This window comes from Manis javanica, chromosome 8, assembly GCF_040802235.1.
Source record: "Manis javanica isolate MJ-LG chromosome 8, MJ_LKY, whole genome shotgun sequence".
Lineage (NCBI taxonomy): Eukaryota > Metazoa > Chordata > Mammalia > Pholidota > Manidae > Manis > Manis javanica.
In genome coordinates this window covers 90,675,057-90,746,967 of record NC_133163.1, presented here as the reverse complement: position 1 = coordinate 90,746,967, position 71,911 = coordinate 90,675,057, and the positions used below count along the sequence as shown (strand labels likewise).

Sequence of the window (71,911 nt, the reverse complement as noted above, 5' to 3'; positions counted from 1 at the left end):
TGCACTGGCACTTCCACAAAGAATTATACCATATGTCTGCAAGCTCCCTTTGTATTTTGCACCTTTCATCATGTGTACTCTCTCATTTTCTGTACCCCAGCATTAAATAATGCTTGGCGTATAATAGGAGGTTAACAACCAATGTGGACTAAACAAATATAAACCTTGCTTGTCCCCACCCACACTACTACTGCTCAGAGTATTTGCTGGTCAGAGGCTATAAATTAGATGTTAATGAGACTGTCTCATTCACCTGAAGAAGCCTGAAAACAAAACTCCAGGCTTCTCTTTATGGGTACTCCAAAGAAACAGGAAATGCATGACAGATGTACAACAGAAGGGATGAAAGGATCAAGCTTCTATTTGAACAAAAGAGAAGTTCAAAGGGCTGTCCAGGCAGAAATGCAGGACAAGAAACAAGCAGTCAAAACATCCTCAAAATAGTAAAGGGAATTTATGAAAAGGCCACAGCTAACTTCATACAATGGTGAAAGACTGAAAATAAGACAAAGATACCCACTTTCACTGTGCTACTTCTTTTCAACATTGTAATGGAATTGTAATGAGCCATCAAGAGCAGGTAGATAGAAAAAGGAAGAAAAACCATCCAAATGGGTAACAAAGAAGTAAAAGTATCTCTATTTGCAGATGACATGAAAAAAATACACACACACAAACACCCCCCCACACACACACTTGAAGAATCTACATGAAAAACTATTAAACTAATAAATTCAGCAAACTTGCAGGATACAAAATCAACACAAAAATCAGTTATAATTCTATTTAATAGCAATGAACAATCCAAACATAGAATTAAGGAAACAATTCCATTTAAAACAGTGTCAAAAAGAATAAAGTACTGAGGCATGAATTTAACCAAGGAGGTACAAGACTTGTACACTAGAAATGACAAAACATTGCTGGAAGAAATAAAAGAAGACCAAAAGAAATGGAAACATCCCATTTTCATGGATTGAAAGACTTAATACTGTTAAGATAGTAATACTACCTAAAAGCTATCTAATATTTAATGCAGTCCCTATCAAAATCCTATCAGCCTTACAGGTAAAAAAGCAAAAAAGGACAAATGGGACTACATCAAACTTAAAAACTTTTATGGATCCAAGGATATAAACAACAGAACAAAAAGGCAACCTATGGGGTGGGAGAAAATATTTGCAAATAATATATCTGATAAGGCGTTATATCCAGAGTATGTAAAGAACTCTCACAATTCAATGACAACAAAAAAATTAAATAACCCAATTAAAAAAATGCACAAAGGACTTGAATAGATATTTCTCTAAGTGACATACAGATGACCAACAAGCATATGAAAATATGCTCAATGTCACTAATTCTCAGGGAAATGCTAATCAAAACCACAATGAGATTTTACCTCATATCCATATAGCATGGCTACTATAAAAAAAATGGAAAATAAGTGTTGATGACTATGTGGAGATATTGGAACCCTTGTGTACTATTGACAGGATTATAAAATGGTGTGGCTGTTATGAAAAATATATGGAATTTTCTCAAAAAATTAAAAATAGAAATGCTATATGATCTAGCAATCCCATTTCTGGATATATACTCAAAAGAACTGAAAGCAGGATTTTTAATAGATATTTGCACACCCATGTTCATAATGCCACTATTCACAGTGGCCTAGAGATAGAAGCAACCCAAGTGTTCATAGATTACAAACAAAATGTGGTATATACATACAATGGAATATTATTTAGCCTTAAAAAGGAAGGAATCCTGTCACAAGCTACAACATGGATGAGACTTGAGGACATTAGGCTGAGTGAAATAAACCAGTCACAAAAAGATAAATACTGCATGATTCTACTTGTATGAGGTACCGAAAGTAGTCAAATTCATAAAAACAGAAAGCAGAGTGCTGGATGCCAAGGCCTGGGGGAAAGAGGGAAAAGGGAAGTTGTCATTGAATGGACATAGAGTCTCAGTCATGCAAGATGAAAAAGTTCTGAACATCTGTTTCACAACAATGTGAATATACTTAACATGACTCAAATGTATGCTTAAAAATGGCTAGGATGATAATTTTTATGGCATGTATTTTTTTACCACAATAAAAAAATTAAAATGTAATTTAAAAAATCTCAAGTACAGCATAGAGAATATAGTCAATAGGCCATATAGTTTCTGTAACATCTTTCAATGTTGATAGATAGTAATTACACTTGTTGGGGTCAGCATTTAATAATATATATAACTGTGAAGTCACTATGTTGTATACTTGAAACCAATATAACATTATATATCAACTATACTTCAAATATACATATATAAAAGAAAAAGGCCTTAAAAAATCCCATCAGCCTTTTTGCAGTAAAGGGAAAGTTTATTCTAAAATGCGTAAGAAATTGCAAGGGACTTGAATAGCCAAAACAGTCATGAAAAAAAATTGGAGGGCTTACAGTTCCTTATTTCAAAACTTACTACAAAGTTATGATAATCAAAACAGTATAGTACTGGCATATGGATAAACAGATCAATAGAATAGAATCAAGAGTCCAGAAATAAACCCATACATTTATGTCAGTGACTTTCTACAAGATTGCCAAGACCATTCAATAGGGAAAGAACAGTCTCTTCAACACATGGTGCTGGGAAAACTGGATATCCACATGCAAAATAATGAAGTTGGACCCCTATCTCACACTTATAATGAGTTATAAGGAATACATATTTGATCATTCAGGTGAACAAATATATATTTCCCAGGTATATTTGGTCTTCATCCATGGTTCTGGAAAACACTGCAGAGTCTTTAAAGGTGAAATGGGGGTTCTGTCATATTAATGAGAGACTTTTGGACCCCACTCAAAGGCAGGGCTGGGAGATGAATCAGCCAACAGCCAATAATTTAGTCAATCATGACCATGCAATGAAGCCCTCACAAAAACCCCTGGCAAGAGCACTGCTTTCTTGGATCCTACTTCTCTGTCGGAGAGATCTTCTATCTATGCATGGGGAGCCAGAACACCTCCACGTGCCACTGAGTCAGGCCCCAAGCTCCAGGAGGACAGAAGCTCCTTTATTTGGGACCTTGCCCTATGTATCTTCATCTGGCTATTCACTTGTATCCTTTACAGTATCCTTTATTAAACTGATAAATGTAAGAGTTTTCCTAAGCTATGTGAGTGGCTCTAGCAAATTAATCCAACCTAAAAGGGAGGTTGTGGAAACCTCAAATCTGTAATTGGCATGTCAGAAGCACAGGTAACTGCCTCGGGCTTGTGACAGACATCTGGAGTTAGGGGTGGAGGACAGTCTTGTAGGATGGAGCCATTAACCTGGGGAGTCTGGTGCTGTCTCTGGGCAGATGATAGCGTCAGAATTGAGTTGAGTTCTTGGACACCCTGCTGGTGTTCAAGAATTGCTCAGTGTTGTGTGCGTGAAAAGACACCCACACCCAAAACACACATTAGAATCGGGTCTGGGAACCTGAAAGGAGTTACATTGTTACTGCCGCATAACACTACTGTTGTACATGTAGGAGAAAACACCAACAAACACCATGTGAGATATCATCAAAAACCAACTCAAAATGGATCAGAGACCTAAATGTAAGAGCTAAAACTATAAAACTCTTAGAAGAAAATATATGGGTAAGTCTTCATAACCTTGGACCAATAGATTCTCAGATATCACACCAAAAGCACAATCAACAAAAAGAAAGATAATAAATTAGACTGCATAAAAATTAAAACTTTTGTCAAAAGCACAGGCAACAAAAGCAAAAATAGACAACTAGGACTACCTCAAGCTAAAAATCTTCTACACAACAAAGGAAACAATTTAGAGTGAAAGGCAACCTGTGGAATGGGAGGAAATATTTTCAAACCACATATCTGATAAGGGGTTAATATTCAAAACATATAAGGAACTCCTTCAACAATATAGCAAAAAAATAACCCAACTGAAACATGGGCAAAGGATTTCAATAGATATTTCTCCAAAGAAGACATACAAATGACTAACAGATATATGAAAACATACTCAACATAGCTAATCATTAGGGAAATACAAATAAAACCACAACGAGATCACCATCTCACACCCATTAGGATATTAACCTGAAAATTAAGAGTTGCAATGAGAAGCAAACAAGTGTTTTTTAGGACCAAAGATTTGAGTAGAAACTGAAATAGTGTCCTGCACAGAACAGAATTTTTATGAGCAAAAGAAAGGTGGTCAATTACATAAGTTGAAGAAAAGAAAAAAATGTTTTCTATGGGTGCTAACATTAACAGCTATTCTGGGTTTTACATTGATTACTGATTCTGTCTTCAGAAAGTACCATCCATCAGTCTTGTGATCAGGATGTTTGTTCTCCTGCTGACTGCTCAAGCAATTGCTTAAAACAATTGTCATCTTGTCCAGTCCAAAGGTTTTGACTGCATTCAAACAAACTCAGTAGGGAAGTTTCTCTGCAGTGGCCATTCTGGCTGTTTTAAAATGGCCCCAGTCATGTCAATTTTTCACAATGACTACTATTTTTTTTAAAAAGTGTTGGTGAGGATTTGAAGTTGGAAGATTTGTACACTGTAGGTGAGAATATAAAATGTGCTGTCACTATAGAAAATATTATGGAAAGTTTCTCAAATAAAAACAGCAATGCCATATGATCCAACAGAAAGAAACGGTGTGATCCCAAAATACGCCTCTTTGACATAAAAATTATTTTGAACTGAAGGCAATTAAGAAGCAGCAAACCCAGAAAAAGCCCTCTTTTTCTGTCCAAAGGTAGGATATAAATTCTCCTTTTACTGGAGAGACTCTTACTAGGCCAGAGACCACATCAGACGCATCTGCAAGCAAACCTTACTCCATTCGTTTCTTCCCTTATAATTTACTGTCCCACAATTTTCTGCCCTTGGAGGCCTAAAACTGCTTTCCTTTATTCTGTTTTTTTTTTCTAAAATTTATCATTCTTTATTGAAGATGCTGGGGAAGCTGGAATTCTAAGCCACCACTTTGAGTGAATTTTGGTTTATGTTGCCCCTGTGTGATGTGTGCTATGTAAGTTAATAAATTATTTATCTCTTGTAATCTTTTTGTTAAAGAATCCCAGCTGACATGTACACAATGGAATGTTATTCCACCATTAAAAAGAAAGAAATCCTGCCATTCATGACAACATGGATGGACCTAGAGGGTACTATGGTAAGTGAAGTAAGTCAGGCAGAGAAAGACAAATACCATATGATTTCACTTATTTGTGGAATCTAAAAACAGAACAAAACAGAATGAACAAAGCAGCAGTAGACTCATAGACACAGAAGTGACTGGTGGTTGCCATGGGGGAGGGGTTGAGGTGGGTTGGTGGGAAGGGGAAGGGGGATAAAGAGGCACAAAAATTCTCAATCATAATATAACTTGATCAGGGGGATAGTAGTACAGCATGGAGAATATAGCCAATGATTCTGTAACATCTTCCTACACTGAGAGATAGTAACTGTACTAGTGGGGATGAGGATTTAATAATATGGGTAACTGTTGAAACACTGTGTTGCATATTTGAAACCAATATAAGATTGTATATCAACAATACTTCAATAAAAAATATATATAAAAGATATTAATAAAAAGGTTAAAAAAAAAAAAGCAATCCTGAGAAAGAAGAAGAAAGTGGGGGGAATCTCACTCCCCAACTTCAAGCTCTACTACAAAACCATAGTAATCAAGACAATTTGGTACTGGCACAAGAACAGAGCCACAGACCAGTGGAACAGATTAGAGACTCCAGACATTAACCCAAACATATATGGTCAATTAATATTCAATAAAGGAGCCATGGACATACAATGGGGAAATGACAGTCTCTTCAACAGATGGTGCTGGCAAAACTGGACAGTCACATGTAAGAGAATGAAACTGGATCACTGCCTAACCCCATACACAAAAGTAAATTCAAAATGGATCAAAGACCTGAATGTAAGTCATGAAACCATAAAACTCTTAGAAAAAAACATAGGCAAAAATCTCTTGGACATAAACATTAGCGACTTCTTCATGAACATATCTCCCCAGGTAAGAAAAACAAAAGCAAAAATGAACAAGTGGGACTATATCAAGCTGAAAAGCTTCTGTACAGCAAAGGACACTATCAAAAGAACAAAAAGGCATCCTACAGTATGGGAGAATATATTCGTAAATGACAGATCTGATAAAGGCTTGATATCCAAAATAAAGAGCTCACACACCTCAAAAACAAAAAGCAAATAATCTAATTAAAAAATGGGCAGAGGAGCTGAACAGACAGTTCTCCAAAGAAGAAATTCATGGCCAACAGACACATGAAAAGATGCTCCCCATCGCTAGTTATCAGAGAAATGCAAATTAAAACCACAATGAGATATCACCTCACACCAGTAAGGATGGCTACCATCCAAAAGACAAACAACAACAAATGTTGGCGAGGTTGTGGAGAAAGGGGAACCCTCCTACACTGCTAGTGGGAATGTAAATTAGTTCAACCATTGTGGAAAGCAATATGGAGGTTCCTCAAAATGCTCAAAATAGACTTACCATTTGACCCAGGAATTCCACTTCTAGGAATTTACCCTAAGGATGCAGCACTCCAGTTTGAAAAAGACAGTTGCACCCCTATGTTTATTGCAGCACTATTTACAAAAGCCAAGAAATGGAAGCAACCTAAGTGTCCATCAGTAGATGAATGGATAAAGAAGATGTGGTACATATACACAATGGAATATTATTCAGCCATAAGAAGAAAACAAATCCTACCATTTGCAACAACATGGATGGAGCTGGAGGGTATTATGCTCAGTGAAATAAGCCAAGCGGAGAAAGACAAATACCAAATGACTTCACTCATCTGTGGCATATAAGAACGAAGGAAAAACTGAAGGAACAAAACAGCAGCAGAATAATGGAACCCAAGAATGGACTAACAGTTACCAAAGGGAAAGAGACTGGGGAGAATGGGAGGGTAGGGAGGGATAAGGGTGGGAAAGAAGAAAGGGGGTATTATGATTAGCATTTATAATGTGGGGGGGTGGGGGAAAGGGGAGGGTTGTGCAACACAGAGAAAACAAGTAGTGATTCTACAACATCTTACTATGCTGATGGACAGTGACTGTAATGGGGTTTATGGGGGGGACTTGGGGTAGGGGAGAGCCTAGTAAACATGTTCTTCATGTAAAAAAAAAAAAGAGAAGAAAAAGTAAAGTAAAAGAAGTGAAAGTAAAGATTGAAAGGGCAGATAGAGTGAAGAGGTCACTGAGCAGGAAGAAGATTTTGATTAGAGAATGGAGAGATGAAGAGGAGGAAGAAGAGCCTTTCTCCTTCCTCTGTAGTTTGGAATAGGTAATGAATCTGACCTGTCCCAGCAGGCTTGGTGATATTCCCTTTCTGAACCATTGCCTGTCCAGAGCCTCAGAAGTTCCATCATGGAACAGAGCCTTCTTCATCTCTTCATTCCATTGTGGTTTAGGAATTCCTCTACCTTACCATCACTTTCTGTCATCCTAACAGGAAAGAAGTCTCTATTAGTCTACTAGGGCTGCCATAACAAAATACCATCAACTGGGTACTTAAACAACAGAATTTATTTTTTCACAGTTCTGGAGGCTGGAAGTCTCAGATCAAGGTGCTGATCAGTTTTGTTCCTGGTGAGGTCTCTTTTCTTGGCTTGCAGTTAGCTACCTTTCTGCTCTGTCCTCAAATAAGCTTAATTCTGTGCATGCTAAGAATGGATGGAGCTGTTGAGAGGAAGATCTCTCTTTCTCTTCTTACAGGGCCTCCAGTTATTTCAGATTAGGGCACCCTCCTTATGACCTATTTCACCTTAATGAACTCCTATTTCCAAATACAGTCACATTGGAAATTAAGACTTCACTATGTGGGTTTTGGGGGCACGATATGGTCTGTAGCACAGTGATCTTCAATGTGGCCCTAAGAAAAGGGGAGACTCAACTTCACCATCACACAGGTCAGAAAAACATTCTCTTGTTTTTTTTACATTTCCCTTTCCTACTGTAATGGTTGTTTAAAATACAGCTCCCCACACCCTCAAAGAAGATTCATACCTACATGTGTGTATTCCAAGATGTAGAGATTAATATGAAAATACCTCAAAATGTCAACTGCCTTGAAATTCAAGACCTTCATTTGAAGCTCATGTTCTAGATAGCTTCACCTGTTGTTGGAGCTACCTTGGTTGCTGGGGGACTTATCTCTGTCTACTCCTATAGGTTACCTGTGACTGAGAATTTGCTTGCGTGTTATCCTTGACATCAGGAAAGCCACTCTGGTGTTTACATCAATTGCTTACCAGACCTCTCATTCTTCCTTTACCAGAATCTTTGTATTTGTAGGGTGTCCTGTTTTCCTGCCTAGAAATCTTACCTAGTGTCTTACCTGGGCCCTTGGTCCACTGGTTTCCAGATTTAGGTAGGCTTTTGATTTAAGCTGTTTTATCTACTTTTCATACTCATAAAATTTTGAAATTTGATGATTTTGTTTTTTAAAAGCAACTCACAGTTAATATATCATGCTGAATATATTTTCCTGTATTACTAATCATGCCATTTATAGATTGACCAAACTTAGACATAGATCCTCTACCTGATATGTATTTGTTTTCATAAGTGCCCAGAAGTTTCCAGTATTTGTTTTCATAAGTAAAATATTTTATAAAGTATACATATAGCTGATAAGTCTGTTTACAATTCTTAGATCTCATAAATGGCAATAAAGTTTCTTAAATACCTTTCAAAAAAAAAAACAGCTGAAAACCTAAGATGGGTAGACATTAAGTTCTGTCCGTCTTAAACAGCAGTCTCACTTCTGGGTGTTTATATATAAGAACTGAAATCAGGATATTGAAGAGATGTTTGCACTCCCGTATTCACTGCAGTCTTCTTCACAATAGCCAAGATGTGAAAACAACCTAAATATCCATAAAAAAGTATGGTATACAGGCCCCCTTGACCCTACCCCTCATATAGAGAAGTGGGATGTTCCTATGAAACTTTTCCTAAGTTGAAATGGTTTAAAGCCAAAGAAGCAATTACCATTAATTTATATGGAAAACTTTTTTAGCATTCCCAGACCTCAAAAATAACCTTGGACTTTTGGATACTTCTTGCTAAGGGACACACAGAGTAAACCGAGATGAAGGAGATACTCAGAGACACAGTTCAAAGCTGTGGAGGCTTGATGCTGATAGCAGTTCCCGGGGAAGGAACTTGGCAGGGCCACTAGTACTGCTCTAGGTACCTGCTGCCTCTATAAGGGCTCGCTACAAAACAAAAGCTAAAGGATATTTTCACTTTTTGTGTTTTTTCATAAAAGTGAAAATCCTCTTATGCTTTATTTTGGTTGGCGAGAGAACACGTACTAATGTACATCTTTTCATAAAAGTGAAGTGGTGTAATGTGAATTTTTGAAAAGCCAGGAATACCTGAATATGTACAACAGAGTATCCCCTAGCTTTAAAAAAGGAAATCCTGCCATGTGCAACAAGGATGAATCTTGAAGACATTATGCTAAGTAAAATAAGCTAGTCACAGAAGGACAAATACTGTGCGATGCCACGTTCTTGTATTTGGTCTTTGTCTCTGTTCCTGACACAGAACTCCTAAAACCCTTGGGATTTCCTAAGTAATGAGAATGATAAAGGTGTCTTTTGTTGTTTATAACATGCCCCTTTCAACTATACTTGAATTTATGTTAATTGGTGATTTTTAGAAAGGCTTTAGGGAAGGGGTTTGGTTGCCAGGGTAACCAACCCAGTAAGTGTTTCACCTTTCAGAACCACTACTGACCTTCAGCACAGAAGAGGGACTAGAGATTGGCTTAATAACTAATGTCTAGTTATTTAATCAATCATGCCTAAATAATGAACCCTCTACAAAAGTCCCCAACGACTAGGTACAGAGCGTTTCTGGCGTGAACAAGAAGGCATTCATGTGACAGTGAGTGGCACACCCAACTCTACAAGGTCAGAAGCTCCTGTGCTCAGGACCCTTCCAGGCTTTGCCCTATATATCTCTTCATCTGTCCATTCTTTTCCTTTATCATCCTTTGTAATAAACCAGTAATCTATTAAGTGTTTCCTGAGTTCTGGAGCCATTCCAGTAAATTATTGAACCCGAGGTGGGGATCGTGGAAACCTCTTATTTATGGTCTGACAGAAGCATAGGTGACAACCTGTACTTGGTGATTGGCATCCAAAATGGGGACAGTCTTGTGGGACTGGGCCCTTAACTTGTGGGACCTGATACTATCCCTAAACAGACAATGTCAGAATTGAGTTAAATTGTAGGACACCTAGCTAGTGTCAGAAAACTGCCTGGGGTGTGGGGCAACACCCTCTCCCTGCCACATTTGAAGTACAGAGTGTTCTATAAGTAGTGAGAAAAGGAAAGTAAGTTTTTCTTTCCAGTTATGTAAGTAGTCAAACACACAGAGGTAGAGAGTGGAATGGTGATATGAAGGGTTGGGAGCAGGAAGAAAAGGGGAATTGCTGTTCAACAGGTATGAAGTTTCAATTATGGAAGGTGATTGAGCTCTAGAGATCTGTGCAACACTGTGCCTACAGTTAATAATACTGTACTGCACACATAAAATTTTGTTAAGAATAGATCTATTAAGCATTCTTACCACAATAAAAAGGAAATTAAAATTTTTGTGAATCAAAGGACACTATCAATCAAAGTACAGACAAGCTACAGAATAGCTTGAAATACTTGAAATCATGTATCTGATAAGGGTCTTATATCCAGAATATAAAAAGAACTTGTAACAACAGAAAGATAAGCAACCCAACTTAAAATGAGTAAAAGACTTGAACAGACATTTCTCCAAAGAAGGAAGATAAATGGCCAACAAGTACATGCAATGATGCCCAACATTATTAGTCAATAGGGAAATGCAAATCAAAATCACAGTGAGATACACTTTATGCTCACTAGGCTGACTATAATCAAAGCAATGGAAAATAAATACTGACAAGGATGCAGAAAAATTGGAACCCTTGTATGTTGCCAGTAGAAATATAAAATGGCTCACTCAGCTGTTGTAGAAAACAATTTGGTAGTTCCTCAAAAAGTTAAACACAGAATTACCATGTGATCTAGTAATTGCACTCCTTGGAATATACTTGAAAAAAATGAAAACATGTATTGAAATAAAAACTTGCAAATATTCATAACAGCACTTATTCACAGCAGCCACAAGGTGGAAACAACCCAAATGTCCTTCAATTTATGAATACACAAATGTGATGTGACCATACAATGGAATATTATTCACCCATAAAAAAGGAAGTACTGATACACAGTAGACTTTGGATGAACTTTTAAATATTACGCTAAGCAAAAGCAGTCAGACACAAAAGGTTACACATTGTATGACTCCATTTATATGAAAACTCCAGAATAGGTAAATCCATAGAGAGAGAAAGTAGATTAATGGTTACCAGGGACTAGAAGGAAGAGAAATGGGGAGTGACTATTTTATGGGTATGGGTTTCCCTTTTGGGTGACAAAAATGTTTTGGAACTGGGTAAGAGGTGATAGTTGCACAACATTGTGAATGTACTAAATGCCACTAGATTGTTTATCTTCAAATGGTTAATGCACATTATGTGAATTTTACCTCAATTAACAAAAAGTAAGAAGCAATAAGAAAACAAGACACACAGGTGTCAGAAAAAGGGATACATTTACAAATTAAAAAGTCCCTAAACTCTAGCTGGAGGGAGAGGCAGGAGGGGTACAGCAAGTATTAGCAGGTCCTCAAAGAGCCTAAGCTTGCTCCTGTAGAAACCCTGAATACCAGCCTATGAGGTCAGCTCCTACCCCATGGCCAATCCCTCTTTCAGTCCAAAAAGGAATCCCTCTACTGGCCATAGTCCTCAGTCCTCTTGCCAGTCATCGTGTGCCCACGCAGGCATAGGAGAAAAGTACTCAAAGCCTGGCCCTTTATAGCATAGGGCATGCAAAAACATCACGAGGTCCTGGGGCAACGGGTCCTGTCGTACCAGCCGGCACTCTGCACAGAGAGGGTCTATTTCTTGATTCACAACATCTGTTTCTGCCGCATTCCCTGGTGCCAAGGCCACTGTGTCCAAATCCTGAAGGGATACTTCATCTGCTCCATCCATCTTCTGTGTAGATGCAGCCAACTCTTCCAAGTGGTCCTTACCCAGCTTTGAAGAGGGAACTGTAGAGTCTGTGAGTGCTGGGGACAGGTCACCCTCACAAAGATCTAGCACATCCAAGTTCTGCTTGGCCTGGTGCTCTGCCACGAGGTCCCGCAGCAGCTCCTCATCAGTTTTGGGAATGTGGCCTCCCTGACCTCTGGAGGGGCCCCAGGCAACTGAGTTGTAGATGGGGTCATTGAGGATGGGGTGGCCCAGGAACTGGAGGTGGACTCGGATCTGGTGGGTGCGGCCTGTAAGTGGTCGGCACCGGACCACACTGGAATGGCCATTGTAGCTCAGTCTCTGGAACACTGTCTCACACGGCTTGCCCCGAGTATCTACCCGGCACACCCCCACCTTGTAAGACACTACCAGGATGGGCTCCTTGCAGGTCACTTCCTCAGCAGGGAACTCTCCCTCTACCCGGCACACATACTCCTTTCCCAGCTATACAGGAGGCAAGAGGGAGAGAGTCAGAACAAAGCCTGAACTCACAAAGCCCAGACCCTCTGCAGTGATGAGGATTGCAACAATGTCAGACAGAAGAGAATGTAAACCCAGCTCCACTGTTTGCCAGAATCAGTTCCTGACTCTGGGTACACTACTTAAATCCCATTAACTTGTCCAGAAAATGTAAGGTTAGAAAAGCATTTCCCTTATAGGACTGTTACAAAGATTCAGTAAATTAGACTCTAATGTACTTGGTACTGGGTCTGGTATACAGTATACACTTAATAAATGTATCACAATCAGATCCAGAATGATAAGTCTCAAGACCACAATCACCACATTTACCTCTTCTACCCAAGACTCTTCCAACTTCATCCAGAAGTTACCCAAGTAGGCTCTCCCCACAATCTTAAAAATCTTGCTCAGCCTGTCAATGCTTTAAAACTTCAAAACAGCAAACTGCCAAGAAAGGCTGTGTGTGCCATCTCTACAGAGTTGCTGAAACATAATGAGATAATAACCTGTCTTTGGCACATTTTTCAGGAAGGTGTTAACCTTCCTGAAGGTAGGAAACTTGGCTAGATAAATATGAAGGCCCATTTCAGGTGGAACTCAGTGACCATCTTCTGACACAGAGGACCTTTTTTGGCCCAGGAAGTAGCCTGCAAGAGATAAAAGTTTGGCTCACCTGGCGGTCCCGAACCTGCTCATGAATTCTCTCAGAAACAGCTGCTGTCTTGGCAAACATAAGGACCCCAGAGGTAAGGCGGTCAAGCCGATGCAATGGGTGTAGTTCCTTAAGTTGGTGCTCCTTGCCCAGGATGAAGATAACTGTGTTGTGTCGGAAGCGGCCACAAGGGTGGACAGGAATGGAAGAAGGCTTATCTACAACTACCATGTCTTCGTCCTCAGCTAGTAGGCGGATAGGCTCAGCTGTGACTGGTGGTTCATGCCTGTGTACTGTGTTCTTCAAGAAGTCATTGTCCTGTGTATGACATAGGCAACAAACAGGTCAGCCCAGAGGCCAGGAACTATTATTAGTCAACTTCATACACAGCTTCTTGTTCTCTATGGACATGGAAGAATGGTCACAGTACATTCTTAAGCAGAAAAGCAGTGTGTATAGTGTATTCATTTTGTAAAACTAAGGACAGCACACAGGCAGACAGCAGGCATTGAAAAAGTACTAAAAGGCTACACACATTAATGTGAGTAAGAATCTCTATGAGTGGTGGGATTATGGATGTTTTTTGGTTTTGCTTCTATGTATTTTCTCTACAATATAGTTATATTTAAAAGGTAAATTGTTCTAAAATGAAGAAATCTCTCCATAAATCATCACTTACTGTGACCCTGAACAAACAACACCAAGCTGTAGACCGAGAGATCTGTCCGTCTAGATCTGGATTTGCCACAGGCTCATCCCATGACCTTGGGCAAGTCACTTAACTTCTCTGTTGCCTTATCTGTAAAATGGGAGGGTTAAAACAGACCTGTGCTTTTCAAAACTGAGATGGGAGAGGTAATTCAAATCACCCATTCCCCAAATGCTGGTATCACCTTGTCTCCATTCATAACTGTTATAAGCCAGTATGACTGACAGGGGTGTACAGCAGCTGTGACTGGATTTTAAAGAAGGTTGAAGCACTGGGCTAGACAATCCTAGTCTCAACTGCTTACACTTCACAATTGTATCATATCAGGCTCTATGATAAATAACGTGAGTAGTAATTATAAGAACAGCCTTTGGAGGTGACACTGTTGCCTTATCTCTCTGAGGTTTATCTATGCTCAGTTTCTTCACAGGCAAAAGGAGGGGCAAGGCTGTCATAGAATTAAATGTTAAAGTACATAAAATGCTTAACTCTGCCCAGCACACATAAGGAAAGATATATGATAGCCTCTGTTAATACTATTTGTACAGAGATCTATAATGGAAGTTAGAAAGTGATCAGTGTTACTGCCACAAGACAGTACATAAAACGAGCTCTGACAATTCCAACTTGTCCCTTACAAACAAGGAAACCGCCTTCGGGGAGATAAATGGTTTGAATTCTGAAGCAAAGTCTACTTGAAGAGACGGGGTAGGATGAAAAGGCTAAAAAATAAGAGTGTTTCAAGGGAAAGTAAGAACTCTTCAGAATAACCCCTAATTTACTCCAGTACCTATACCCTATCAACTCTGAAAAAAAACAAAACAAAAAAACCCTGCCCCTGTTCCTCGCCCAATTCTGGCCAGCCCGATCAGGACTCCACCTTGAGCACAATGTTGAGGTCCTGTACTGGCTCCTCGTTGAGGTGCAGGCGCCTTGCCCGGACCGCGGCCTCGTAGTAGGCCAGGGGCTGGGCTCGGAACTCGGTGCTGAAGACATGCATCAAGCTGTGGCCCACCCAACGGCCTTTGCAGTAGGTTTGGAAGTCAAAATAATAGGGCCTCACTTTGCGCAGGCCACCCTCGAAATAGTAGCTGGTCTCTGCAAAGTGCTCATCGCCGAAGCTCACCCTAGCCCGCCGCTTCTTCGGGGGCGGTACGACGCGCTCCCTGGTTGCGCCCCGACGCTTCTTCCGCTTGTCTGGGCCGGGCGTCGCAGCCGGGGCCTGCTCCCCGCTCCCTGCGGCCTGCTTCTCGTCCTCGCCGACCCGCTCCACTCCGGGGCCAGCAGGTTCCGGGCGCCCTAGGGGCCGCTCACCCCTTGAGTCGCCACCCGCGTCTCCATTTTGCTGAGCCGGAGCCTTCAGCCCTCTTGCTCCGCCGGCCTCGGTCCAAAGTGTTTCCGCCATCGGACCACTACGACCACCCCAAGTCCTGGCAAAGCTCAGGCGCTGGAGGTTAAAGTACCTTTGCACAGTAACTGGGAGACACGCGAGGCCGCCAAACCGCATGACCTCAAGGCCCCACTCCAGAGTCGCGGTCTAAGGACGTCACTGGACACCAGCCAATCAGTGAGGCCCAGTGCCGAGGCGGGGGCTGCGAAGAGAAGGAGTCAGGGCGGGCGTTGCATGAGTGGAGTTGAAAGGCTGTGAAAATGACTCACTAGATGGGTAGATTTCACATAGATACCTCACAATCTCTTGGGTCTGGAAACACTTGAAGGATCTTTATTCAAAACAAAACAGAATGAGGGCTGCTAAACTCTGAATATACTAAAAAGCACTGTTGTGTACTTTAAACATAGTGAATTTTGTAGTATGTGACTTATGACCCAATAAAGCTGTTATATATGTATTTAAACACACACACACACCAGAAACAATGTTTTTACACCGTCCTTCCCCCTAACAGTATGAGAAAGATTAGAGATCTCCCATTTGCCTCCCATATGTTCCTGTCCTCATATTAAAACTAAGTGAATCTCGTGCGTTTTTCAGAGCTCTTAAATGCAAAATGCTGAAACCAAGTGTGGATAAAGTGAAGGTTCCTGTGGCCAGGATTCTCACCTGGCCCTGGTCGGCTGGTTCACTACACACGTGTGGGCAGTACGTTGCTATTGACTGTATGTAAAGATCTCCGCCCAGTGCTCTGGATGACAAGGTGGCATGGCTGCAAGGCTGCTGCACAGCTGCACAGCTGCAGAAGAGCAGAGACTGGAGTGGTGGCAGCGCCGAGGACAGAGACTGAGATGGCTGTGGGGGTAGAGAGACCCAGAGGCAGAGACCGGATTGCTGCATGCAGATGCACTCTGAGTGGACAGGATTCTGGTGATTGGCCTGCCACGGTAGGAATAAAGCTGGGTATAAATCCTTTCACCCCAAGAATGTTCCGTTGTCATTTTTAGGTTTCACTGAATATTGAACTTGTTTCCCGGGCTGAAACCCACTGGCAAGACACCAAGTCTGGTTAACTTCATCAAATAGGGGATTATTGAGAGGATGTTAGTGTATCATAAAGTTCACAAAAGACCTGGAGAGCAAGCTCAGAAACAGCCAAATCAAGAGAAGCCAAGGACTCTGAGAACCAGTCACATGACAAAAGGATGAATTGTATGGCATTTGAATTATATTTCAGTAGAGTTGTAGTGGTCGGCTACTACTATATTTAAAAAAAAAATTGAATATTTTTTTAAGAGGATGTTTTTCAGAATGTGTCTGAATCCCAGACAAGGAGATAACAGAGAGGTCTAGAGAAGGAGTCCTTGTGGAATTATGTAAAGCCTTGCTACTCAAAATGTGGTCTGTTGATTAACAACATAGGCAACACCTGGCAACTTGTTGGAACTGCAGAATCCTATAACTCCTCTCTCAACCTACTGACTGAGAATCTGCATTTTAACAAGATCTTTGTCTGCATATTAAAGTTTGAGAAACACTGATATAGACCACCTAGACATTTGTCTTACTCTTTGAACATCCAGTATCCTCTCAACACTCTTCTTTTGTGCGGAGAATTTCGCACATTATATGTACTGCCTTCAAAAGGTGGAAACCAGAAACTGGCCTTCCCAGCTTCCCTTGCAGCTTGGGCATCCATCACCTGGGCTCCATCAATTGGTCAGACCCTTTGGTTCAAAAGCACACAGCACCTGAGGAAGTAGGCACAGTGTGGAATCCATTTCTGACAAGACAGCATTACAGGCACCTGATCTGACAGTGGGGGAGGTTCTTGTGTCCAGTGCCAGCCAGTAATGCCGACTACAGTGCTTATGTTCAGTGGCATTAGAGTGCTCCCCTGAGCAGTCCCTTAGTGCGGTTTAGATACTTCCTGGCTATATAGACCCCAATCCTGACTCTGACCCATCTTGAGATTCTGTAAATTAATATCTTTTAATCCTGTTCTGTACGATACAACAGCCATTAGCCATATGTGACTATTTAAATTTAAATTAACTAAAGAAAAAGAAAGTCTGATATTTAATTCTTCAGTTGCACAAGCTGCTTATCAAGTGCTCAATAGCCACATGAAGCTAGCAGCTACCTTATTGATCAACTCAGGTATAGAACATTTCTATTATCACAGAACGTTCTGTTGGACAAAGCAGCTTTAATCAATTGCTTTTATTGCTTAAACTGGCTAGAATGAATTCTATTTGAACTAAGAACTCCACCTAACTTACTATGATAAGGATTTAAATATTTTGAGAGCAATAGGGGATCATCAAAGAGTTTTTAATGTGTATGTGTATATGCGACATGATCTTATCTCCATTCCAAAAGGATCTCCTTGGCAGCAATACGGAGAAGGGACTGAAAAAGGAATCACAAGGTCTAGCTCCAATTCAGTGTGGTCCTTGACCATAAGGGTTCTAACTCAAACATTCACACGCCAAACAGATTTTGAACATTTTCCAGGCATCACCTGGCTCTGGAGATACAGAGGTAAGAAAGACATGGTTCCTGATCTCAACGAATGCCTATCCTGGTTGAGGATACAAATAAAAAACATATTTGTGCTAATCACTCTGCAGTCAAAGCAGAGTCCTTGCTAGAAGGATGCTGACTGCCCAGTGCAAACAACCCTTGGGGAGGGGAGATCACCGTGGCTTATGATTACAGCTTTGCAAGTCCAGGATCTGGTTTGGGTTTAATCAGCCAGCACATTAATTAAACTCAGAGGACATAAGTGAATTGGTAGGGGGGCCAATTTGTTAGACTATTGTAACTTTGAGTTAGAAAATGTGTACTATTTTACACCAGTGACTATTTGTGCCTACTGTTAAAGACACCCTCATCCTGGTGTCAAGATATTTAAGAGGCCAAATTTGAAATCAAGAGTTTGTTTGGTGAGCAGAAACTCAGAGAAAAGAGAGTTTTCTCTGGCCAAGGGAATTGAAAGGCCATGGAAAGTAGAAGCACCCACAGATCTATGACAGTGACCCTTTCCTTGAGTCAGGTGCTGCCATAAACCCTTTCCATGAATCATGTCTGAATCAGATGCTGCCAGACTCAAGTGGCGATTGGAGGACTCTGGGATCCCTCTCGGAGAGCTCCCCACCCCCCCATGTATCCCTATGAATAAGCACTGTCAAATTCTAGCCCACTAGTTGTTCCTTTGTTTTCTAACCTTGCTTTCCACTTCCTTATGTTTGCACAGTCTAAGAATGGTTATAAATGAGGCAACGGAGTACCTTGTAGTTCCCTCTCACATGGTGGTAGTTATTACTTTGATTGGCCTTGGATACACCTACAGACGATATGCTCAGCCAAATTACTTCTGGTGGTTGGCAGATGTCTTTCATCACGTGTTTCTTTGGGAGAGAGTAGTGGCTCTGAAAACTAGGTGCGGGAAAGTGGAAGTGTTTCATTTCAGAGAAGGGATAAACACTGAAGGATATCAAAGTTCATCTCCTTTAAAAAACGTTTCTGACACACTGTGACCACTCTCTCCTTTATCTAGCCACACTTCCATCATATCCTCTATAATTCTTTGCATTATCTGAAAATTGCCCCTATGGTGCACCCTCCTACACTAAGTTGTAAAGACCTGTCGGGACCTGTGCCAAGTCTTACTCGTTTTGTATTCCCGCTTAACACGTGCCTAGAACACAGCAGGAACTTGGTGTTTATTGACTAGATGAATGAGGGAAGCTTCCTAACTTGGTTAAGGGGACGTGGCTCTCCTTTGAGAGTATGGAAAGTAGCCGCCTCCAGCTCATCAGAGCTGCCGAAGTGCTCTAATTTCGGTAGCGAAGGGCTGAAATTTTCGGAGACAGACACCGGCCCAGAGAATTGCGGAGGAGGTGAACTTGCTCAAAGAACAAAGAAAAATCAAAAGCCCCGGAAACTGGGCTTCCCTATCGGAGCAGGGGATGGGTGGGGGGCGCTGTCCACGGGGCTGGACAGCCCAAGAGTAGGTAAAATCAACTTGGCCCCAGGGAAGGTAGGGGTCCGGGGCAAGTGACCGTTTCCCGGCAACAATAGTCCCGCCCACCGCTTCCTCGCACTCTACAGTTCACTTCCTTACCCAGCTGTGCTGCTCTAGATCAATCGACGAACAAAACATCTCCAGGTCGGGCAATGGTTGGAGGATTCCAGGGATCCGTCACTTGGAGATCCCGCCCCCGGCTTCTGCCCGGCTGCCAGAGACGGAACTGAACCAAGCTCCGGCAGGTTGCTGGGCAGGCGGTGGCGGTAGGTAAAGAGGGGTGAGGGTACCCAGCGTTTTATATCCCCGGCTCAGGCCCCATTCCGGGATACCACAGGGGGACTTCGGGGCCTGACTCATCCCGCCCAGCCAGTCCTTGAGGCCAGAATGATTGAGGCCCGGTGTCTGGACACCAGGGTTCTCTGCGTTGTTCATATGATTTCGAGATGGAGGTGGAGGTTCATTGTGGCCTCTGGCATCAGTTCATCTAGGTCCACTGTGACATATTCTGACCTTTTTACTTCTGGGCCCTTGGGCTGCCTAGGCTGTCCTGGAGTTATTCAGACCTTTCTCCAGCCAGCCTTCCTAACACCTAAGGTCCCTCCTGAGAGGTTTCAACCCATCCTTTAAGACTAGATAGTATGAAAGCCCCCAGGCTGTGTACGCAGCCCTTCCTACGCAGCTTTGCTTGGGCTACTTTCAGTATATTTCCAAAGGCAGAGTGGTATTGCGTAAAAAACATGGACTTTGGAGAAGTACAGGTCTGGTTTCCAATCAAGGATTTACCTTGTATCAGTCATGTGCCTTTGATAAACTACCATTCTGATCCTCAGTTTCTTCATCTGTAAATGATGAAAATGTCTATTTTTCAGTGTCTCTATTAAAATAAGAACTTCTAAAATAAAAATGAGGTATATAGAGCCCAGCTTCTACAGCAATGAGCACATGGGCCTTTGCATGTGACAGTACTGACAGTTTTCACCAAGCAGCACTTTTATTAGCCTCGTGTATATGGAACTCTGCAAGACCTTTAATCAGTGCCCTGCTGAAAACAGAATTTAATTGGTTGAGGACAGCGTAATAGCATTTTTGAGGTCTTTGAAGGAAAGTGCAAGATGGTTGTCCTCCCTGGGAATGTCCTAGAAATTTCATCGTGTATGTGTGTGTTAAAGCCTACATAACATAAAATTTGCCATTTAACCATTTTTAGATGTACAGTTTAGTGCCATTGACATTGTTGCATAATCATCACAACCATCCATCTCTAGAACTTCCCATCCTGAAACTCTGCACCCATTAAACAATAATTCCCATTGCCCTCTTCCCAAAACCACTAGTAACCACCATTCTATTTTCCACCTCTATGAATTTGACTGTATTAAGTCCCTCGACTAGAATTGTTCAATATTTGTCCTTTTGTGTCTGGCCTGTAGAAATTGCATTTTTAAAGATAAACTTCATGGAAATAACTCGAGTACACAGCCACAAGAGGAACTCAGTTACCCTTTTGTCATTGTTTTATCTGTAACACAGGAATCTAATAGAAGACGTTTTAAGTTTTGTTAAGAGAAAATTCTTGAAAGCCTAGTACCTTCCTTTAATGGGTACACAAGTATCTGAGCACCTCATACTTATACTGCATCCTTAAAACGAGTTCTTACTCACTTGAGCTCTTGTTTTTCAGCTCAGATTCCACATGAAAATGTTTGAGAGCATTGACTGTGCAGCCACAAGATCTGGCCCGGATCTTTGGGCTGAAATCTGTTCCCATCTGCCAAATCCTGACCAAGAGGATGGCACCAACAATGCCTTCTCAGACTCCTTTATGGATTCTTACTCTGCAGGCACAGGCCATACGGAGGCCCCAGACTTTGCTGTTCAGCCAGCTGTAAAGCCCTGGGCTCCCTTGCAGGATTCAGAAGTGTATTTAGCATCTCTAGGTAAGTTAGCTGGCTTTTTTGTTTATTTAGTGAGGCTGGTTGTTTTAAGGAAGTGTGTTCAAGTTGTGTTATGTCAAATCTGGTTTTCTATTCTTACTATTTTTTTCCTCTCCTTACCTTAGGTATATGTCAAATGTATTAATAGGGAATGTTTCAGGTCAGTTTTGGGAAGGAGCACCCTTTTCCTTGTACATCCCTTAAAATAGTCTTTGTCCCCTCCTGCCTTTGACTGTTTCATTTAAATTCTGTTTTATTTCTTGGCATTCTGTAGAACTCTCTTGCCTACTATTGGTGGCCCATATATTGAAATAACTCAAAAGTGTCAAACCTTAAGCCATCTTGAAAGAAAAGGTCATTACCCCAGAGCTACATAAGGATTTCTGAAGCTATGGTTTGAAAAATTGTTATATTAAGTAGACTATTAGAATGGGAACGTATTGACATAAAATTCATTCTGCCTCTTCTTAGCCATTTTATTTTTTTAATATGGCCTTTGGACTCTCTAAATACTTACCCAGTGAAGATATGTTCTGGAAATATTTAAAAAAAATAATCTTCACTGGCTTTAAGAGTAAATATTTAGAAATACTCCAAACATAGGAAAGAACTTCAGATTGTCTAATGCTAAGGGAAAGAAAAAGAGTCTAGGACAGTGATTGCCAGTTTTTAGAATTGTGGTATCCTTATATTATTAAACATTCATAAGGCCCATCTATACATCACCAAACCAAGCCTGGGAATAATTATTTGAGGGAGGAAAGGCAATTCAGGAAGAAGTTTTTGAGGAAAGACACAAAGAAGAGTCAGAGTTTACATGGTTGCTAAGAAATATCTTGGAAAAACAAAAGGAATTTTGTTAATGCTGTACTGGAGGAAAAAGATATTAGAAAAGCATAGGGAAAATGATAGATAATTTTAGAAATTGATAGAAAATGATAGAAAAAGATGAGGAGACCTATACTTTGAAAACTATAAAATATTGATGAAAGAAATAAAAAATGACACAAACAAATGGAAAGCTATTCCTTGCTCATGGACAGGAAGAAGTAATATTATTAAAATGGCCATCCTGACCAAAGCAATCTATAGAATTAGTGCAATCCCTATCAAAATACAAATGGCATTTTTTACTGAACTAGAACAAATAATCCTAAAATTTGTAGGGAACCACAAAAGACCCCAAATAGCCAAAGCAATTTTGAGAAAGAAGAGCAAAGCTGAAGGTATCATACTCCCTGATTTCAAACTACTACAAAGCTACAGTAATTAAAACAATATGGAACTGGCACAAGAACTGATACATAGACCAATGAATGGTACAGAACAGAGAGCGTAGAAATAAACCCACAAACCTATATGATCAATTAACATATGACAAAGGAGGCAAGAATATAAAATGGGGAAAAGACAGTCTCTTCATTAAATGGTACTGGTAAACTGGACAGTCACATGCAGAAGAATGAAACTGGACCACTGTCTTACCCTGTATACAAAAATAAACTCAAAATGAATCAAAGACTTAAGTATAAGACCTGAAACCATAAAACTCCTAGAAGAAAATATAGGCAGTAAACTTCTGAACATCAACATTAGAAGTTTTTTTTCTGGATAGTTCTCCCCAGGCAAGGGAAACAAAAGCAAAAATAAACAAGTGGAACTAAATCAAACTATAAAGCTTCTGCACAGCAAAGGAAACGATCAACAATGATTGTTGAAGCGTTGCTTACAATAGTCAAGATATGGAAGCAACCAAAATGTCTACCAATAGATGACTGGATAGAGAAGATGTGATACATATATACAGAGGAATATTATTCAGTCTTAAAAAAGAAAGAAATCTTGCTATTTGCAACAACCATGGTAGGACCTAGAGGGTATGAAGTTAAGTGAAATAAGTCAAAGAATACCATGTGGTTTTCCTTATATTTGGAATCTGAAAAACAAAGCAAATGAACAAATAAAACAGACTCATAAACACAGAGAACGGGTGGTTGGTTACCATTGCTGGGCAGTGCAGGTAAAATAGGTGAAGGGGATAAAGAGATACAAACTTCAAATTATAAATTAATTTAGTCACAGGGATGAAAGTATAACAAGGAATATGGCTTGTAATATTGTAATATCTTTGTATGGTGACAGATGGTAACTACATTTATCATGGTGAGCATTTAGTAGTGTATATATATTTCAATTAAAAAAAGGCAAAAGTTTAATCACAATACAAGTTGGTCATGGGAATGGTAGTACAACATGGAGAAGATAGTCAGTGATTCTCTAACATCTTTCTACAATGACAGATAGTAACCCCACTAGAGGGGGTGAGGATTTAATAATACAGGTAACTGTTGAACCACTGTGTTGTACATTTGAAACCAATATAAAATTGTATTATCAGCAATACTTCAATTTAAAAAATTTCAGATAAACAAAATAAATAAAGGCAAAAGTTAAGGATGTGGGTGTAATGTGAAATTTGTTGGGAAGCCACAGAAGATAGAATAATAATACTTACAGCCATGGCTGAGCAGGTTGACCATTCAGTTTTGTGGTAGTCTGAATATCTGTTTAATGATGTTAAGGAGAAGAAGCAACATTCTGAGAACGCTGAAGAACCACATCCTTTGGCTTGTTGGTGCTCTGTGTTCAGGGGCTATAAGAAACGTTCATGGATTCAGTGATGATTTGGATTGTTGAAGACTGGTTTGGAAAGTTAAAACCCCATTAATATTTTTTCTAAAGTCAGTTAAGATGATGATTAAAATTTCCTTCTCGGAGGAAATAAGAACCATTTCTGTTGCCTTGGCCAGAGTCTGGGAGACAATGGCAGGCAGATTGGAGGATTCAGTGGTGCCTGCTTCTGCCTGCCTAACTTTGATCACATCTGATCATAGACTCAGCAAACTTAAATAGAAGAAGAGCCCAAAAGAGTAACTTCCACCCTGACAACCAAGGCCAGACAATATAAATATTGTTTTTATTGCCAAATAAATGTATATCAAAGAGAATCCACTAAGAGCAATGATTAGAAACTTAGTTCAACATGAGATATACATAATCCTTTTCACATCCTCAAGGAGAAAAAACTCAAATATTTAACATATATCAACTGCAGGTTTTTTACATGGGTGAGCTCTCCATGGTAACTTGCAGCAACAAAAGGTACTTACTGTTTTGTTCAGTGCATGTTAGCTGATGTGGCTTAATAGGAAATGAAACCAGGATGCCAAACATAAAGTTTCCATTGGTTCTGGGCTTGATGTCCACCCCTCACCCCTTCAAAAAGCCATCATTTACCCATTTTTTAGAATTGAAGGCAAGAAGGCAAAAGGCAAACAGTGATACCCTTTCATGTATTCTTCAAAAGACGATATCTGTTCAACACTTAAAGTGCAAAGAAGGGTAATTAAACATTTATCATCAGGAAGCCATATGGACCACTCTCAAAGGAATTATAAGTGTTTGTTTTTATTAGGCTCTAACATTCAGTTCACAAGTTGAGCGACTTTAAAAAATATTAGGAGAAACCATAAAACTCTTAGAAAAAAAGATAGGCAAAAATATCTTGGATATAAACATGAGCGACTTCTTCATGAACATATCTCCCCAGGCAAGGGAAACAAAAGCAAAAATGAACAAGTGGGACTTTATCAAGCTGAAAAGCTTCTGTACAGCAAAGGACACCACCAATAGAACAAAAAGGCATCCTACAGTATGGGAGAATAGATTCATAAATGACACATCTGATAAAGGGTTGACATCCAAAATATATAAAGAGCTCACGCACCTCAACAAACAAAAAGCAAATAATCCAATGAAAAAATGGGCAGAGGATCTGAAAAGACAGTTCTCCAAAGAAGAAATTCAGATGGCCAACAGACACATGAAAAGATGCTCCACATCGCTAATCATCAGAGAAATGCAAATTAAAACCACAATGAGATATCACCTCACACCAGTAAGGATCACCACCATCCAAATGACAAATGACAACAAATGTTGGTGAGGTGGTGGAGAAAGGGGAACCCTCCTACACCGCTGGTGGGAATGTAAATTAGTTCAACCATTGTGTAAAGCAGCATGAAGGTTCCTCGAAAAGCTCAAAATAGAAATACCATTTGACCCAGGAATTCCACTAATAGGAATTTACCCTAAGAATGCAGCACGCCAGTTTGAAAAAGACAGATGCACCCCGATGTTTATTGCAGCACTATTTACAATAGCCAAGAAATGGAAGCAACCTAAGTGTCCATCAGTAGATGAATGGATAAGGAAGATGTGGTACATATATACTATGGAATATTAGCCATAAGAAGAAAATAAATCCTACCATTTGCAACAACATGGATGGAGCTAGAGGGTATTATGCTCAGTGAAATAAGCCAGGTGGAGAAAGACAAGTACCAAATAATGTCACTCATATGTGGAGTATAAGAACAAAGAAAAAACTGAAGGAACAAAACAGCAGCAGACTCATAGAACCCAAGAATGGACTAACAGTTACCAAAGGGAAAGGGACTGGGAGGATGGGCAGGAAGGGAGGGATAAGAGGTGGGGAAAGAAAGAGGGCATTACGATTAGCATGTATAATGTGGCGGGAGGCACGGGGAGGGCTGTGCAACACAGAGAAGACAAGTAGTGAATCTACAGCATCTTACTACGCTGATGGACAGTGATTTTAATAGGGTCTGTGGGGGGTACTTGGTGAAGGGGGCAGCCTAGTAAACATAATGTTCCTCATGTAATTGTAGATTAATGATACCAAAAAAAATGTTAGGAGATTCTTTTTCTTTGATCAAGAATTTAGCCACACATAGAGATCTTAGAGGTCTCTTATAATTTGAGTTCTCATCAAGTCAATTTTAGTGCCTAGTGAACCATTAATCTCTCATTTCTCTAATTCTATCTCATGAGGTTTGAAAACCACTTCACGTCACTGAAACAAAATGAAAAATTATTTATTCCTCATAGAGACTATTTTCAAGGAGTTGAAAAAAAGATGATAGTATACACATGTCAAGCCAGGGAAAACAAACATTCCTTAGAGAGATACCTGCTGACTTCTGTGATTTCAAAGAAAACATGCCATTGACTTATTTATAAAAACCTATGGCTTTTTCCTTTTCTGGATTGAACATTTATTTGATACAATGCAGAGTGAAGACACTGTGAAGGAAAAAAGAAAAGAGTATGTTTCCCTTTATCTGTCTTCCTTAAAAAATGAGCTGTTTCAAATCCTACCATTTGCAACAACATGGATGGAGCTAGAGGGTATTATGCTCAGTGACATAAGCCAGGTGGAGAAATACAAGTACCAAATGATTTCACTCATATGTGGAATATAAGAACAAAGGAAAAACTGAAGGAACAAAACAGCAGCAGAATCACAGAACCCAAGAAAGGACTAATAGTTACCAAAGGGAAAGGGACTGGGGAGGATGGGTGGGAAGGGAGGGAGAAGGGGTGGGGAGAAGAAAGGGGGCCTTACAATTAGCATGTATAATGTGGGGGGGCACAGGGAGGGCTGTGCAACACAGAGAAGACAAGTAGTGATTTTACAGCATCTCACTACGCTGATGGACAGTGACTAATGGGGTATGTGGGGGGGACTTGGTGAAGGGGGGAGCCTAGTAAACATAATGTTCTCATGTAATTGTAGATTAATGATACCAAAAAAAAAAAATGAAAGATATTTTCAGACCAAAAAAAAAAAAATGAGCTATTTTGCAGGGAGTATGGATGTACTCATCAGTGATAGAATTTTTAAGTTGTCATTCTGTATTTTAGATTTAGTTTCATTTCATACTCACTTTCCATATTTTCCTGTTTAGAGAAGAAATTGAGAAGAATCAAAGGTTTCAATCAGGAAGTGACTTCTAAGGACATGCTTCGAACCCTGGCCCAAGCCAAGAAGGAATGTTGGGATCGATTCCTCCAGGAGAAGTTAGCGTCAGAGTTCTTTGTGGATGGACTTGATTCTGATGAGAGGTAATTGATTCCCAGTCTAGTTCCAGGTGACACCAGAGGGCATTTCTTTCTCTAAAGAGTTTCAAGAAGGGTCCAAATATTGGTTGATAGCAACATCAGCTTTTCTGATCTAAAATCAGCCTTTATAAGGTTGCTCTATTTGCTCTTAGCAGCAGATTTTTGAGAATGAGTATTTTTGCCAAAAGACAAATTACTCCACCTACTTTTTTTCCCCTTTTTTTATTTTGGTATCATTAATCTACAATTACATGAGGAACCTTATGTTTACTAGACTCCCCCATCACCAAGTCCCCCCCCACTCCACCTACATTTTTATCACAGATTGAACAGAGTTGATGATAAAGCATTATTTTCATTTTTAAGCATACAATACACTTGAGAAAGTAGTAATCAATCAACAACTGGAACTATATTTTCTTACCTGTGAATCTCCATTGCCCTGAAGAATTGCTGTCATATTGTAGGCACTCAAATTTGTATAGACTAAATGAGTGAATTTCTTAAGCATCTACTGTGTGAAGGCACTGTGCTTGACATCAGGGGGCTGGGGCAGGGGTGGGGAGGGTAGAGGGGAGATGTAAGGAAATTTTATACCCTTTTTTTTGTCCTCAGAACTAGTTGGGGAGAGATGACAAATACATACAATAGCATACCTAACACAAAGAGGCAGCATAGGGAAAGAGCCAGATGAGTGGAAGTGGCAGATGTGCTTTGGGAGTTGAGAGACCATTGAACTTTCTGTGGACTGTGGTGTTTGTGCCAGAGGAGGAGGCAGGACTTGAACAGTATCTGCAGGTGGGCTGGACGGGGAGAGGAGAAGAGGTCATTCTGTACAGAGTAGGATGGTGCTTGACACTGGGAAAGTGGCTTTGCCACATCCTGGTTGTATGTTCTTGGGTAGGTAACCTGTGTGCCTTAGTTTCCTCTCTGTAAAGCAGAGGTAGTAGTTCTTACCTTATAAGGTGGTTGTTATGAGGGTTAAATGAGTTGCTATGTATGAAGTGCTTAGAACAGTGCCTGGCTCATGGGAAGTACTATGTAAATGTTAGCTGTTATTAATACTATTCTTCCTAGTAGAATTCTAAAGTTCAAAATTTTTAAATGATTCAAAATAAAAATTGGTGAGGTTAGTAAAAACCTGAACTTTAACGAAAGGTCTTAAGGGACTATGACTTGACCTAGTTTGCAATAAATCATTGACATTGATTTTGAGAGTCCCATGGTGTCAGATGAAAATACTGCTGCTGAGATCATGGACAGTATGTAAACAAAACTTCATTATTGTACTTTACTTTCACTAGAGGGAAAGCAAAGTACTTTTACCTCCATTATCTCAGATCCTGCAGTTTCTTAGGGTTCAGAAAATAATAATATAAATTTGTTCTATCTCTATAAATTACCCCAAACAAAAAAGTCTTGAAGATGCATAGATTCCTGGCCTACTAATAATTTGGTATTGTATTCTCTCTCCCCTTGGATGTTTCCCTCCTCTCCAGTTCTGAGTAAAGACAAAATTTTCTCCTGCATAATTCTCAAGTAGAAATTCCTTTTCTTTGAAATCATATCAGCACCACGGCTCAAGTTAATATTTATGTGTATTTATCAATACCTAAAATAATGTCTATAGAAATATTTCCATATTATTCTATTAGAAAAGTACTAATAACAGAGCTGTGAGCACTTGTTCCCCTGAGCCTACCTCTGGGGGAACGCTTCTTTCTATCCATGTTCTGAAACAGTAAATATGCATTTGTTTTCAAACTTCAAAGTTTATGTTTTAAACAGAGGACATTTCATAGTGGAATTATGTGGATATGCGTGTATGTAAAGGCCAGGTAGTTGACCTACCTCGTGGTATACTTTTGTCAAGGGAGTAATAGGCTGAGAAACCCTACTACTGTCCACAATATGAGCCCCCCATTGTAGGTGTCTAGAATCTGCTGGTTATGGCTTTATTTCCGGCCTTAAGACTTTGTGTTATTGAAGAGCATAAAATTAGGTTTACATTATTTTTAGTCATTTATATTTAACCACAAATGTCTAATGGCTTTACAGTGGAGGATCTTGAGTACTTAAGAAAGGTGGGAGGGGGACACTTTCCCTTTCCCACACATTCGAAGAAAGAAAGAGCTCTCTGGCATAGTGGCCATTCCTGTAGGGGGGACATTGCTGTTCAGATGTTTTGACCTTGGGGTCTTGCTATAGAATGAACTAAGCAAAAATACAAAAAGAAGTCGTGGTTAGTGCAAGTAAGTGGTGTTAAGTATAATCGAGTCTCAGACTGCCTCAGGTATGAGAGATTTGAAGATGCTCGGGTTTGTGCCTCACTAATAATCTGGTGTTTATTTGGATGTTTCTTCCCCTTGACAATTTCTCTTCTCTCCAGTTTTGAGGAAAAAAAGACAGGACTGAGGCAGGCATAGCTCTTCAGCTATTCTCATCAGGCCTTCAGGGACTCCACATTTGAAGAGGGCCTGGTGCTGCTTACAGCCAAAGTGAAGCTGCCAGGATGCTCAGCTGTCAGAGGAGTATCGTTCTTTCCATGTTAGCAGTGAAAAACAATTGCAGGAAGAAATTGGTGGTGGGTGGGAAGGCAGTATTTGAGTAACTGAGACAGTCATTAAGTAATTAATCAGTGAAGTCTGATGCACCCACCCTTTTCTCCTCTTTCCTAGCACCTTGGAACATTTTAAGAGATGGCTGCAGCCAGATAAAGTAGCCATCAGTACAGAGGAGGTCCGGTATCTGATTCCTCCAGAGTCGCAGGTTGAGAAACCAGGAGCCCAGGACAAGCCAGCTGCAGTGGAACAGTAAATTACACACTCACAAGCCAAGCGGCTGTCTTGGGTCCAAGGGAACAGCAGAAAGCGTGGCGGCTAGGGAGGGGATACACCAGCCTTCCACTCCATAAAGCCAACAGCCGTGGTCCCCTGAGAGCTTACTTGGGGCTGGCATGTGTAACTGTCTAGGATAAAGTGACTGACCCAGTGCATGTGGATCGAATCCTGTTTCCTCCACGTTTCACGCCTTGCCTGGGCTCTGTTGCTGCTGGGAAGTCTGCTAAGAATCTCATGAAGAACCAAGTGTGAAAGGATTTGGAGAAATGGATGCCCTTGTGTATAATGTACAAGTTAGGGGAGCCATACTTTTTCTTGCCTCTTCTGGATGTTCCCATCTGTGACCCAAGCATTCCCTCAGCAAATTGTCAGGAGTGAGCAGGGTCAAGGAGCGTGAACTCTGCCTCCTTGAATCCAAGCCCCATGTGGGGCTTCTCTAACAAGTCCGTAATAAATACAGGGACTTAAGGAAAAAGAAGCTGGGCCTTTGTCTCATTTGTTCCTTGTGGGCAAAATGGAGGAAAGAAGTGTGAAAATGTGGGTGTTTATATATTTTTTTATTTCAGCCATGGTTTCTCCCCTGACTTTCTCCTGCTCTTAGAAAGGGGCCAGTTCCAAATCAGACCTGTCCATGCAGTGGTGGCATTTGCCGCCACTCCTGCGTAGTCGTGAGCTTGCTTCTTGTGGTAGCCTCCCTGACTGAGTGTGTGCTTCCCTCCTTGTTTGTGAAGGTCTTGTTCAGTCTGTGTTGTCCATATAAAACTTCTCTCATAAAACTGTCTGTGTGGCGCTATTGACCTGATTCCTCCCAGAGAGATGCTCCCAGGAAGTGGAGGTAAAGACAAATGCACGCCGGTGCAGGGGAGCTGGTAACCTTTGCCACCTGTTTTTAACCTGTGCCTTCAGACAAGCCAAACCTTAGTGCTCTGAGGGCAGGATTCTGAGGCCATGGCTCTGTGGATAATAGGTCCCAAGTCCCTAATGATGAGCAGGGTGGCCATAAAAATCTTGAGAGAACATTTACTCATTTCTAAATCAATTACTTGCTTTATCCAATGGATGAGAACCAACCAGGTGATTCCATGTACTTGCTTAATTATAGACATATTTTTGCAATTCCCAGATACATTTTTCTTTCTTGTTTTCCATTGACTAATGGTGTTAGCTTTATTACTATAGCTTTTTATTGGTAGGATACCCTTGACATGGAGAGTGACCCTTTGTACTTCCTAGGCATTTTGAGAAAGCCGGACACTAACAGTCACTGGGTCCTAGGCTGAGTTTGCCAGTTGCCATCTCTCCCAGGGAAATCAGGTGTTAGACCTCCCTCTTCCTACAGGTTTAGATGGATGGATAAGCATTAAAAAGGCTAAGAATTTTTCTTCTGCATGCATGATAAACAAATACTATTCTTCCTCAGAAATAACAATTTAAGAAAAAAGAGCAATAAAGTCCCAAACACTCTCGCAAGAGCAGCTGATCATAGGGTGGTTAGAGAATGTCCAAGGACTAGAAAAGTGTTTCTGTAATTCAGGCAAGATTCTGGATTGCCTTTTCCCAAAATCCCCTTTTCTATCTAAGAAACAGAAATTTTAGTATGACAAGGGGAATTGATTTGGAGGAACAGAAAAGGAATTGTAGGACTGAAAGGCTCTTAGCCCAATTTGAAAACCTGCATGAGGTACAGGGGTAAGGCCCCAGGTCTCTAGCTATCTTTTTGCTTAACTATTCAGTAGAAACACGTTTCACAGAGGGAGTCCAATGAGTTGTAACTATGGTTTCTTAATTGGTTTAGAAGTGACAACTTAAGTGATGGCTCTATAAAAAAGTGAAACTCTATTTACCAAAAACAAATCTGATATTAGTTCCCAAATTGAACTTATTAATATATATTTAACTTAAGCCCTTGAAGTGGTACTAAATTTGAATCCAGGAGTCTTTGGTACGCTCTTTATGTGTCTTGTGGCTTACTGTGTGATCCTAAATAAGGCAAATGACATCTTTGTATTCCAGTTCCCTTTCAGAAATTGGGACTAACTATAGTAAAAATTATACTGGCCAGAAATGCTGCTGTTTCCTTTGACCCTGGAACTCCCAAGGAACTCCGGTTAGGACTTCCTCAAATCAGTAAAATGTATGAGTTGAGAGAGCCTTTCTTATCACCCTTAACTTTCTTCCTTCTTCATGTCCTTAGTGCAACAGAAAGTTAGAGCAAATGGAGCAATATTTAATGCTAAACCTTAGAGCCAGGAAGGGCAGTTACCACTGGGGGCAAAGCAGTAATGACCTGGTATACCCAGAGAAAGTTGGGTTGGAATCCAGGAAGATAAGCTAAGTGACTGTCACTCTTCTGTCCTGGCACATGCACTCATCACTGAGGGCTTGGCAAGATCAGTGCTGGAATGCACAGGCCTGCGTCCAGTACCTGTTCCAGAACTAGGCTCTGGAGGTAGGCACGGCAAGTAAACATCCTGTTGTTGCTGAGGTGTGCCCCTCCCAGGCAGGCCTGCCCACCAGCTCTGTTGCTGGAAGAGGAAAGACACCCAGGAGCCACTCCCTGGTCCTGCCCTGGAGTGAGTCCCTCAAGGCTGAGAACAGCTCCAGTCACATGAAACAGCCAAAAAGTTTTAGCTGCTTCCTGAAAATTCTAAATGATCCCAACCAACTTTAGGCCTTGTTTCAAGGTAGGATACTGCCATAGTGTCTTAGGTTTGTGGGAGAGCTGTCGCTTGAAGCCTGAAGTGTGTTATCAAGACGCATATTCATTCATCTAACCAGTCTTTGTTGAGCCTTGCTATGCTTCAGGCACTGTTCATGGTGAATAAAGCACAACTACATCCTCCCGCATGGAAAGAGGGAGGGGGAGACACGGCTGAGCTAATAAGCACGATTAGCACTAGTGCAGTAGCATCTAGGTGTGAGCTCGGGGTGTGTTAGAAGGGATGTTCCCTTGTGTGGGAAGGGATAGGGCAGCCCTTGGCCAGCCAGGCTGGGAGGAGGGAGAGAGGTTGTGTTGAGAAAGGTAGGTCCAGAAAAATGAGTAATAGGCAGAATAGAGGGAAAAGAGCGTGGGGACAGAGAAAAGTCCCAGAAGAGGAAAATAGCATGCCTAAAAGCAGAAGAAGGTTTGAAGACTGGGAAGTAGTTCAGCATAGCTGAAGCATAAGGGACAAAGAAGGAAGCATCAGAAGGTGAGTTTGGAAATTAACAAACAAGGTCACATGTGAAGGGCTTTACAAGCCATGTTAAGGAGTTTGGAATTTATTGTGGGGGCAGCAGGGAACTAATGAATCATTTTAGAGAGGCAGTGACAGGAGCAGATTTGCATCTAGGAACATGGTTATGGCTGCCCTGGGTTTGACATGATTAAATTGATTAGGGGCACACAAATTCACACTTGGCAATGATAATATGTACATGAAACAATGCAATTAGATGGCTTGTGGTTTTCTTTTATTTCCTAGTTTGATTTCTTTGAAGCTCTTTTTTCACTGTTACAAAACAAATAGAATCATGTATGGCAGGTGTATTTTCCAGATAGCTGTGTCAATATAGCACATCCCACACTTTCATCTTACAGTGTAATGTGGACACTCCTCCACTGAGATGTTGGGTCCGTATTGTCTACCAATGGACCTGGGTGGACCTATGTAACTGCCTGGATAATTGAGTACAGCCCAGATAGTGTGATTTCTGAGGCTAGGGTGTAAAAACATTCCATTTGGGTTATCTCTTTCCCTGTCTCTCTCTTTAACATGCTCCTTACTAGTTCTGAGTCAACATGTAAGAAGTCTGGTTACCTTAAAGCCACTGACCTAGAAAGAAGCCACAGAGAGAAAGAGGTGCACCCAGCAGTTTAGTCCCTAGCTGTTGAGTTTTCCCACCCTGGTCGTCAGTGCTTCAGTTGCTTCCAGGCCCCAGCCTTTAAGCCGCCCTAGCTGACATTGAATGGAACAGAGACAAGCTGTCACCACAAAGCCCTGCAGCTTCATGAATGAAATAGATGTCATGGTTTAAGTCATTAAGTTGTGGGCTGGTTTGTTACTCAGCAATAGGTAAGTGGTACACCATGACCTAGGTTTCAGATTTTATGTAACTAGTTTCAAGAATTTTATTTTGCATTCCCTCCTAGTTTCTGATGGTTATAGAATTTTAATACTTAATCTAGACACAGTATGGAGAGGAGCAAAATTGGCTGCAGGGACCAGCTGTGAGGTGGTTGCAGTTACCTAAGAAGAGATGACAGTGATTTGTGGACTTGTCTTTCTACTTAGGATGTGGAATACTGCAGGCAAAATGTTACTCCTACCCTAACAGTGAGAAAGAGCAAGATAATCTACAAAGTCATAGCTTTTCTTGAGTCCTCAGAAAGCTGAGGTCACAAGGCAACCAAGTAAAGCCTCTTCAAGGAGAACAAGGGGTATATATAAACAGTTTCAACTTAGCAGAGCATGGGAGAGATGGGGCTGTCATACAGACAGGTAAGAAGAAACCAACAAAAGGCTACACATGGCTAGCATCAGTTTAGAATAGCTGGAGATGATTCCAGACATAGAGGAGTTTATACTCAGAGCCAAGCTTTTTTCACAGGCTTCCCTAAGGTTCATGAGAAGTGGGAGTGGGGCAGGAAATGGGAGAGAGCTTTCCTCCTTGGTGGTACAAGCATGCAGGAATTGATTAAGGCAGCTGCTGGGGGAAGGCAAGAAGCCTCAGCTGCTTCCACAATTCTTCTAGAATCAAAATCCTTAGCCACTGGGGAGGGGCAACACACTTGCTTCAGGGGGAGGGATAAAAGCAAAACTCATCTGTTCTGGGTGAGGGGTAAAAATCTGGCTCTTCTTGAACACAGGCAAAGATCCATTGCTTCTGGGGAAGAAAAGCAAAAATCCTCTACTCCAAGAGGAGAAGCAGGAAACTCAGGCCGGAAATATTGGGCAGAAGATTCAAGCAAGTGTCTGCTCTACTGGGGAGATGGAAAGAATTCTTGCCCCTTAAAACCACCCACAGATAAAAGGTGGAGTTTGGCTATCATAGGGAGGAGGGACAGAAATATGGAGAAAATCCGACTCCTGAGCTTAGGACAGCTGAAGATTGAGGCTGAACCAGGATAAGAGAGATACTCCTCCCCGGGCCTCCCCCAGTACAGCTCCGGCCCTCCCCTGAGACTAGCACCAAATAGCAAGTGGGTGGGGAGGAGGGGGAGAGGGCCGGCATTCAGGCCTGGCTGAGAAACTGAGGAGGGAGCAGCAACACAGAAAACTCCTCTGACACCCTAGACCACCAGCAGAGGAATTCAGAACCCGTGATGCACTGAGGTAATGAGAGTAACAACAAAACCCCAACCCTGCCTGACTGCCACCCCCAGGCCATGAAGCTGACCAGCAGAAGAGCCAGGCCACTTCCAGGCATAAATACTATTTACCTCAGTCTCTGCTGCTCTACCCATGATGGGCATTGATACAAATTTATGAAACATATGAAAAGGCAAAATAGATAAAAAACCCAGCCTACTGTTGAAAGTTAAAGAAATCAACAGAACCAGACTCACAGATGAAACAGATACTGGAACTACTGGACAGGGACTTTAAAATAATAATGATTAGTATGTTTAAGTTCTCAGGGAAAAAGGTGGCCAACTTGTATGAACAGATGAGGGATTTCAACAGAGATATGAAAACTATAAGAATATCAAATGGACTCTGAAGGGCCCCCACCCATAAGATGGTGAACTTCCAGCTTCTCTTCCGGGTACTCAGTTCCCTCCGGCACCACCTAAAGCCCAATCACCTCTCGCCCCCCTCCCAATCCCAGCACCTAGCCAACAGCCACCAGCCCCGTAGAAGTGACACCTTAATCAATTCATGCCCCTTCCTATATAACCCAGCACCTTTCCCTAATAAAGCGGAATTCTCCGGTGAATTTCTGCTGTGTGTCGCTCCTTCCTTTCATTGGTGCCGAAACCCGGGAGACGGGACACCCCAACTGGGCCCCGTCTTCCCCCCGACACCAGCAGCAGCTTGCCCTCATCCTCTTTTTCCGGCGCTGGCTCATCACACTCACCACTCCTCTCTGGCCTTTGGGTAAGTTTTCCCCCGGAGTGGGCCACTCTTCCCTGAGCTATTGCAGCGCCATTGACCGTGATCATCCTGCAAGGCCCTGACGCTCGGGGACGAGGAGGGAACTCTCCCCGCCTCAGGCCTTCACGGCTGCAGCGGACCCTCAGGCCCCTCCTCCAACAGTCATAAACGCACTCACTGCTCCTTCCATTAGTGCCGAAACTTTTTAAGCAAAATTTCCCCAGGGTGGGCCACTCTCCCCTGAGCTATGCAGCGCCATTGACCGTGATCGTCTGGCAAGGCCCTGACGCTTGGGGACGAGGATGGGAATTCTCCCTGCCTCAGGCCTTCATGGCTGCAGCGGACCCTCAGGCCCCTCCCCCAACAGCCATAAACGAGGTGACTCCTTTGCAGATGAGAACGCTCCCTTTTTCCCCCCCTCCTCCTTCCGTTCCGTCCGCTGAAAATTCCTAGTACTAGGTTCCTCGCGACTCCAGCACTCTGCCTTCTTAGAGAAGTCTGGGTGATGACCCACACTTCCTAAGAAAATCCAACTCGTATACAAGTTTCCGCAGACCACCAAGGATCATCGGGGATGCCCTTTGTCTCCTTGCGGTCTGCTCCCAGTCCGAGGATCTCCTTTCGTCTTCCTCTGTTCATCTCCTTCTCTGTCCTTTAGCCATGGGAGCCTCCTCATCCCTCCCTGAAAGTTCACCTCTTGAATGCCTGCTCAAGCATCTAGCTACCCTCTCCCTGACACCTGATATAAAACCAAAACTTCTCCATAAATACTGCTCCCAATATTGGCCAACATACCCCCTAGACAATAACAACCAATTACCCGCAGGGGGAACTCTTGATCCTAATATCACTTGCGATCTTTTTAACTACTGCCAGCGCCTGAAAAAATGGAAGGAGATTCCCTATATCGAAGCTTTTCGCCTCCTAGCTCAAAATCCCAGCCTCTGCACCACCTGTTTCCCACCCCAAGTTCTCCTAGCCTGCAAGCCGTCTCCCTCCCCTCTACACACTCCCAGTCCCTCTTCGATTACCTTTGACCCAGCCGACGAGCCGCCGCCATACAGGCTTCCCCCTTTGGCCCCTCCCCCTCCTACAACCCCTCCGTCCTCTTCCGCCGGCAGCCACCTCCACCTCCACCTTCCCCCCCCACCCCACAGAAGCCTCCCATCCTCTCCCTTCCCCCTCCTCTCCTTCCTTCACCACCATCTCCACCCCCACCTCAACCCCTCCGCCTTCATCCCCCTCGCCTCTGCCCCTGAAGATCGAGCCTGAGCCTTTCAGCCCCCCTAAGTCCCAGGAGCCTCCTCTGTCTTTGCCCCCTCAGACTCGGTCCCAAGGGCCTCCCAAAATTATCGCGTTTTTGCCCCCATCACCTGTTCCCCCCCACAGACTGAGCCAGAACCCTTCAGTCCCACGCAGACTCGGTACCAAGGGCCTCCCAAAATTATCACCCCCCTCCGGGAGGTAGCACAATCCAAAGGCATCATGCGCGTTCACCTCCCTTTCTCCCTAGGAGATTTAGCCCAACTTGAGAAACGCCTAGGTTCCTTTTCCACTGATCCCACGACATACATCAGGGAGTCTCAATGGACCCTCCAGTCTTACAGCCTCACACATCATGACATTTTCATGCTCCTGGCCAATACCCTCCTCCCTGAAGAGCGTAGACGAGTTTGGGACTTTGCCCAAACGCACGCTACCGAAACCCACAGGACTGACCCCACCTATCCCCCTGGCCCAACCACTGTCCCCAAACAAGACCCACACTGGGATTATAACACCGCTGTGGGTCTCCGCTCTCGAGATATTTTTGCCTCCTGCTTAATAACAGGTCTGAAAAAGGCAGCTCGTAAAGTAGTCAATTTTCAAAAGCTCCAAGACATAATTCAAAGGAGGGAGGAAACTCCCTCCGAGTTCTTAGACAGGCTCACTCAAGCCCTATTACAGTATACCAGCCTGGACCCAGAAACACCTGATGGAAGACATGTCCTTATGACATACTTCCTAGCTCAAAGCTACCCCGACATTAAAGCTAAACTCAAAAAGTTAGAACAGGGCCCCGCTACCCCACAGACTGAGATCCTAACAGTGGCCTTTAAAGTCTTCCATAACCGGGAGGAGGAGAAAGAACGCTGTAAACAAAAGGCTGACTGGGCCAATTTCCAAATGTTGGCCCAGCTGATAAAACCACAACCTGGGCGCCCCTCTACAAACAAGCCCCCCCCAGGAGCTTGTTTCAAGTGCAGAAAAGAAGGACATTGGTCAAGAGCATGCCCCTCCCCCAGATCTCCTACCACCCCATGCCCCAGATGCCACAAAAAGGGCCACTGGGGGTCTGATTGCCCAACCACCCGAAGGGGAGGCTGGATGAACAACCCCCATCCTAAGCCCACCATAGTGGGGCTGGCAGAAGAAGATTGATGGGGCCGGGGGCTTCTCGCCCAACCATTTCCATCACCAAATAGGAGTCCAGGGTTACTTTAATAGTAGACGGTCGCCCCATCTCCTTCCTCCTAGATACAGGAGCCACCTTCTCAGTCTTGCGAGAATACCGGGGCCCTACCATGCCTGCCATTACTCCTATAGTCGGGGTAGGAGGTAAACAGATTTTCCCATTAAACACCTCCCCCTTTTATGCACAACCAAAACAATCCCATACCTTTCTCCCACTCCTTCCTGTTTATGCCCCAGTGTCCCATCCCTTTACTAGGACGGGACATCCTTTCTCTCCATGTTTCCATAACTATATCCACTCCCACAGCCCCCAGTACTCCCTTTCTGATGGCCCTCATAGCCGACAACCCCCCTCTACCCAATGAAAGCACTGGTTCCGCCCTTAGACACCCTGTAAATCCCAAAGTTTGGGACATTACAAGCCCCTCCGTGGCCCTCTGTCCCCCTGCCTCTATCAAATTACGTGACCCCTCTCAGTATATCTGTCAGGCCCAATACCCCCTAACCACTTCAGCCCTCATAGGCCTCCAACCCATCATTCAAGATCTCTTAAACAAAAATTACCTCAGACCCACTCACTCCCCATTTAATACCCCCATATTAGCTGTTAAAAAAACCAACAGATCTTTCCGCCTTGTCAAAGACCGTCACCTCATTAATATGGCCGTTGTCCCTATCCATCCCTTAGTTCCAAATCCATACACCCTTTTATCGCAGATCCCTGCCTCGGCATCCCACTTCTCAGTCCTAGATCTCAAGGACACATTTTTTTCTATCCCTCTGGACCCCTCCTCCCAAGATTTTTTCGCCTTCACCTGGATGGACCCATACACAAGACATTCTGAACAACTCACTTGGACAGTTTTGCCACAAGGCTTCCGAGATAGTCCCCATATTTTTGGACAGGTCCTAGCTCAGGACCTCAAACAGTTTCATCATGATCACTCTGAGTCCACCTTATTACAATATGTGGACGATCTTCTACTCTGCAGTCCCTTGTGGGAACTGTCTCAACTTGACACTGACTCCCTACTTAACCTTCTAGCTTCCAGAGGTTACCGGGTATCCCCCGTCAAACCTCAAATCTCTTCCCCTTCTGTCACTTACCTCAGATTCCTTCTGTCTCAACAAAGAAAGTCCATTACCTTAGACAGAAAACGGCTCCTCTCTGACCTGCCCGTTCCCAAAACCAAGACAAAATCCTTTCCTTTCTAGGCCTGGCTGGGTATTTTAGAGCGTGGATCCCTAACTTCTCCCTGTTGGCAAGACCCCTATACGACCTCAGCAAGGGCCCCCCTGAACAACCATTATCATACTCACCCCGACACTCCTTCATTAAGCTCCGTCACGCCTTGTGGAAGCCCCAGCTCTCCATCTCCCTGATTTGTTGAAACCCTTCTCATTATACATTCATGAGAGGTCCAGTCAAGCTCTAGGAGTCCTAGGCCAATATTATGGCCCATCCTTTGCCCCAGTAGCTTATCTCTCCAAGCAATTAGAGCCCACAGTTCGGGGATGGGCCCCCTGCCTACGGGCATTAGCCGCTGGACAGCTCTTGCAGAAAGAAGCTCATAAACTAACATTCGGAGCGCCCCTTACCATTCTGTCCCCACATCACCTAAAAGATCTCTTAACCTACAAAAGTTTACAGACTCTCCCTCCCTCCAGACTCCTGACCTTACTGTTCTCTTTCCTCCAAAATCCAAACATCTCTTTCCTCCCCTGCCAGCCCCTGAATCCAGCCACTCTTCCTCCTCTACCCTACTCTCCTCATACTCCCTCACATGATTGCCTGGAAGCCCTTCACAACTTCCTTCCGTGCCACTCCACGATCTCCAAAAGAGCCCTCTCACACTCCGACCTCATCTGGTTTACTGATGGGTCCTCCTTTAAACATGAGGGCACCCACTACTCAAGATACGCAGTAGTGACCCTCGAAGATGTCATTGAGGCACGAGCCCTACCCCCCGGTACAACCAATCAACAGGCCGAACTCATTGCAGCCACCAGAGCTTGCACTGTAGCCCGGGACATGTCTCTCACACTGTACACTGACTCCAAATACGTATTCCACATTCTCTTGTCTCACGCAGCAGTATGGAGAGAACGAGGCCTCCTCACCACAAAAAGAAATTCCATCACTAATTCAGCCTTAATTACTAAACTTCTAGAGGCTTCACAACTCCCACACCAACTAGGCATAGTCCACTGCAAATCACATCAAAAGGATGACTCCCCGATTCCAAGAGGGAACAACAAAGCTGACAGAGTAGCCCAGTCAGTTGCCCTATCAGAAGACACACCAGACAACAATCCGTCTGCCCTTGCGGTTTTAGCCTTATCACAAGACACCCTCTGTTTCCAGGACAAAGAGTCTCTCTTCCTCTTCTTACACGATCTGTTCCATCCCAGCCCCCAATCCTTGATCCATTTTTTACAATCCTTTTTTTCTCTCTCTCCTGAAGACAAAACCCTACTTGACCAAATCACCCACTGGTGCACCATCTGCCAACACACTAACCCTAATACCCCCCTCAAGGCCCGGCCCTTCCCGGCTCATCAAGCAAGGGGTAATGTCCCCACCGCAGATTGGCAAATAGACTTCACTAACATGCCCCCCGTACGGCATACCAGATACCTACTCGTGTTAGTAGATACATTTACATTTTCAGGATGGGTCGAAGCTTTCCCCACCACTAACAAATGAGCGTCCGTGGTTGCCTCTATCCTCCTCACCCAGATCTTTCCTAGGTTCGGGATGCCCACTTCCCTCCAATCATATAACGGCCCTGAGTTCACTGCCCAAATTATCCAGAACTTCTCCAAGTCACTCTTGCTCCCCTGGCATTTACATTGTCCTTATTGACCACAGGCTTCGGGAAAAGTAGAAAGAACCAATAGGACTCTAAAGGACATCCTGACCAAACTATCTCTAGAACTACACCTTGACTGGGTTCGCTTACTTCCCTTAGCTCTACTCCGCATTTGGGCCCTCCCAAAGAAACCTTCCTTCTTGTTGCCCTTTGAGATCATGTACGGCTGCCCGATTCTACCCTGGGGCTCCCTTCCCGCAAAGGACCAATTCCTCCCAATATGGCCCTTCCGCTACTCTCTCTCCTCCGCACTGAATTGTGGAAATATCAGGATTGGCTCCTTCCTGATCCATCCGCTTCCCAAAATCCTCCTGTCTTACAGCCCGGCCAACTAGTGTTTTATAAGCCGCCAGAGGATCAGCCCTCTCTCACCCCAAAATGGGAAGATCCACACCCAGTTATTCTCTGCACCCCCTCGGCCGCCAAGCTCTTACTGCCTGATAACTCTGTCACCCCTTGGATTCATATCTCCAGGTTGAAACCAAACACCCAGGACCCACCTTCTCTGGACACCCAAGACCCATCAGTCACAATCCAGAGTCCTTTGGATACAGCCCAAGACGCTGTCTATTCTACCATGCCTCATCCCTCTGATCCCTTGAAAGTCCACATCTCCCGTTCACCCCCTTTGCCATCCATACTTGAATCATGATTTTTTCCTCCTTTACTGCTCCCTCTCTTTTTTTTCCTCATTCCTATTGTCTTCCCCGCCATCCCAGCCTCCTTTGTATGGCAATTCAAAGTCAGACAGACTTACACACAGCATCAAACAAAAGTTACTGCCCTTATTGCCACATTAGACTGCCCTCTAAAAGGCTGCTCTGGGCCTTTATACCTCCACTTTCCTCCCTCCACCGAAGTGTTCACTAGCAGCTACCCTTATTCTCCCTACCTCTGCTTCCTCTATGACCAAAGACAAGCCTATTGCAGGTGATGGCAGGACACCTACGGGGGATGTCCCTACTGGTCTTGCACCATTCACTACATGGGTAACTCCCGGTACCCATAGTATTACTCCTCCAACCGTCTCATAAAACATCCCAACAGCTCATTCTCCTTATCAATCCCAGATCCCTGGGACTCTTGATGGGCCACCAGGGTCACAGCTTCAGTTTACTATGGGGGGTCCTCGACCCCCCCACGGTACCCTTCATATCTCTCAAGAGTATGTTCCCTCTCACTCCCTGATCTCTCAAGTTGCATCAGATATCGGACATTCTGAAAAACTCATTATCCAAACTCTTGATGGCGCCTCTTCATCTTCTTATTCCTCCTACTCTTGGTTACAGCTCATTCAAAACACCACCATCTTTCTCAACCACACCCTCAACACCGCCAATTGTTTCTTGTGCGCATCACTACAGCGCCCACTGCTGGCCGCCATGCCCCTTAATATTTCCAACTACTCCTTCCATGCAGAAGGACAACCCCTCCACCCCCTGGCAGACTTACCCCTATGGGAACCAGAATATGCAGATGATCTCATCATCCACCACTGTGTAGGCCCAACTCCACCCCCCTCCAGCGCACTTCACTGCCTCTCTATCTACACCCCTACCTCCAGCTCTAAGACTTTTATGCAACCGGGACACTTCTTTTGGTGTAATGGCAGTCTTTTCAACTCACTGCCTCCCAACTCCAATATACCCTGCATTCTCGTCACCCTAATCCCACAGCTTACACTTTACAGCATGGCAGAATCTCTTGAGCTCCAACCTCCCTTGCCCTCGCGCACAAAAAGGGCTGCTTTCCTTCCCATCATGGTTGCTATCTCTTTGACCACCTCAGCCATTGGGGCAGGGTTTTTGGGAGGAGCCTTGGGTCACTCTCTATGGGCAATTAGAGCTCTCAACGCCAAATTTGAGGGAGCCCTGACATCCACTGCCGATTCCCTAGCCTCTCTCCAAAGACAGGTCACTTTGCTAGCTAAGGTCACCCTTCAAAACCGGCAGGCCTTAGATCTGCTTACAGCCGAGAAGGGCGGCACCTGCGTTTTCCTTCGAGAAGAGTGCTGCTGTTACATCAACGAATCCGGCATTGTAGAAACTGACATCACCAAACTCACCGACCTTGACTCCAGCCTCCACTCTGCTTCCAATTCCAACCCATTTGCTTCAATACTAACAAACCCCCTCCTTACCTGGCTCTGGCCCATTGCAGGCCCCATAATAATCATTCTTCTTGCCTGTCTCTTCTTACCCTGTATAATAAAGTTCATCAAATCCCAAATCAGAAAAATCTCTAATCAAACTTTCAACCAGCTTTTACTCAGGAACTATTAGCTTCTGGTCACAGAAGATCCCTCACCCTCACGTAACCTCCTCACCACATGCTGAGATGGACCCCTCTCTCCGCTGGAAACTGTTCCTAGAAACAATGGCCACAGAGGCCTGGCTTCTGGCACCCGTATCCTCTTGGCACCATTGGAATCAACAAGTCCTCGATCTATGGTTACAGGGAACCTTCATTGATTCCCAACCTGAAGAAGTCCACATCTACTCGTCCTATCAACCCTTTCCTCCCAATCTTCAAGCCCTCACTCCCTTCTCCGCCCCTGTTCAGCAGGAAGCAGTCAGAGAGAAAGGAAGGTCCACAATCCCATAGAGGAGAAAGGGGGGAATGAAGGGCCCCCACCCATAAGATGGAGAACTTACGGCTTCTCTTCCGGGTCCTCGGTTCCCGACGGCACCACCTGATGCCCAATCACCTCTCGCCCCCCTCCCAATCCCAGCACCTAGCCAACAGCCACCAGCCCCATAGAAGTAACACCACAATCACCCCATGCCCCTTCCTATATAACCCAGCACCTTTCCCTAATAAAGCGGAATTCTCCAGTGAATTGTTGCTGTGTGTTGCTCCTTCCTTTCAGACTCTATAACATCTTACTATGCTGATAGACAGTGACTGCAATAGAGGGGGTGAGGACTTGATAATATGGGTGAATATTGAAACCACTGTGTTGTTTATGTGAAACCATCCTAAGATTGTATATCAATGATACTTTAAAAAAGAAAGATTGTCAAATGAAAATGCTACAAATAAAAAACATATCACAGATGAATTCCTCAGCAGGCTTTTCCATAGCTGGGCACAGCTAAGGAAAAAACCGATGAACTTGAAAAGGGTAAACAGAAATCATCCAAACTGAAATACAAAAAGAAAAAGGAGTGGAGGAAAAAGAAAACAAAACAAAACCAAGCTTTTTAGAACTGTGGGACAACATCAAACAGTAATATGCCTGTAATTTGAGTCCCAGAAAGTTAAGAGAGAGAATGGGGCAGAAGAAATATTTGAAGAGATGATGGTTACATGAATGAGGATGTGTCATTGAGGCCAGAGAGGGTGGATATGAGAAGTGTTTTTGGGAAAGAACCACTGAAACTTGGTAACTGAGTGGAAGGAAGTGTGACTGAGTAGGAAGAGTGAAGCACAGCACCTGGCACATGGTGGTGGTGCATGGTTGGCCAATGGTGGTGCATGGACTGAGAGCCAGGCCACTGACTCCAGAGCCAGCTCTCTGTGGCTGCACCATACTGCCTCCCACAGGCCAGACTGGAGCGGCAGCGGGCCTCTGCTCCTCGAGACCCCCATCCTCCAGCATCAGGCTTTGCTAAGCTATCACTGTGCTTCCCGCCTGAGTCACTGTGTGGCTGAAAGATACTCATCCCCTTCCATTCTTCCCACCTCACTTTCTCAGTGCTATGTGTCACAGACCGTTCTGAGGTAAAGGCTCTCTCTTCCCAAGCAGAATGAATCTCTTCTCCCTTAATGCTGACCTAATCTACTTCTTAAAAATTGGTTCTTTTGCAGATGAGATTAGTTGGGAGTGAGGAGGCAGAGGCAGAGGTGGGTGAGAGGAATTGTGTCTGTGTGTGTCATGCATGTGTTCATGGGAAGGGAAATGGGTTACTGAGAATTAAAAACATTTTAAGTAATAGGACCAGTTTTGCTTTCTTAACCTTACTTCCTTTTTGGATGAGATTGTCAACTGGTAGCTCGACAGACTGTGAAAGTGCTATGTGGTCTTCAGCATGGTCCCTGGTCAGACTGCAAGGCTTGGGAGACAGGATGATGGAGTGTGTCAGCTGGACAGAACCTAGCTGAGCGATTCATAGTTTGTTTGAACAACCATCTAAAAATTGTACTCATTGACTGGTAAATGGACATGATACTGGTTTTTCCTTTTCTTTTTTAAACACCGTCCAGCTCAACATTTTTACCAGTAATTTGGATAAATATATAGTAGACATCCTTATCAAAAGTGAGAGGCATAGATAATTGATTGCATAACAGAATCAGAACTATACAATTTTTATGTAGACTAGAATGACAGGACAAAGTATAAAACCTAATAAGACAGGGACCATGGGCTTAGACAGAGTAGGGTGAGGGCCTCAGGAAAAAACAAAGCAAGATAATCCATTGTGGGATTTGCTTTGGCCTGCTGGGGGGCCCAGCTTGTTTTTCTGACCTCATGCAGGTGCTGCTTTCCTTCCTCCAGCCCTAAACAAATTATTTGCAACCTGGGCAATGTAGCAAGCAAGCCCAAACAACATACTAAAAACAGGAAGGATTCCATTTTGAAAATATGATTTCATCTTAAAACCCAATTAGTTAAAAAGTAAGTTTCTTAACAAACAGACAATAACTCAGCCCACCTTGGGAGCAAAGCAGGCAGCCTTGAGTGATATGCTCCCAGACCAGGAAGCTGTTATCCTGGGAGGAAATCAAAGCAGTAAATTTCTTGTAAATAACCCAGAAGATTAATAAGAAATGTAGTGTTTCTCCAAAAGTAAACATTTTAGCAGGTGTACATCCCTAGCCCTTAGTCTTTCAACCGTCTATAAAACCCCTAGACAATGCACCACCCCGGAGCTCTCTTGTCCCCTCCTGGTGTGAGCCAGGAGCCCTGTCCTTTCACTTTATCTCTAAATAAGTCTCTGCCTTGCTCTCCTACCTTGTGTGTTTGCAAAGTTCGTTCTTCAACTCCGGAAACAAGAACTCCAGCATCAGTAATGTGAAGCCCTTCATTTTTTAAAAAAATTATCAGTCTTTATTTAATATTATGTATATTATATATTGTATTCTTATTACAATTTTTTTACTAAGGTATTATTGATATACACTATTATGAAGGTTTCACATGAAAAACAGTGTGGTTACTACATTCACCCATATTATCGAGTCCCCCCCCCCGAACCCCAATGCAGTCACTGTCCATCAGTGTAATAAGATGCCACAGAGTCACTACTTGTCTCCTCTGTACTACACTGTCTCCCCCATGATCTCCCCCACACCATGTGTGCCAATCATAATATCCCTCAGTTCCCTTCTCCCGCCCTCCCACACCCTTCCCTTTTGGTAACTGCTAGTCCCTTGGAGTTTGTGAGTCTGCTGCTGTTTTGTTCCTTCAGTTTTGCTTTGCTGTTATACTCCACAAATGAGGGAAATCATTTGGTACTTGTCTTTCTCTGCCTTGAAGCCCTTCATTTAGGATAAAAAAATTTACACAATTAGGGGGATAAATGTGAAGCCCTTCATTTAGGATAAAAGAACTTACACAACTAAAGGACAAAGAAAAACTATCTATTAGTCTGTTCTAGTGACAGCAGTGAGACTCAGTCTAGATTGAGCCATAAAGGGACATTGATTTTGGGAAGGACAGAAGTAGAACTGGACCCAAGTTCAGCTGGATCCAAGGACTCAAACAGTATCTTCAACCTCTTCTTTCTTTCTCTCTTAACTTTTCCCCATTTGTTTCTCTGTGTGTTGGTATTACATAGAGTTCTGCACATCATCCCAGTTTAGCAAATCCAGAGGCAGAGCTCTCCTTTCCAAATCCATACAATAAATCCCAGGGAAGGACTCTGATTAGCCTGGCCTGGGTCGCACATTTACAGTTGACCAATTACTGTGACAAGGGAAAGGATTCTTTTATTGGCTGGGTGGAGGTCAGAGGCCTGAACCTCTGGCTAGGAGTACAGGACCCAAGGGTAGGCAATCTCACTAGAACATTATTTTTGAGGATGGGAAGTGGGAGAGAGTTGTTACCTGAAGAAAATAAAAGGGTCACTGAGAAACTGAAACAGATGTTCAGTGTCTTCCTAGTTCAACCGAGTCAGCGGTGTTGTATACCTGGCAAGAAAGTTACAGTTTCAGGAACCAATAGTGAAAATGTACTTAGGGCAGTCATGGTGTAAAAAATACACTTTGCTCTGGTCATACTACTCTGAAGCATCACCCAGGTACTATTGAAAGAGGAACATAGACAAACCCACACCCTGGAGTTGTGGTCCAGGGTGAGGAGACTTGGAAGATCAAGTCATTTGAAGAAAGGTCAAGGCAATAAGATTTTTTTTGGCCTGGAAAAGAGACGATGTAACAGACATGGTTGGCCCTAAAATATCTGGAGAAGTCTTGAGTAGAAAAATGAGACACCAGTGGGAATAAATATCACGGAGATCAATTACCATTCAGTATAAAGAGAACTTTCTAATAGCTAAAAGAAAACAAAAACCCTGAAAACAAAGCAGACTAAATCCTTGAAAGCCTCCGGTTTAGTCCAAGAATGGAGAGGGCTGCCTTGTACACGGTATGTGGTGTTGAAGCAGGTGTCAGAGAAGTTGTAGAGGGTTTCCTGTAATGCATGGGAAGTCGGATCAGGTGACTCCTCAGGTCCTTCCCAGTTACGAAAGTCTATGGTTGTCCATTGGAGACCCATGGGCGTTGCTGCTAGTAAGTCAGCACTGGCCTCCCCAGCATTGGGGAGGGAGAGCTGGCTAGCTCTTTTCCCTCTCTGGATGATGATGACCCCTTCCAACAAACACCTCATCGCTTACCGACAGGCAGTCAGACGCAGAGCCCTCCAACACTTTTTATCTTAACCCAGCAGGCAGGACAGACTCTTTGACAGGGAAGAGCACAGAAAGATAGCCTGTGTGCTATTTTATGTCCTCTAAATATACACCATGAGATGAGGACTTCGATGTAGGCATTTTATTTTAGGGTGTGAGGAGGAATGAGGGAGCAAGGAGAATGAGACAGGAAAGGGTACATGGAGTGGTCCACTGTGGATAATTAGGGCTCACTCCCCCCAGGATCGCTCCGAGGAGACAAAGATCAGAATCCCCCCACTGAGTGAGGGAGAATCAGGTTTAGTTTCACCAGTGCCATCCCTCACTGGCTGAGGTTTGCCCATTGATGGTGCTATGCTCTGGCTATTTCCAGGCTGCCCTGCAGGGGCTGAGAAAAGCCTCCAGCAGAGAAGAGAGGTGAGCTGTGAGCATGCACCAGAATTGTCCACTTCAGCTGCAGGTGGACACAGAAGTTGGCTGAAGGAATGTGGGACAGGGCATCAAAAACAGCTGCCAGGAAAACAATTCCATTCACAATTGCATAAAAAAGAATCAAATACCTAGGAATAAACCTAACCAAGGAAGTGAAAGACCTGTACCCTGAAAATGACAAGACACTCTTAAGAGAAATTAAAGAAGACACTAATAAATGGAAATTCATCCCATACTCTTGGCTAGGAAGAATTAATATTGTCAAAATGGCCATCCTGCCTAAAGCAATCTACAGATTCAATGCAATCCCTAACAAAATACCTACAGCATTCTTCAATGAACTAGAGAAAATAGTTCTAAAATTCATATGGAATGACAAAAGACCCCAAATAGCCAAAGCAATCCCAAGAAGGAAGAATAAAGCAGGGGGAATTATGCTCCCTGACTTCAAGCTCTACTACAAAGCCACAGTAATCAAGACAATTTGGTACTGGCACAAGAACAGACCCACAGACCAGTGGAACAGAATAGAGAGCCCAGATACAAACCCAAGCATATATGGTCAATAAATATACGATAAAGCAGCCATGGATATACAATGGGGAAATGACCACCTCTTTAACAGCTGGTGTTGGCACAACTGGACAGCTGCATGTAAGAGAATGAAACTGGATTATTGTCTAACCCTATACACAAAAGTAAACTCAAAATGGATCAAAGACCTGAATGTAAGTCATGAAACCATAAAACTCTTAGAAAAAAAACATAGGCAAAAATCTCTTGGACATAAACATGAGCAACTTCTTCATGAACATATCTCCCCGGGCAAGGGAAACAAAAGCAAAAATGAACAAGTTGGACTGTATCAAGCTGAAAAGCTTCTGTACAGCAAAGGACACCATCAGTAGAACAAAAAGACATCCTACAATACGGGAGAATATATTCATAAATGACACATCTGATAAAGGGTTGACATCCAAATTATATAAAGAGCTCATGCACCTCAACAAACAAAAAGCAAATAATCCAATTAAAAAATGGGCACAGGATCTGAACAGACACTTCCCCAAAGAAGAAATTCAGATGGCCAACAGACACATGAAAAGATGCTCCACATCGCTAATCATCAGAGAAATGCAAATTAAAACCACAATAAGATATCACCTCACACCAGTTAGGATGGCCAACATCCAAAAGACAATCAACAGCAAATGTTGGTGAGGTGGTGGAGAAAGGGGAACCCTCCTACACTGCTGGTGGGAATGTAAACTAGTTCAACCATTGTGGAAAGCAGCATGGAGGTTACTCAAAAAACTAAAAATAGAAATACCATTTGACCCAGGAATTCCACTTCTAGGAATTTACCCTAAGAATGCAGGAGCCCAATTTGAAAAAGACATATGCACCCCTATGTTTATCACAGCACTATTTACAATAGCCACGAATGGAAGCAACCTAAGTGTCCATCAGTAGATGAATGGATAAAGAAGATATGGTACATATACACAATGGAATATTATTCAGCCATAAGAAGAAAACAAATCCTATCATTTGCAGCAACATGGATGGAGCTGGAGGGTATTATGCTCAGTGAAATAAGCCAGGCGGAGAAAGACAAGTACCAAATGATGTCACTCATATGTGCAGGATAAGAACAAAGAAAAAACTGAAGGAACAAAACAGCAACAGACTCACAGAATCCAAGAATGGACTGACAGTTACCAAAGGGAAAGGGACTGGGGAGGATGAGTGGGAAGGGAGGGATAAGGGGGTGAAAGGGGCATTACGATTAGCACACATAATGTAGCGGGAGTGTGGGGGGGACACAGGAAAGGCAATATACACAGAGAAGACAAGTAATGATTCTGTAGAATCTTACCACACTGATGGATAGTGACTGTAATGGGGTATGTGGTGGGGACTTGATAATAGGGGGAGTCTAGTAACCATAATGTTGTTCAAGTAATTGTATATTAATGATACCAGAATAAAAAATAAAAAATAAAAACAAAAAAACAAAAAAAACAGCTGCCAGTCCCTTTCCCACTCAATCCAGGTCCTGTCCTCTAGGGGCAGTGTAGGACCTCTGATTTTCGCCTTCCAGTCTCTGTGGCCAGTGTGTTATCCAGGTTGGCTAATTCAGCGTAGCCTTGTCTGACTGCCCACCCACAGCTCTTGCAGGCTCAAGCCTCCCTTCTGGGCCCAGCTCCCTCACTGGGCTCTCTGTGCTGAGGGCACCAGGGCAGTGGGCTCTCCTATTCTACACCCACATGTGAGCTTGGAGCATGATGACATTAGGGGCACTGGCTCTGAGCAGAGACAGAGGGTGACATTGGACCGTGAGGAACACTGGCTCCATAATAGTCAAGGTCAGAACAGGCTGAAGGCTGGATGGGCTCCAAGTTTCCTCTGCTAATTGCCTCATTATTTCTTAAGAAAAGGCTAAAAATGAACAACTTCTAAAAGACCCCAGGAGATCTCACACAAAGCCTTGGGAACACTTCAAAGATGGGAAATGAGGCACTGATGTTGGAGGCAGGGGTTTCTGGCCAGACTTGGAGGACCAGTCCAAGTTAGCCCAGCCTTCCTGTTCCTTCTCTCTCCTCTGCCCTCCTCACCCTCCTGCCCTCATGCCCACTCCCTCTGGCACTCATTGCCTTTCCAGCTGGCTCCTCTCTCCTCTTTCACGTTAATTACCTCCTGGGGCTTCATCATCGCTGATGTGCACACTCATTACTCCCTATTTTGTCTTTTTTTTTACCATCTCAGCTCAGTGTTCTGATGCCCATTTCACCACATGGGAGAGGTGAGGCTAAGCATAGTTATTTATGATGAATTTGGGGTGAAATGAAACCAAGGGCCTCCCTAGGGCAAGGAGGGATGTGTGTGTGTGTGAGTGTGTGAGAGTAAGTGTGTATGTATGTGTGAGTGTGTGTGTGTGTATGTGTGTGAGAGTGAGCGTGTATGTGTGCATTAGAGTGTGTCATATGTGTGTGAGTGTGTGTGTGTGAGGGAGCATGTATGTGTGTGAGTGTGTGTGTATATATGTGTGTATGAGTATGTGTGAGTGTGCATGAGTGCGTGTATGTGTGTGTGAGAGTGAGTGTATGTGTGCAAGAGTGAGTGTATGTGTGCGTGAGAGTGTATATGTGTGTGTGTGAGTGTGTGTGAGTGAGCTTGTATTGTGCATGAGAGTGTATGTATATGTGTGAGTGAGGGTGTGAGTGTGTATGTATGAGTGATCATGTATGTGTGTATATGTGTGAATGAGCATGTATGTGTGCGTCTGTATATGTGTGAGAGGGTGTGAGTGTGTATGTGTGTGTGAGAGTCTGTATATGTGTGAGTGTATGTGTGAGAGGGTGTGGGTGTGTATGTGTGTGTGAGTGTATGTGAGTGAGCATGTGTGTGTGTGTTGTGTGAGAGTAGAGTGTGTGTGTGGCTGTGTATGTATGTGAGTGTGAGTATGTATGTGTGTATGAGAGTGTGTGAGTGTGTGTATGTGTGTGTGGGTGTGTGTGGGTGTGAGTGGGGTTCAATTCCACCTTTCCTGGCTTAGGGCAATTCACCACTTGCCCCCTTGCCAGAGGGAGAGCCTGGCCAACAAGCCCCTTCTGAGACCTCGGAGAAGGTGAGACCAAGTGACAGACTGGATCCAAGCCCTGCCCTGAGCAAGGTGGTGTACCGGGGTGGGAGCCAGGGTCTGGTGAGAGCCGGTCCCTTTCATGCCTCTGCTCCTGCCACCCCACCCCCCACCGGGCCCTCTCCATCATCCTCAGTGTGGGGCTCTCCCTATGTCGCCGTGGGTCCTCTGTGGCTCTTCTATTTTCTATCTCACATCTGTTTAGCTTCATTCATCCCTCCATCCTGCCTCGCTAAGACTCTGACATCATCACATTTTCTCACATCTTCATATTCTCTGTGCCCCTAAGCACCCTAATTTCTCTTTGTCTGAGACAATATGTGTGTCTCTGATTTTATCTGCTTTTCTGTGTCTCTGTCTGTATGTCCCTATTCCCAGAAGCCCTAAAACTATGGAATGATTGGCAGGAGTGGCTTTTCTGAGAATGGAGCCTGGGACAGCCCCCTAATGTGCTGAGTAGAGGTGGCTAAGGACATTTCCAGCCTGGTAGTTGTCATGGTAACATCCAGGGCGGGCCAGGCAGGGGCATCCTGAACCACGTGGGCTTGACCTTTCTGTGGGTGTCAGGTTTGAGTGGGAGCTGGGGAAAAACAACAGCAACTGCTTCCCTGTGGCTCAGCCTTCCAGGCTAGGCTGCAAGGAGAGAGGGAGAGACCAAGACCTGGGACAGCTAGCAACAGAGTGAGAGCAGAGACAGAGGGTGTGCCATGGCCATCAGAGAAGCATGCAGAGGGGCAGGAGCACAGGCACTCACGCATGCGTGGGCACACTGTGCCCAAGCTCTTCACCCAAACTCCTGTTGGGAACTGACCTGTGGAGGGCACCAGACATCATTCCTGGGCGCTCAGCTCACACATTGCCCTCTGGCGGCTCTGGGTGGGTGGTTACTAAAGGTCAGTTCCCCACATTCAGAGTCTCCTTCCAGACTCCTTCAGATTGAATGCCACTTTTTCCATATTGCAAAAGAATTTATTAATCTAAGGGAAATATGCTAAAAGAAAAAGCCAAATGATTCTTTCAAAAATTGAAATATCATAAATATAAAAATCCAAAGACACTCAAAATAAAAGGCGTTCCAATCCCCTCTCTGCTTCCCCATAGTTCTGAAGGTTCCTCTGCAGTTGCTTTCCATGCCCACCAGGTTGAGGGGAGAGATGAGGCAAGGCCTGTGTCCACTTCTCTAACAAGAAGGGAAGCCAGATTGGTTGCTGCCCATGAGCAAAGGGTGCTTGGCCTCACAGCCCCCTCCCTGCTCACACCCCCCACTCAACTACTCTTCCTTCTATTGGGGCAGACATAAAGACACCCAGAGGAGGTGCCCACAGGTGCCTTGTTAACCCCGGGACCCCTTGAAGGAAAGCTGAGAGGTACAAGGCAGCCTCAGGTTAGCTCCATAGAGAACACAGCTCACCTGTGGATCTCATTTCCGGACTTTCAAGTCATGTCTGCAAGAGAGGTCAGGCCTTCTGAGACACACTGCTATGGAAAGCAAGACCACAGACTCAGAATGAAGAATCAGGTCTTGAGTACTGAAGATGAGGAGCAGGAAATAAATGAAGGGGGCCAAGAGGTGGGTGACTTAACATCAGCATTTCAGGCTTTTATACCTCAGGACAACCCCAAATCCCCTTGGAGAACTGCTGTGCTGCTCAGATAGGGAACGGGGAAATCTTGTGAACTTAGCAGGCAAACCCTGTGATCAGAAGTTAGCATGCTTCCAAAAGGCTATTTGAAATGACCTCTAATGATACATATTTGAAAGTGGTCACAGTGTTACCAAAGATTCAGCATTTTTGAGACTAACCTTTCATTCTCTGACTCCCAGGTTTATGTGCTGTGGGCCTCTGTTTGGGAGTCGATTGACATCACCTAGGTGTGCCCCTACAGACCACTGAACCCACGGCTCTATTCCATTCCCCTAATTGCAGCTGTCCTGCGTGGGACTCAGCCCAGTGCTAAGTACATCCTTTGTTCTGCCTAAGCCTTTCCCTCCAGCTCTGTCTTTTTTCTGTCAGCCACAAAACTCATCCCTGATCACCCCCCTCCAGCTCAGCACCTGGGTGTGGGACAGCTCCCTGGGGATTTTTTTTTTTTTTTTTTGATAGTCTCAGAGCATCTGCCCAGCCCTTGAAATGGTGGAAACTGGGGAATGTGGGTCAGTCTGGCAATTGCCCCTGCCAAGCCTGTGATGCCCAGGACCCATCCCTTCTCTCTCCACCCATGCTCTGGGCCAGTCCTGCTATATCTTCTGGATGCTCATTAGGCAAGAACAGGCCATCTCATGCCCTATGCCTTTGCTTATCCTATTCTCCTTGCCAAAAACATCTTTTCTGGTGAATCCCTGTTCTACCGCAAGGCTCAGCTCAAATGCCACTGTCCAAGTAAAGTTCTCCATAATCTACAGTAGGCCACTCTGTTGACCACAGAAGGTCACTTTATCACTACCATTAGCAGTCACGTCTGTTTTCACTCCAACTGCCCACTCTGGAGGAAGTGTGTCCTGGCATTGACTGCATTGTATTGATCTGTGTGTCTCCAGAACTTGGCTCAGTGTCACTGTTGCTGTTGGCTCCCACCCAGAGCAGACTCTTGGTCTGGGGTGTGGGCTGGACTCCCCAGAGACCACAGAATACCTGAATGGCAATGAATAGTGGGTGGTGTGTGTCACGCCTCCCCTTCCTTGCCAGACAGCCCCATCCTGCTTCAGGTCCTGTAGTGCCAGGCTGATTGCAAGACAGGGTACCCCTCCCTCAACTCTGACAAAACCACAGCATGGCCCAGTGGCATCCCGTGGGATGGAGCAGCAACACCTGGCTGGCATCTGGATTCTTATCCCTGGCCTGGGACTGACAGCTGTCTCCTATGGTTGTTCCCATACCCTATGGCTTTACTGACTCCTCTGGCTGCACTAAATAGAGCCCCGGAGAGTGAGCTCAGAGTGGGAAGAGAGGGCTGGGGGCATCCTTTCTGTCTTCCTCTGGCTGCAGCTGCGCTGTGTGATGGCAAACGGAGCGCAATCTTAATTACCACCCAGCCCTGCTCGTTAGTGCCTCTGGAAGCTGGAGAAGCCCTGACTTAGGAAGTCTCCCCCACAGTAGAGGCCAGGGCCCCATATTTCCTGTGTGATCACCAGGCCCACTTCTTGTGGATTGGGTCTGTGTGACTTGGGATCCCTCTGGAGCCTGCAGGAGTAGATGCCCCTCCCTGGGATGGGGGAAGGGCTGGAGCTTGGAGGGAGGAGAGGGAAGGCTAGGGCCCCCTTGTGGGCTCTCTTGTGTGGACAGCATTTGGTGGAACATGCAATCAGAGAAGGATGAACAAATGATTAAAAAAGGCAAATGCACTTAAATCCAGCACACTGATGACTTACCTGCATTCGGAGGGACTTAAGCAAGGAGCCTGGTGCATTGTTTAGCCACTCATTTTTTGCAGTGAAATGGAATACAGGACCATAAAGTGCCGAATCCTGAACAAAAGCAAGCCCAGTGAAGAAGGGGATGAGGGGTGGACCCTGAAAATTATAAACCCATTGGCCGGCTCCAATATCTGAGAAACCATTAAAAAATATCAGCTTGTAAACACCCTAGAAGATCAAATAATACACATGAAAGCATGTTTTGAACTGTAAAGGGCTTTAGAAATATAAGGTGTTATTGGGTAGTATTTCTGCTCAGCTCAGACTATAAAAACAGATGCTATGGGGAGGCTGGAGATTTATGATAATGGCTCATCACCCACAAGGCACTCACACAATTTAGACTGTTTGATTTAATTAGTCATTGCCTTTCATACAGCCTACTGCAGAAGCCTTCTAAGTGGTCTCCCCACCTCCACCTTCTTGTTCCTTCCATTCCTCTTATATGCCATGGCTGGGTTAATTTGCCCAATGCAGAGCTCTGATGAAATACTTGCAATGTTCCTCTTGCTGATTGTACAGAGCCTGGGGACCTTGGCTTAGCAGTCAAGATCCCCCATAATCTGGTCCCACATAACTTTCCAACTTTATTTCCCTCATTTCATCCTGGCAGATACGGCTCAGGACAACCAAGTCACTTATCCAAGACAATACAGATATCAAGAAGCAGATTCCAAATCAAGCCCTTAAAACCCAAACCCCTGATGCCAAAACCAACGCTCTTTCCAACCCATCACCTTTTCACTTTGGTGGATACAGCTGCAAAGAAGATCTTCTCACATGGGGGTTTTTCTCTTCTTTGGAAAAATGTCCTCAGGACAAATTCCCAGGAGTGGGGTTACCAGATCGAAGACATTAGTATTTTTATGGCTGCATGAATTGATGTATACTTTGCAAAATGGCTGAGCTGATTTATATTTTAGCCAGTGATATAAATACATACAGGTTTTACCAGACCCTCCTGTCCACTGGGGATAACCTTTGAATAAATTGCTTATTCAATAAGATATTTCTTTGTTTTAGTTTAAATTCTTTGACTATTGGAGTATTTCCCATGCTCTGGTTTACTGTTCATATATTATCTTGTGTGAATTATGTGTTCATACCTATGGTTCATATAATTATTAAAATCTTCATGTTTCAGAAGCTGCTATTAAACAAAAAACCAATCTTGCAGAGCAGATACAGTGGACTCCGTGAAATCAGAGCAAAGTTTCCTATCGGATAAAGGCATATAAATAAGCTATATCTCGGTATCTTTAAAATAAAATTGAGGTCAACTAACTTAAAATACTAGTCTACATTTAAAGGGAGAACTTAGAAGAAGGTATTTCTTGGACTCAATACTTCTCCTGACCTTATCAATATGCCATAACACTAACATTCATTGTTTAATTTCTGAGTTATTTTGGTGACTTATGTAATTGCCCTGAAATAGCAATGCTTTATTTTTTTATTAAAAAAATTTTTTAAAATTAAAGTATCGTTGATATACACTGTTATGAAAGTTTCACATGAAAAACATGGTGGTCACTACATTCACTCATATAATCAAGTCCCTCCCATAACCCATTGAAGTCACTGTCCATCAGTGTAGTAAGATGCCACAGAGTCACTAATTGTCTTCTCTGTGCTACACTGTCTTCCCCATGATGCCCCAACACCATGTGTACCAATCATAATACCCCTCAATCCCCTTCTCCCTCCCTCCCCACCCACTATCCCCAACCCCTCCCCTTTGGTAACCACTAGTCCCTTCTTGGAGTCTGAGTCTGCTGCTGTTTTGTTCCTTCAGTTTTGCTTCATTGTTATACTCCACAAATGAGGGAAATAATTTGGTACTTGTCTTTCTCTGCCTGGCATATTTCACTGAGCATAATACCCACTAGCTCCATCCATGTTGTTGCAAATGATAGGATTTGTTTTCTTCTCATGGCTGAATAGTATTCCATTGTGTATATGTACCACATCTTCTGTATCTGTTCATGTCCTGATGGACACTTAGGTTGCTTCCATTTCTTGGCTATTGTAAATAGTGCTACAATAAACATAGGGTTGCATATCTCCTTTTTTTTGGTATCATTAATATACAATTACATGAGCAACATTGTGGTTACTAGATTGTCCCCATTATCAAGTCCCCACCACTTACCCCATTACAGTCACTGTCCATCAGCATGGTAAGATGCTATAGAGTCACTACTTTGTCTTCTCTGTGCTGTACTGCCATCCCCGTGCCCCCACATACATTATGTGTGTTAATCATAATGCCCCTTATTCCCCTTATCCCTCCCTTCTCACCCATTCTCCCCAGTCCCTTTCACTTCGGTAACTGTTAGTCCATTCTTGGGTTCTGTGAGTCTGCTGTTGTTTTGTTCCTTCAGTTTTTTCTTTATTCTTATACTGCACAGATGAGTGAAATCATTTGATATTTGTCTTTCTCTGCCTGACTTATATCACTGAGCATAATACCCTGTAGCTCCATCCATGTTGTTGCAAATGGTAGGATTTGTTTTCTTCTTATGGCTGAATAATATTCCATTGTATATATGTACCACATCTTCTTTATCTATTCATCTACTGATGGACACTTAGGTTGCTTCCGTTTCTTGGCTATTGTAAAATAGTGCTGTGATAAACATAAGGGTGCATATGTCTTTTTCAAATTGGGCTCCTGCATTCTTAGGGTAAATTCCTAGGAGTGGAATTCCTGGGTCAAATGGTATTTCTACTTTAAGCTTTTTGAGGAACCTCCATACTGCTTTCCACAATGGTTGAACTAATTTACATTCCCACCAGCAGTGTAGGAAGGTTCCCCTTTCTCCACATCCTCACCAACATTTGTTGTTGTTTGTCTTTTGGATGTTGGCCATCCTAACTGGTGTGAGGTGATATCTCATTGTGGTTTTAATTTGCATTTCTCTGATGACAAGCGATGTGGAGCATCTTTTCATGTGCCACATATGTCTTTTTGAATTTGAGATCTTGCTTTCTTTGGGTAAATTCCTAGGAGTGGAATTCCTGGGTCAAATGGTATTTCTATTTTTAGTTTTTTGAGGAACCTCCATATTACTTTCCACAATGGTTGAACTAATTTACATTCCCACCAGCAGTGTCGGAGGGTTCCCCTTTCTCCACATCCTCGCCAGCATTTGTTGTTCTTAGTCTTTTCTATGTTGGCCATCCTAACTGGTAGGAGGTGATATCTCATTGTGGTTTTAATTTGCATTTCCCTAATAATTCAATGCTTTTATTTTTTTATGTTGTATTAAAAATTATTTTATTTTTTAACTAAGTAATGCATGCACATGGTCCAAAACCAAAAGAGAAAAGGATGTAGAGTGAAAACATCTCCCACTCTGCCTTGTCTTTTAATCATTCCATTTCCCTCCCCGGAGACAGACACTATTCCCAATTCCCTATCTATCCTTCCAGGGATATTCTATGCATATATGAACCTGTACATGTATATTTTTAATAGAAATGGTAGCATACAATATGTAGTAATCTGTACTTTACTATTTTGAGAATATTCCATATCAATATATATAAAGTTCAAATACATTTTTAAAACTGTAATGTCCAATGTGTGTGCTCTACTCTAGGAAAACTCAACAGAGATGTACGTGTATACAGCAAATTTTCAGGAGGTATTTACTTCACAAAGTGAACCTCTATTTGTGTAGAAATCCTCTAAATATTAAGCCAATTTCACACATTTCAGCCAATTCATTTCATCAAAATTATGTTTATATATTTACAAAGAAGTATTTGATGAAAATGAAAGGCCATTTAGCTTGGAAATATTTTATTAGGCATATCAATTGCTAAAGGTCATATTTGGGTCAAAATGACATATCCTGACCTAGTCAGAAAATGTGATTTTGTTTTTGAAAAAGCTGAGCCTTGTAATTCTTGTGTTTTTTTTAAAAACACAGATGTAATAATTCCACTTGTCCAATTTGCCATATGTTTAACAAACAACAATAGCATGAAACAACTTTCAGTGTTGTTGAAATGAGATATGCAGTCTGGGGTCATCAGGACTTGGTAGAACCAGCCTACCAAGGTGCTGTGTCCTAACATGGCACAAGAGTAGACTTTTCCTCTGGATCATATCAAAGGGCAGGGCACACCCTACAAATAACCCCAACTTCATTCAGTCATTGACCCCAGGGCCTGTGCATCTATGGGTTTACTGAAAACTGTCCTGGGCTTTCAGCCTATGCCATCTCCAAGGGCGTAAGCCTCATGTGTTCACTACCTTCTATGTACAGCATCTCTCTGTTTGCTCTAAAATTACTCTAGAGCAGCAAATTGGCATTATTTGAGTCATTGCTTACCCTCTCTCTGCATGGTATGATCTTTTAAACTTCAGTATTAACCGGCCTTAGAATTATGTTTCCAAATCTAGGTCTTAGCCTTTCTAATGCCTGTTTTCTAATTGCATACTTAGAATGTATCATAAAAGTAATTTTATTTGTTCATTTGTTCACACATTATTCATGAATCCCTCTCATCTCCAAGTCTGTTCAAATGTCACTTTCTGAATGTGGCCTACCCTGCTTACACTATTTAAAATTGAAACACCTCCTCTTCTTTTACCCACCTATTCTCCTTGCCCTACTCCATTTTTCCACCTTATTTGGCACCTGCTAACGTGATACACACTTTTCTTATTTATTATTCTTTATGTTTTTATTATGCAGTATTATTTATAATTCTTTATTATACATCTCCCTCCCCAAGAATGTAAGCTCCATTTCGTCTATTGAATGGCTCACAAGTCCCAAGAATCTAGAACAGTGCCTGACGCATAATAGGCCCTCCATAAATACAGTATTTGTTGAAAGAATAAATTACGTGAGTTCCTGCTATTTACAAGACACTGGACTAAGCATGTTGGGGCCACCAAAGATCAATCGATTGTGAGTCAAAAAGCTCATAGTCCACCTTAGAGTTGAGACATGTAATTAATAACTACAACACAAGGTAGAAACTGCAGTACCAAAAATGAGCTGTGAAGTTAAAGAAGGAGAAAGAGAAAGATTTCAGTCATGAAAAAGCTGAGGGAAAGCAGGAGCAGGGGCACGGGATGGACTGAGGAGTCAGAGAGACTGGAACTGAATCCTGAATCTGCCCCAGTTGAATGGGATTGGCTTGTTATAAGTTCCTCATCCACAAAATAGGGGTAAAAATATTTATCTTAGTTGAATCATGAGGGTCAAATCAGATAATGCCTGTACATAGCCTGTGGTGGACGGCAGCTGGTACCACGTTCACGATGAACTCATATCAATCCCCTTCATCCTTTCAAGTATCCATCAAGAGGAAAGCATAAATTACGACACATTATGGAATACCACAGTCACTAAATTTTTATAGTTACAAGGAATGTGTAGCAGCATGGAAAACAATTTATGAGTGATGTCAGGTGAAAAAAGACTCCAAAATTGTCCTTGATTACAACTAAAAATAATTCAAAATCTACACAAAAATTAAATTCATTTTTGGTCTAGGGTGGGATGAGTCTTAACTTACCCAAATATGCTCCTTGATTTTTGTTACTCTACTTTTTCATGACCATTTCATTATGATACCATTTCAAACTTACAAAAAAGCTGGGCAACACAAGGAATTTCCAAATACTTTTACCCAGATTCATCAATGATTTACATGCTTGCTCTCTCTCTCTCTCTCTCTCTCTCTCTGCATATATATGCGCATTTCCTAAGAATAAAGACTTTCTCCTACATAACCACAGGATAGATTTCCTACTATTTTTCTAAACAAAAAGGCTGAGACACCTTCTTTCTGAGATCGTAAGCCACATTCTCACTAGGTTCAGGATGAGAGGCTCTGCTTGAGTCTTCGTGCCTCTCACATCTGAAAACACCAACAGACTCTCAGGCTAGTCACACAGCCAGTTGGCAGGGCCCCCTTCACAAACCTGGCAGAGGAGTAGTGTGTCTCCTCCTAGGTTGTATTGGGACAGAGCTGTATTGGCACCCGCCATGGGGAGGCTCCTGTTTTGGGACTGAAATCCAGCAGGTGTAGGGCCACAGAGGGTTCTGTGACCCTGGAAGTTGACCCAGGAAGTTGACCCTGGAAGCTTCCCCAGGGAATGAATGGACTCTCAAGGGAAAGGCACTATCTGCCTGCTGGCTCCCCACTCCGAGTCCACTGAAAATGCTTCTTCAAATCACTGAGTTCTGAGGGCCAATGTATGAGGGCCGGAGCCAAAAGTGGTTAAACAAGAATCTGTCCTTGGAATGCCTAGGCCTTAGAGCCACCGCTAATCAAGGAGGATTGTTTAGGGGATGCTTTTTTCTGGAGGAATGCAGTCTATGCTGAGGGCTCTCTGGATAGCGACTAGGACAGCAGCCAGCCGGGAGGATGGTAGAGGTGTACTATTAACCTGTGGACAAGCCTGCACACATATAATCAATTCACAGACATCTCCACCCCCACCAGGGTTAACGGTCCTCCTCACTCTTCCCTTGAGCCTTCTGAGTTACCAGACCCAGGGCATTCCTCTCTCCATATTTGCAGCCTCCACCTCATGCCCAACCAGACAAGTGCAGGCAGAACAGATATCACATGCTGCAGCCCATGGGAAGGAATTTAGCATCTTTCCTGGCTCCCACCCTCCACACTGATCTGGCTCTGGCCTCGAGGCCTAGGCCTCCCACCCAGGCTCCTGAGCTAATAACAGTCTCCACTTTGCTATACTTCCCTTCACCCTTCCTGGCTCTGTAACTTGTTAACACAGTGATTTGGAGGAGTCAGGCTCTCTGGATCTCTTTCCTCATCTATAAATGAGATAATGACGTTTACCTTAGAGGCTGGTGGTGAGAGAGAAAAGAGATCTTGCATATATAAACACACAATCAACCCGAGAAAGTGTTAGTCAAATCTGAAGCTCCCCCAGGGAAGTGGCCAGAGCTTGGCCCCACTTGACTTATACTCTGGAAGTGCCCTGTGCTGAAGGTCATGAGCTGCTTCGTCAGTATCAATGACTGAGGCTGATTTCTATTGAAAAGGTTATTGCCCATTTTCACCTATCAGTTAACAAAATTATTTATAGACCGGAAGCAGAGTCCTCTAAAACACTAATAGTAGGAGAATGAATGGCACAATCTTGATACCTGGGAACAAACGTTAGGAATATTCAGCACAGTCACTTAAATTAAGCAATTCCCCTTATAAGAGTCTATCAGAAAAATTCACAAGTATGCAAAGGTCTTTGAAAAAGGCACTCATTGAAGCATTGCTTATAATAGAAAAGTATGTGGAGACAATCTGAATGTCTGAAATTAGGGAACTAATAAAAGAAATTGTGGAGTTGTGATGTTGCTATGCTATAGAGCACCATAGAGTTGTCACAAATAGATCCCAAAGCAATCTACAGATTCAATGTAATTAAAAACTGTCAAAACTCCAACAACATTTTTCACAGAAATAGAAAAAACAATCCTAAAATTTGTATGGAATCACAAAAGACCCCAAATAGCCAGAGCAATCTTGAGAAAGAACAAAGCTGAACACATCACACTTTGTGATTTCAAACTATACTAGAAGCTATAGGAATCAAATAGTATGGTAGTGGCATAAAAACAGATACATAAATCAATGGAACAGAATAGAGAGCCCAGAAAATAACTCACACTTATACAGTCAATTAATATTTGACAAAGGAGCCAGAAATATACAATGGGGAAAAGATAATCTCTTCAATAAATGGTGTTGGGAATACTAGAAAGCCAAGAATAAAATATTCTTTCAAAAGAATAAAACTGGACCAGTGTCTTAACACCACTAGCAAAAATCAACTCAAAATGGATTAAAGACTGAAAAAAAGCCCTGAAACTACAAAACTCCCAGAAGAAATCATAGGGGGTAAGTTTCTTGACATGAGCTTAGGGATGATTTTTTGGATTTGACACTAAAAGCAAAGGCAACAAAAGGAAAAATAAACAAGTGGAACTACATCAAACTGAAAAACTTCTGCACAGCAAAGGAAGCCACCAATAAAATGAAAATGTAACCTATGGAATGGGAGAAAATATTTGCAAATCATGCATCTGATAAGGGGTTAATATCCAAAATATATAAAGAGCTCATACAACTCAATAGTAAAAACAATCAGAATAAAAAATGAGCAGAGGAACTGAACAGACATTTTTCCAAAAAAACATACAAATGCCCATCAGGTACATGAAAAGTAACATCACTTATCATCAGGGAAATGCAAATCAAAACCACAATGAGATGTCAGTTCACACCTATTAGAATGGCTGTCATTAAAAGACAAAAGTTAAGTGTTGCTGAGGATATGAAAAAAAGGGAACCCTTGTGCCCTGTTAGTAGTAATACAACTTGGTATAGCCACTGTGGGAAACAGTATGGAGGTTCCTCAAAATATTAAAACTAGAACTACCATATGACCCAGCAATTCCACTTCTGGGTATTTATCCACAGGAAACAAAGTCACTATCTGGGAAAGACATCTGCATCCCCATGTTCATTGCAGCATTATTTATAAGAGCTAAGACATGAAAACAACCTAAATGTCCATCAATAGATGAATGAACTGAAAAAAAAGCAGACATGGTATATGTATACAATGCAATATTATTCAGCTGTGAGAAAGGAAAATCCTGCCATTTGCAACAATGTGGGTGGAAGTTTAGGGAATTATGCTAAGTGAAGTAAGTCAGACTGAGAAAGACAGATACTGTATTATCTCACATGTGGGATCTAAAAAAATCCAAACTTAGTTGTATATTAATGATACATAAATAAATAAATAAATAAATAAATAAATAAATAAATAAATAAATAAATAAATAAATAAATAGAATAATAATAAATTTAAAAATGGGAAGCAAAAAAAAAAAAAAAAGGCAAAGTATTCCAAAATGCAAAAAAAAAAAAAATCCAAACTTACAGAAATAGAGAACAGACTGGTAGTTGTCAGAGTTGGAGGATAGGGGGTGGGAGGAAATAGGTGAAGTGATCAAAAGAAACAAACTTCCAGTTATAAGTTCTAGGGATATAATCTATAGCATGGTGGCTACAGTTAATAATACCACAATTGTGTGTTTGAAACTTGCTAAAAGAGTAGATCTAAAAGTTCTCGTGACAAGAAAAAATTTTTAAATGTATGAAATAATGGAAGTTGACTAAACTTATTGTGCTGTATACTTTACAATATATACATATATCAAATCATTATGTCGTACACCTTTAACTAATACCATAATGTACATTATTTATATCGCAGTAAAACTGGATGAAATAAAAGTCCAATCTTGCTCCTGCCTAAAACTCTGCAGTGACTCCCGTGGCTCTTTACATGGCTCCCAATATCCCAGGAGCTCAGGGCCTGTCTCAGGGCTCCAGCCCTACCTTGCCCTCCACATGCCGCCCCAACCCAAAAAAACTCCCTTCAGTATCAGCTATCACAAACACATAGGTCATAAGTAGTTGTACTGACCTAACCAATTATTTTTACAGATTCACAGTTGAAAGCAAAACTGAAAAATATGTTTTAACCCATTAGGGAAAAAGATCTATGATTTAAGTCCATAGTCCATGTTATTGCCTAATTCCCTAACTATAGGAAATCTGTCCATTGCATCCCACCCAATGATGGTGATAGAAATAGCTAGAGGTACTTTGATCAATGTCATATTTATCAGAGCAAAAAACATATTGAAGTGATAAGTGTGCACTAATGTTTTACAGAGTTGAAAAAAAATAATGACTGATCATTAAGTATTGACATGGAAAGATTTTATGCTTAAAAGCAAAAACTTCAAGTTGCAGAATTATTTCCAATGATCTAAAAGGGCCTAGAAAAGAGTAGGTAATCAACAAATACCTGTTTAATTGAAAGATTTTTATCTCAGTCTATTTTTTTTTTAACTTACTACCCCAACAGACACATATAATTTCAAGTGCCTAAAAAAAGTTCTGGAAGTGACCACTGTCACCTGTGTTTACTCCTAGGGTACAAGCAGCTTTGACTTTCCCTGGCTCTGGTCTGCAGGGCCCACATCATGAGAGGTGAGGCTGCAGGGGGCAGCCTACACACACAGGGGCACGTCACAGGAGTCCTGCTGTCTCCGTGGGAAGCAACAGTAAAGCCCAACCACTGCCAACAACTACTCAAGCTAACTTGCAAGATCAGACAGAAAAAAAGCCAAGGACAAGATGTGCAATTATTTAGGATACTATCTTATTTATACCGAAAGAGAGATACCAGAGTATGAACTCCCAGGGACCTGGGCCATGGGTGGGCCAGACATTGTGGATGGGTGGTTTCTAAGACTCAAGAGAACCCAGGCCAGAGCCAGCAGAGGGTCATGCTCCAGGGGCTAAACCTGAAAGTCCCAGGTCTCTGTGCTCAAAGCTTGAGAGGGAAACAAGGGTGTCAGGCACGGTCAGCTCTGGGAATCATGTGAGGCCTCAGGGGCACTAGGGAGGGGTCAAAGGAATACTTGGGCCTGTGTAAGAGGTCACTTAAGAGCAGCAAGATCAGTTACAAGGGCATGAAGAGGACAGGCAGGCCTCCCTGAGATTGTGGAAATGGGTACAAAAACAGTATGGCTTTGGAATATTTAGAAAGATTTTCCAAATTTAGGAGACATAATGCAGTGTGGGAAGGGGTCACAACTCATCTTCATTTTGCCAGGATGGGGTCTGTCTTAGTCTGCTCAAGCTGCTGTAATGAATTACAGTAGACTGGGAGGCTCAAACAACGGCTATTTCTCATGGTTCTGGAGGCTGGAAAGTCTAAGGCATGGTGCCAGCATGGTCGAGTTCTTGGTGAGGTCCCTCTTCTTGGTTTGCAGACAGTCACCTTCCTGCTCTATCCTCACATGGTGGAGAAAGAGAGCTATGATCTTTTCCTCTTCTTATAACAACACTAATCCATCATCAAGGGGGTCCCACCTTTATGACCTCACCTAAGGCTACTTATCTTCCAGAAGCCCCACCTTCAAATACCATCTCAGAGAAAACCTTCAACATATGAATTTTGAAACTTCAACATATGAATTTTGGGGATACACAAACTTTCAACATATTAAATTTGTGGGTACACATTCAGTCCATAACAAGGCCTGTGTGACTGCAGCAGAGTCAAGACAGCTTAAAAACTCTCAGGCCGGTCAGAGCAACAAGCATCCTGGGGCCGGGGAGAGATAAGGGTGAAGAGGCAAAGGTCAACCCCAACCCCCTCCATGCTCTCAGAGGTGAGGCAGATCCCAATGGTTCCCCCACCATTCTCCAAGGGATCAGGACCCTTCAGAAGGTGAGGCCTGGAGGTGACTGTAAACAGGGCAAGACCCCAGCAGGGGAAAGCTAGAGGGACCTCTCAGGTGTTTAAGTCAGGACTGTGGGGAGGCTGGAGAAGCTGGAAGCCTGGGGGATCTCTGACTTACAAGCCAAGGCTTACTCGTAAGGCCTATCAAAGCTGTAGTTTCATATATGTTGTCACATTTGATGCTTACAATACTAAGAGGGACATTTATTAATTTGTTAATCATTAAGCCTTTATTTTCACCAAGGAAAACCCATTTCTAGCATTCATTATCATAATTAGTGAAGCACCTGATACAGACAAGACTAGAGATAGCTGAAGGACTTGTGAGAGTCAACTCAATTGTGGATTTATTTTTTAATCAACTTTGTCAGTGTATGATTTATATATAATAAAATTTACCCATTTTAAGTATATCAACTGTTTTATTCACTTGAACATATCCACTTTAAGTATATTAATTTTAATGTACATCAAGTTTTCCCAAAAGGTATACAGGCATTTAAGCACCACTCCAATGAAGACAGAGTATTTCCATCACCTCAGAAAGGTCCCTCGAGCCTCTCTGCGCTCAGTCCTCCCACCCACATGGTCCCCAGGAAACCACTGCTCAGCTGTTACTCCAGCTCAGCTTTGTCTGTTCTAGAATTTCATAAAGATGAAATCATCCAGTATGTACTCATTTGTGTCTGGCTTCTTTCACTTAGCATAATAGTTTTAAGATTCATGCATGCTGAGTGTATCAGTAATCTGTTCTTTTAAATTTGTGACTTGTCTTTAATTGAATTGGATATACCACAATTTATTTATCTATTCTCCTGTCAATGTATATTGGGTTGCTTCTGATTTTTGGTAACTGAAAATAAAACTGCTAACATTCATGTAAAAATCTTTCTGTGGATATGTATTTTCATTTCCCTTGGATAAATACTACCAAGTGGAATTGCTGTTATGTTATGCTATGCTATATATGTAAACTTTATTAAAAACTTCTAATCGGTTTTCCAATCTGTTCTATCATTTAATACTCCCACGAGTAGTGAATGAGAGCTACAATTGTTCCATATCTCCACCAGTACTTGGTATTGTCAGTTTTTAAAATTTTAGCCATGTTGGTGGGTATGTATCTCTTCATGGTCTTAATTTGCACCTTGGCTAACATTGGCTAATTGACATTGAGCATATTTTCACTTGTTTAGTAGCCATTTTTAATGAAGTGCCTATTCAATTCTTTTGTCTATTTATTTTTACAATGTACTTTGAAGTTTCATTTAGCAAATTTTTACTGAAGTGATTGAGTAATCATGGTTGTTTCCATTTTTATAGGTAAGAAAAGTATATCCAGAGAAGAAGACCTACCCAAGCTTTCTTACAGTAGAAAACCAGCGACTCCAAGTTATTCTGAGCAACTACCTGTATTGCAAAAGGAGGGACTGTTATCCTCAAGCTGTGCTGAACAATACCCATCTGTTTAGAAGCCTTTGTTCAAGATCCCCAGATACTTGAGAGTGAACCAGAATCATCTGATATTTTAGTTTCCTGCCTAGTAAAAATAAAATAAAAAATCAGATTTGCACCTAATTAACAGAAAGATATCCTATGTTCATGGATCAGAAGACTTAATATGGTTAAGATGCCAATGCCCCTCCAATTGATCTACAGATTCAACATACCTGGATTTTTTGTAGAAACTGATGAGCTGATTCAAAGATTCATATGAAAATTCCAGGGACCCAGAGTTGCCAAAACAATCTTGACAAAGAAGAACAAAGTTAGAGGACTCACACTTCCAACACTCACTATAAATGCATAGTAATCAAGACAGTGTGATGTCAGCATAAGGATAGATACTGAGCAATTGAATAGAATTGAAGGTCCAGAAAAAAACTTTGCATTAACAATCAGTTGATTTTCAACAAGGATGCCAAGATAATTCAATAGAGGGAAAAATAGTCTTTTCAACAAATGGTGCTGGGACAACTGGATGTCTAATCACAAAGGAATGAGTTGGACTCCTACCCCATACCATAAGCACCATATATTTCTCAGAAGAAATACAGAGAAAGAATACAGACATATATCTTTGTGACCTTGGGATGAACAAAATTGAACTTCATCAAAATTAAAAACTTTTGTACTTCAAAGAACACCATTAGGAAAGTAAAAAGACAACCCATAGAATAAGATAAAATATTTGCAAATCAAATGTCTGATAAGAGGCTTGTATCTACTATATATGAAGAATTCTTACAACACAATAATAAAATAACAAACAACCTAACTAAAAAATGAGCAAAGGATCGGAATAGACATTTCTTCAAAGAAGATATGCACATGGCCATTAGCCTTCAGAGAAATGCAAATCAAAACCATAATGAGGTACCACTTCACACCTATTAGGATGACTATGATTAAAAAGATAATAACAACTATTATCTAAGAGATGGAGAAATTGGAACCCACATACTGGAAAATAGACTGGTAGTTCCTCAAAAAGTTAAACAGTTACCAAGTATATACTCAAGAGAAATTAGAATATATCCACACAAAAACTTGTACATGAATGTTCGTAGCAGTATTATTGATAATAGCCAAAAAAAATAGAAACATCTCAAATATCCATCAATTGGTGAATGGATAAGTAAAATTCTATACAATGGAATATTAATTACCAATAATAAAATAAAAAGGACTTAATTACTGATACATGTGACAACATGGATGAACCTTCAAAACAATATGCCACAGCACTCACAAAAGACTACATATTGTATGAGTCCATTTATATGAAATATCCAGAGCAGGCAAATGCATAGAGACAGCAGATTAGTGCATGCTTAGGTGTGGGGAAGGAATGTGGGGGGAAATGGGAAGTGACTGCTAACAGATCCAGAGTTTCTTTTGAGGATGATGAAAATAGTCTAAAATTGATTGTGGTGATGGTAGCAGAACTCTGTGAAAATACTAAAAAACACTGAATGTTACACTTTAAACAATTCGGTGAATTGTAAAAAAATTGTGCAAATGTCTACTTTTATGAATTACTAAATATTTTCCTACTTGAGAAATGATTTTATATATAGTTACATTATTGTTTTTGTAGATAAGGTATTTTTACTCTAAGCCCACAGAGCATAACCCAAATGATACCATTATTCATTACACTTCATATAGGTAGTTAAGTTATTTGCTGAAATTATGTCAGTATAGTGCATTAATCCTGCTTCAAAGACAGGTAGAGAAAGGATTTCCAATACGATGAACAAGCTGTGACTGAAAAGCAGAAGAAAATATGCATAGAATTGGGTACAAAGTAAATTTGTTTTCTTCAACATTCTATCCACATTGTTGTTCTGAAATAAAGAGATTTTAGACATCAAAACACACATGCACATAAAGGAAAATGACATGATTAGTAAAACATGCAGAATACATTCTTAAAAACACATTCTCTTTCTCTCTCTCTCTCACATACACACACACACACACTCACTCACTAGCTCGCCCACTCACTCACTCACTCACTCACTCACTCACTCACTCACTCACTCACTCACTCAACCTGGCAGCCGCTACCACATCTAGAGACAACTAGACACCTGTTGTGGGGGAGGCTTCCCGGTCTCCCCAAGGAGAGGAACATTTCCTGATTTTCACTATTCACTTCCCGCACCATTTGCACCCCTAGGTACAGAGAGGGGAGGAGCCGCCAAGTACACCAGGCTGTCACTGAGGGGGCACCCCTCTGTTTTCAGGGTAAGAGGGGACGGAGGCGGAGGACACTGAGGGGTGAAGCAGAAGTGCTTGACTCAAGGAGGACGGCCTCAGCGAGCAACACTGCCACCTTGTGGCTGGGGATGGTCCCACCTCTGGATAAAGCGCCCCCACTACTCCCATCCGGACCCTCAGTGGATCTCCTTCACGTTCTTCAGAAGAAAACATTCGATAATTCAGTAACATTCTTTCAAACATCATTTTTATTGCTCTTTCTTAATAGAAAAGTAACTCATGTTCACTTTATAAATTTTAGAAATAGAAATAAGGAAAGAGAAGCTAATAGAAATTACCAGTAAATCCAAACCCCTAGGGATAACCACAGTTAGGCACTTGGGTGTATATTTTTCCAGTATTTTTTCTAAGTTTTTTTCTTAATGGGGTTATACAATATATACCATTTTTTTGATAAAATAAATATATTGTATGAATATCTTTCTACTTGTTAAACATTGTTCTGCAATAATTTTTTTTAATTAAGGAAAGTTTTTGAAATGTATGAAAGCAGATAGCCTAGTATAATGGGCTCTTATAAATAAACCACCCAGCCTCATCTACTACCAACACATGACTGAACTCACAAGATTTTTGATGGCTGCATCATATTCTGTTCTTTGACTGGCTGGGACATAGTATATTTAACCAAAATCTTTATTGGTTTGAGCATTTAAATCAAACCCCACAGTTTTTCACTGACACGTTGTTCAGATACTATTCTTTCAACTTTTCTGTTGTTTTGGATTTTTTGATAATGAAAAATTTGAAGGGAAATTAGAGAGGGCCTCTGGACCTAACTTCCATTTGCACCCCTTTTTGTTTCTGAATCTTCACTGGA

At 42.4% G+C, this 71,911-nt stretch overlaps 2 protein-coding genes across 6 annotated transcripts; one reads left to right on the top strand and one right to left on the bottom strand.

Annotated features, from left to right (window-relative positions):
- Positions 1 to 11,167: 11,167 nt before the first annotated feature.
- Positions 11,168 to 15,591, bottom strand: RPUSD2 (RNA pseudouridine synthase domain containing 2). 3 transcript variants are annotated; one of them, XM_017663593.3, is made up of 3 exons: positions 14,921 to 15,591; positions 13,353 to 13,649; positions 11,168 to 12,661 (listed from the first exon to the last, which is right to left on the bottom strand). In XM_017663593.3, the coding sequence occupies exons 1-3, from the start codon at positions 15,545 to 15,547 to the stop codon at positions 11,927 to 11,929; spliced, it is 1,659 nt and encodes a 552-aa protein (XP_017519082.2). In that variant the 5' UTR covers positions 15,548 to 15,591; the 3' UTR covers positions 11,168 to 11,926. The 3 variants fall into 3 exon arrangements, with proteins under 3 accessions (XP_017519082.2, XP_073067745.1, XP_017519083.2); XM_073211644.1 differs by having other exon boundaries at positions 15,104 to 15,591; XM_017663594.3 differs by having other exon boundaries at positions 15,167 to 15,590.
- Positions 15,592 to 19,572: 3,981 nt separating this feature from the next.
- CCDC32 (coiled-coil domain containing 32) lies at positions 19,573 to 30,703 on the top strand. Of its 3 annotated transcripts, none has more exons than XM_017663589.3 (4): positions 19,573 to 19,729; positions 21,148 to 21,403; positions 27,232 to 27,388; positions 30,064 to 30,703. In XM_017663589.3, exons 2-4 carry the CDS (start codon positions 21,160 to 21,162, stop codon positions 30,200 to 30,202), a joined length of 540 nt encoding a protein of 179 aa, XP_017519078.1. In that variant the 5' UTR covers positions 19,573 to 19,729; positions 21,148 to 21,159; the 3' UTR covers positions 30,203 to 30,703. The 3 variants fall into 3 exon arrangements, with proteins under 3 accessions (XP_017519078.1, XP_017519080.1, XP_017519079.1); XM_017663591.3 differs by having other exon boundaries at positions 19,580 to 19,729; positions 21,153 to 21,403; XM_017663590.3 differs by having other exon boundaries at positions 19,607 to 19,733.
- The last annotated feature ends 41,208 nt before the right edge of the window (positions 30,704 to 71,911 follow it).

Bases quoted from the DNA above. Each gene is read 5' to 3' on its own strand.
- RPUSD2 (XM_017663593.3), bottom strand. From the start codon at position 15,547: ATGCGGTTTGGCGGCCTCGCGTGTCTCCCAGTTACTGTGCAAAGGTAC. The intron at 13,650-14,920 runs GTGGAGTCCTGA...TGTCATACACAG, and splicing joins ACCTCAACATTGTGCTCAAG to GACAATGACTTCTTGAAGAA. The intron at 12,662-13,352 runs GTGAGCCAAACT...CCTCCTGTATAG, and splicing joins AGCAGGTTCGGGACCGCCAG to CTGGGAAAGGAGTATGTGTG.
- CCDC32 (XM_017663589.3), top strand. From the start codon at position 21,160: ATGAAAATGTTTGAGAGCATTGACTGTGCAGCCACAAGATCTGGCCCG. The intron at 21,404-27,231 runs GTAAGTTAGCTG...TTTCCTGTTTAG, and splicing joins AGTGTATTTAGCATCTCTAG to AGAAGAAATTGAGAAGAATC. The intron at 27,389-30,063 runs GTAATTGATTCC...CCTCTTTCCTAG, and splicing joins GGACTTGATTCTGATGAGAG to CACCTTGGAACATTTTAAGA.